This window comes from Hemiscyllium ocellatum, unplaced genomic scaffold (assembly GCF_020745735.1).
Source record: "Hemiscyllium ocellatum isolate sHemOce1 unplaced genomic scaffold, sHemOce1.pat.X.cur. scaffold_442_pat_ctg1, whole genome shotgun sequence".
NCBI classification, from domain to species: Eukaryota; Metazoa; Chordata; class Chondrichthyes; order Orectolobiformes; family Hemiscylliidae; genus Hemiscyllium; species Hemiscyllium ocellatum.
In genome coordinates, this window is record NW_026869059.1 from 7,586 (window position 1) to 79,674 (window position 72,089).

Sequence of the window (72,089 nt, forward strand, 5' to 3'; positions counted from 1 at the left end):
CTGCTGGTTGTGATTGGGGTGAAACATCACAGCAGGGACTGAGAGAGGAGATTCCTGCGGGACCGCCCAGTGACGCTGTGTTCATGGAATTCATCAGTAACAATGGGTCTTCCCTTTCCTCTGATTGTTCTACAGACCCCGAGAGCCCCGCCCTCCTGCACCTTGACCTTCTCAAAATGGCGGCCCTCAGGCCCGCGCTTCCTCTTCCCTCAAACAAATGGCGGCCGTGACCCTGGGCCGCTTCCCCGATCAGAGACCGCCACCTCCTTCCCCGGGCCTGGAGGGGCTTTTTCGGTTTTTTTTTACCTCTATCCGGGACTTGTGAATTCTCTCCGCTCCTTTCTCCCAGCGAGGCTCCCACACCCCGGCTCTGAGCGCCGCTCTCTGAAGCCGATCGCAGCCGCTGCCGGAGAAAGCAGCTCCATGTCTCTCTCCCTGTCCTGATCATGTGACACTGCGCATGCTCCACATAGGAACCAAACTGCGCGTGCGTCTGAGGTTTCCGGTGAGTTTATAGAGAATATTCATAACTGCCAAGAATCATGGGTGAAATATTTGTCATTAACAAAAGTTCTGTCGACTTATAGACATAGAGTTGTTTAGTATTTAATAGATTGTTTGGTCCAATTCAACCATACTGGCCAAGTATGTAAATTACCACTCGTTCTGAGTTTGAAAAGAAGTTTCTTACTCAATTTGTGCAAATCAATTGAAAATATGTACGTTATCAGATTTACATCACAACTATTTCTTAAAATCTCACATTGATTTATGACAGAGGTTTAGCACTCCACTATGTAGTGACAACGATCAATCCTGCAAAACAGTTTGCTTTCTGACCAATCCTGAAGCGTTCACTCCCGAGAATGCTTTGGCCCCGCTCCTCACTCACTCAGTTCCGCCCCTTCCTCCTATTTGCAAAGTTGATTCGGGCGTGACTCAGCAGCAGAAACATGAAGGGACAAGGGAAGTTAGAGTCGATGTCTTGTGATGCGGTGAAAATATCCCGAATCTTGGAGGCTGGGTTCAATTCACAGCGAGTGCAGGTGTGTCTAATAACAACTTTAAACAGGTTCATTCGGAAAAACAAGGGAAGTCAGGAACCTAGTGAAAACAATAGAAAATGCATACAATGTGGTGGGGTTCTCAATGCTCAGATGATTTTAGTCTTTACCAAGTATTTCAGGGCCCCAATGGGTCTCAGTACAGACTATTCCACTCCACCTAGTGCTCAGCCAGACACCACGATTGTGGGGCACATTGTGGTGCTGGGATACAGAGGTGCTTTCCCTCAGTTTTGGAGGTAAAAATAAGTGAGAAGAAGCAGGGTTTTGTATGGAGTTACCTGTTCCCCTCCTGTTGCAGCAACTTATTATTGCCCTGACTCGACCTCGTACATGTTTGGTAGAGATCAGTGACATTTCGTAAGCCAAGATACAAGATCTGTCACTCTGTTTAAGACAGCGGAAATTTCTTGTAGCACAATAGTCATAGAACAATACAACGCAGAACAGGCCCTTCAGTCCTTGATGTCACGCCGACCTGTGAACTGATTCTCAGCTCGTCCCCCTACACTATCCCAAAATCATCCATGTCCTTATCCAAGGATTGTTTAAATCTTCTTGATGTGGCTGAGTTGTCTACATTAGCAGGTAGTACTTTCCACAACCTTACCCCTCTCTGAGTAAAGAACCTGCCTCTGACATCTATCTTAAATCTATCACTCCTCATTTATAGTTATGCCCCCTCATGCATACTGACATCATCATCCTAGAAAAAGACTTCCACTGTCTACCCTAACTAAGCCTCTGATCATCTTGTATGTCTCTATCAAATACCCTCTTAGCCGCCTTCTTGCCAAGGAGAACAGGTTCAAGTCTCTCAGCCTTTCCTCATAAGACCTTCCCTCCAGACTAGGCAATATCCTGGTTAATCTCCTCTGCACCTTTTCCAATTCCTCCCGTCCTTCCCGAAATATGGGCACCAGAACTGCACACAATATTTCAAGTATGGCCGCACCAGCGTTTTGTATATTTGCAGCATGATATTGCGGCTCTGGAACTCAATTACACTATGAATGAAACCTAACACACCGTATGCCGCCTTAACAGTACTATCCACCTGGGTGGCAACTTTCAGGGATCTGTGTACATGGACTCCGACATCCCTCTGCACATCCACACTACCAAGAATCTTTCCATTGACCTAGTACTCTGCCTTCCTGTTATTCTTCTCAAAGTGCATCACCTCATATTTAGCTGCATTGAACTTCATTTGCCACCTCTCAGCCCAATTCTGCAGTTTATCCAAGTCCCCCTGCAATCTGTAACACACTTCCACACTGTCCACTACTCCACCGACTTTAGAGTCATCAGCAAATTTACTAATCCATCCACCTATGCCTGAGTCTAAGTTATTTCTAAAAATGACAAACAGCAGTGGTCCCAAAACAGATTTTTGTGGCACACCACTAGTAACTGGACTCCAGTTCAATATTTTCCATCAACCAACACTCGCTGCCTTCCTTTAGAAAGCCAGTGTCTAATCCAAACTGCGAAATCACCCTCATTTTCATGCCTCTGCATTTTCTCCAACAGCCTACTATGTGGAACCTTATCAAAGGCTTTACTGAAGTCCATGTATACCACGTCAACTGCCCTACCCTCATCTACATGCTTGGTCACCTTCTCAAAAAACTCAATGAGGTTTGCGAGACATGACCTGCCCTTAACGAAACCATGTTGATTATCTGAAATCAAATTGGTGTTTGCAAGATGATTATAAATCTTATCTCTTATAATCCTTTCCAAAACCTTTCTTACAACAGAAGTCAGGCTCACTGGTGTATAATTACCTGGGTCATCTCTACTGCCCTTCTTGAACAAAGGCACAACATTTGCAATCCTCCAGTCCTCTGGTACCAAACCTGTAGACAATGATGAAAAAATATGAAAGCCAAATGCTCTGCTATCTCCTCCCTAGCTTCCCAGAGAATCCTCGGATAAATCCCATCCAACCCAGGGGACTTGTCTAGTTTCACTCTTTCTAGAATTGATAACACCTGTTTCTAACTAATCGCGATCCTTTCTAGTGTAATATCTCATACCACACTCTTCTCCTCTACAATATTCTCCTTTCCCTGAGGGAAAACCGATGAGAAATGTTCATTAGCACCTCTCCGATCTCCACAGAGTACACACTCAACTTCCCATTCTGTCTTTGATTGGACCTATTCCTACCCTAATCATCATTTTATTCCTCACATACCTATAGAAAACTTAGGGTTCTCCGTTATTCTATTAGCTAAAGACTGCTCGTGTCCTCTCTTTGCTCTTCTTGACTCTCTCTTTAAATCCTTCCTATCTGATCTGTAACTCTCCATCTCCTCATCTGAACCATCTTGTCTCATCAACACATAAGCCTCCTTCTTCTTCTTAACAAGTGATGCAATTTCTGTAATAAACCACGGTTCCCTTACCTTATCACTTCCTTCCTGCCTGACAGGGACATACCTATCAAGGGCATGCAATATCTCTTCCTTAAAGCAGCTCCACATTTTCATTGTCTGCATCCCCTGCATTTTGCTACGCTATTCTATGCATCCTAATTTCTGCGTAATCGCATTATAATTGTCCTTGCCCCATTGATAACTCTTGCCCTGTGGCATGTACCTGTCCCTTTCCATTGCTAAACTAAACGTATCTGAATTATGGTCATTCTTTCTAAAGTGCTCACCTAAAACTAAATCAAACACCTGGTCTGGTTTATTACAAAGCACCAGATCCAATGTGGCCTCCCCTCTTGTTGGCCTTCGACATACTGTGTCAGGAAACCCTCCTGTATGTACAGGACAAAAATTGATCATCCAACGTACTAGAGTTATAGCATTCCCAGTCAATGTTGGGGAAGCTAAAGTCCCCCATAATGACCACCCTGGTACTTTTGCTCTTACTCAGAATAATTTTGCTAATCCTCTCTTCCACTTCCCTGGAATTCTGTGGAGGCCTATAAAAAGCTCCAAGCAATGTGACCTCTCCTCTCCTGTTCTAACCTCAGCCCACACTACCTCAGTCATAGAGTCCTCATCAAAAGTACTGTCAGCCACCGTTATAATATCATTGACTAACATGACTTGCATGGACCCATTGCAGTGCTTCAAACTCCATGAGGCAGCCATACTCTCTATGACAGACAGACTCAGTCTGGAACCTCCTCTGTCCTCGAGACCTTATACACTGCCTGCACTCCTCCATTTCCCTTTTGCATGTTCCCTTTCCAACCCTCCCCACCTGCATCACTCCACAATTGGAGCTGTCAAGAGCAGAAGTCTGTCAAATAGCCTCCCTAACCTTTTCTATCCTCCTTTAAGACTTTTTAAAAAATCATTCTCCGTCATCAATGTTTTGATCATCCATGAAGCACCTTAGGAGATTTGCCATTGTGAAAGATCCAATACGATGCAAGTAGTTGTTGTTATTGCCGTACATTAGGAGAAACAGGAATGATGCATTCAAAATTCTAACAAGAAAGTCACTGATAGGCGCAGTGTATAGGCCAGCAAATAAGGACATCACATTGGGATGGGCAATAAACAAAGAAATAACTAATGCCTGTAAAAATGGTATGGTTATTACCGTGGGTGATTTTAATCTACAAATAGATTGGTCAAACCAGCTCAGTCAGGGTAGCTTTGAGGAGTTCATTAAGTGTATCTTGATATTTTACTTGAACAGTATGAATGGATCTACAAGGGAGCAAGCTATCCAAGATCTGGCCCTGTACAATGAGACAGGAATAATTAGTGACCTCAGAATTAGGGATCCTCTCGGAAGAAGTGATCACTCTATGGTTGAATTTAATACATATGGAGAGTGTGAAGATAAAAACTAATACCTGGGTCCTGTGCTTGGACATGGGGAATTACAATAGAATGAGGGAGAACATGGATAGCATAGACTGGAAACAAAGATTGTATGGTGGGACAGTTGATGAGCAGTAGAAGATTTTCAAAGACAATTTACAACGTCCTCAGCAAAGATATATTCCAGTGAAAGGGAAGGACTGTAGGAAAAGGCGTTCTCTGCAATGAGTATCTAACGAAAGTGATCAAATTGAAAGGCATACAAAGTGGCCAAAACCAGCATGAAACTAGAACTGGGAAAACTTTATAAGTCAACATAAAGCCACAGAAGAGCTACAAAGAAATGTAAGATAGAACATGAGAAAAATAAACTAGCACATACTATAAGGACAGAGAGCAAAGGTTTATATAAACATACATAATGAGAAAAGAGTGGCTAAAGTAAACGTTGGTCCTTTTGAAAATGAGAAGGAGCATTTAGTTATGGGATGTCACAGTGGATGATACTAATATCTTGCCAGTAATTAACAAAGAGACAAAAGTAGGTGAGGATTTGGAAACTATCATTATTTCAGAACAGCTAGTTTTGGACTGTTGGAGGTAATTGAGCTAATAATAGAAAATTCTCCTGGCCCTGACAGGATATATTCCAGGATACTAAAAGACATGCCAGGAGAAATAGCAAATGCACTGACAGTAATTTTCCAAACTTCACTAGACTCTGTGTCAGTCCCAGCAGATTGGAAAGCAGCAAAAGTGACACCACTATTTCAGAAAGGAGGTGGACAAAAAATGGGGGATTATACCCCAGTTAGCTTTTTCTCTGTAGTGGGAAAGATGCTTGGGTCTATTATCAAGGAAGAAATAGCAGGGACCCGATAGAAATTGTCCCATTGGACAGACACAGGGTTCATGAAGTGCAGGTCACTCTTGACAAATCTTTTGGAATGCTATGAAAGCATTTCGAGCAAGGTGGACAACGGGAACCCAGTGTATATGGTGTACCTGGATTTCCAAAAGACCTTCAACAAGGTGTTGTGAAAGAGGCTGTTGCATAATATAAGGGTGCATGGCATTAGGGGTAGAGTATTAGCATGGATAGGAGATTAGTTGGTTGACCAACAGGAAGCAAAGTGTGGGGATAAATGCGTATTATTCTGGCTGGCAATCAGTGACTAGTGGTGTGCCTCTGGGATCAGTGTTGGGACTGCGATTATTTAGAATTGATACAGATGGTTTGGAGTTGGGGACCATATGCAGGGTGTCAAAGTTTGCATATGACACAGAGTTAAGGAGCAGGACAATGTGTGCGGACAGTGAAAGGTTAGTGAGAAGATTTGTAGCTCGGGTGCTCGTTGTTGTGGTTCTGTTCGCCGAACTGGAAATTTGTGTTGCAGACATTTTGTCCCCGTCTAGGTGACATCCTCAGTGCTTGGGAGCCTCCTGTGAAGCACTTCTGTGATCTTTCCTCTGGCATTTATAGTGGTTTGAATCTGCCGCTTCCGGTTGTCAGTTCCAGCTGTCCGTTGCAGTGGTTGGTATATTGGGTTCAAATTGATGTGCTTATTGACTGAATCTGTGGATGAGTGCCATGCCTCTAGGAATTCCTTGGCTGTTCTCTGTTTGGCTTGTCCTATAATAGTAGTATTGTCCCAGTCGAATACATGTTGCTTGTCATCTGCGTGTGTGGCTACTAAGCATAGCTGGTCGTGTCGTTTTGTGGGTAGTTGGTGTTCATGGATGTGGATCGTTAGCTGTCTTCCTGTTTGTCCTATGTAGTGTTTTGTGCAGTCCTTGCATGGAATTTTGTACACTACGTTGGTTTTGCTCATGTTGGGTATCGGGTCCTTCGTTCTGGTGAGTTGTTGTCTGAGAGTGGCTGTTGGGTTGTGTGCTGTTATGGGTCCCAGTGGTCACTATAGTCTGGCTGTCAGTTCAGAAATGTTCTTGATGTGTGATGCTGTGGCTAGTCCTTGGGGTGGTTGCTTTTGTAGTTCAGGACTTGGTCTGTGTAAGTGGCTTTCCTGTATACCTGAATTCATTACAAAGGTATACAGGAAAGCCACTCACACAGACCAAGTCCTGAACTACGAAAGCAACCACCCCAACGCACACAAAAGAAGTTGCATCAAGACACTGTTCAAAAGGGCCACAACACACTGCAGCACACCCGAACTGCAAAAAGAGGAAGAAGAACACCTCTACAACGTATTCGCCTAAAACGGATACCTGTGCAATTTCATCAACAGATGCCTAAGGGAAAGACAATGGAACGAGTCCGTGCCACAACCCAAAGGACTAGCCACACTATCATATGTCAAGAGCATTTCCAAACTGACAGCCAGACTACTGCGACCACGAGGACTCATAACAGCACACAAACCAACAGCCACTCTCAGACAACAACTCACCAGAACAAAGGACCAGATACCTAGCATGAGCAAAACCATTGTCGTGTACAAAACCCCATGCGAGGACTGCACAAAACACAACATAGGACAAACAGGAAGACAGCTGAAAATGTGTTGCTGGTCAAAGCACAGCAGGCCAGGCAGCATCTCAGGAATAGAGAATTCGACGTTTCGAGCATAAGTCCTTCATCAGGAATGAGAGAGAGTAGCCAAGCAGGCTAAGATAAAAGGTAGGGAGGAGGGACTTGGGGGAGGGGCGATGGAGGTGGGATAGGTGGAAGGAGGTCAAGGTGAGGGTGATAAGCCGGAGTGGGGTGGGGGCGGAGAGGTCAGGAAGAAGATTGCAGGTTAGGAGGGCGGTGCTGAGTTGAGGGAACCGACTGAGACAAGGTGGGGTGAGGGGAAATGAGGAAACTGGAGAAATCTGAATTCATATCTTGTGGTTGGAGGGTTCCCAGGCGGAAGATGAGGCGCTCCTCCTCCAGCCGTCGTGTTGTTATGTTCTGCCGGTGGAGGAGTCCAAGGACCTGCATGTCCTCGGTGGAGTGGGAGGGAGAGTTAAAGTGTTGAGCCACGGGGTGGTTGGGTTAGTTGGTCAGGGCGTCCCTGAGGTGTTCTCTGAAGCGTTCCGCAAGTAAGCGGCCTGTCTCACCAATATCGAGGGGGCCACATCGGGTGCAGCGGATGCAATAGATGATGTGTGTGGAGGTACAGGTGAACTTGTGGCGGATATGGACCCCGCTACATCGATGACTGTATCGGCGCTGCCTCGTGCTCCCACGAGGAGGTTGAACAATTCAACCTCGAAACGTCGAATTCTCTATTCCTGAGATGCTGCCTGGCCTGCTGTGCTTTGACCAGCAACACATTTTCAGCTGTGATCTCCAGCATCTGCAGACCTCATTTTTTACTCAAACAGGAAGACAGCTAACGATCCACATCCATGAACACCAACTAGCCACGAAACGACATGACCAGCTATGCTTAGTAGCCACACACGCAGATGACAAGCAACGTGAGTTCGACTGGGACAACACTACTATTATAGGACAAGCCAAACAGAGAACAGCCAGGGAATTCCTAGAGGCATGGCACTCAACCACCGATTCAATCAATAAGCACATCGACCCGGACCCAATATACCTACCACTGCAACAGACAGCTGGAACTGACAACCGGAAGTGGCAGATTCAAACCACTACAAATTCTGGAGGATAGATCACAGAAGCACTTCACAGGAGGCTCCCAAGCACTGAGGATGTCACCTAGACAGGGGACAAAATGTCTGCAACACAAATTCCCAGCTCAGCGAACAGAATCACAACAACGAGGACTGTGAAACTTTGCATAGGAACATAGATACATTGAATGAGCAATGGTCAGTCCTGTGGAATATAATGTTCATAAATGTAATGTCATACTGTTTGGTTGGAATAACATTTAAAAAGAGATAATTACTTCAATTTGAGAAAAGATGTACTGGCACTAGAGGGGGTGTAGAGGAGGTTAAAAGTTGATTCCAGAGTTGAGGGTTTTGGCTTAACAGAGACTGAGTAGATTGTGGTAATATTCATTGGAGTTCAGAAGAATGGAAACATAAAATAATGAATGAAATGGATAAAATAGAAGTAGAGAGGATGTTTCCACTGGCAGGTGAATCTAGGACAAGAGGGCATCAACTCAAGATTAGAGGCAGCAAATTTAGGACTGAATTGAGAAGGAACTTCTAAACCTAAATGGAATTCATTGCTCAGGGAAGTAATTGATGCTAGTTCAGTAAACGTTTTTAAAGCTAAGGTAGCTTTTTTTCAAAAAAGAAATAATTAATTAAGGAATACGGTGAGAACATGGGTAAATGGTTCTGCGTCCACGAAATGATCAGCCATGATCTTATTGAATGGCAGAGCAAGCTCAAAGGGCAGGATGGCCTTCTCCTGTTCCTAGTTCTTATGTTATACATTCCTCCCTCACTCGTGACTTGGAGGTGCTGGTGTTGGATTAGCATGGACAAAATTAAAATTCACAGAACACCAGGTTATAGTCCAACAGGTTTATTTGGAGCACTAGCGCTGCTGCTGCTTCATCAGGTGGTTGTGTGTTTTTAAGTTTGTCCCTCACTCTTGTTTATGAACAGCAACAAAAGCCACGAAGCAGTACGCATGCTCCAGCCAACAATGGTACCCGGATGATTGATGTCAGCGGCGGACCAATGGAAGGACAGGGGCGGAGCTGGAGGACCTGGCTGGGCAGTTGGCCATCCGACCAATCAGAGTGAATGAGAGGCGGGACTTGGCTATACCACGTGATCATCCTCACGGACAGCGCGGCTGTGCGGGCGGAGAGCTGTCGGTAAGGAAAGAAATAACCAGCCGGAAGCGGGAGGGAAATGGTGCTGGTCTGGGCTGAGAGGTTTTACAAACATTTGGTGCACATCGGAAAATACAAATTTGAAACTTAGTCTCGTTTTTTGCAGTAAATGGGAAAATGACTCATCATGTGATTGAATCGAGTAAGTGCCGCCATCTTTATTTGGGGCAACGATTCACTGGACACGTGCAGCCGCCATCTTTGTAGGGGGCAAAGTTCAGAGGGGAGTATGTGCAGCTGTCCCTGATAGAGAGTCATAGGGCAGGATTTACACAGAGCACATTCATACCCAGAGAAATGGATATTTTTTCTCTGGGTTTGTTTCGTCATTCATTTAAATGATTTGGATGTGAATAGAGGTGGTACAGTTAGTAAGTTTGCAGGTGACACCAAAATTGGAGGTATTGTGGTCAGTGATAAAGGTTGTCTCAGAATACAATGGAATATTGATCAGATGGACCAAGGGGCTGGGGAGTGGCAGATAGGGTTTAATTTAGATAAATGTGAGGTGCTGCATTTTAGAAAAGCAAATCAGAGCAAGACTCACACACTGAATTGTCAGGTCTTAGAGAGTCTTGTTGAACAAAGAGACTTTGGAATGCAGGTTCACAGTTCCTTGAAAGTAGAGTCAATAGTAGAAAGGATAGTAAAGAAGGCATTTGGTATGCTTCCCTTTACTGGTCAGAGTGTTGAGTAAAGGAGCTGGACAGGACATTGGTTAGGCCACATTTGGAATATTGTGTGCAATTCTGGTCTCCCTCTTATCAGAAGGAGGCACTAAAACTTGAAAAGTTTGAGAATAGATTTTCAAGGATGCTGCCAGGGTTGGAGGATTTGAGTTGCAGGGAGAGGCATAATAGGCTGGGGCCATTTTCCCCGGAGTGTCATAGGCTGAGTTGTGATGTTGAAGAGGTTCATATAATCGTGAGGGGCAAGGATAGCGTAAGTAGACAAGGTGTTTAACCTGGGGTGGTGGAGCCCAGAACTAGAGGATATAGGTTTAGGGTGTGAGGGGAAAATTCAACAGGATCCTAAAGGGCAACAAAAATTGTAACATTTCAAAGGCATTTGAATAGGAAGGGTTCAGAGGGATGCCGGCAAAGTGCTGGCAAATGGGAATAGGTTAGGTTAGAATATCTGGTTGGCATAGACGGGTTGGATTGAAGAGTCTGTTTCAGTGCTAGACATCTCTGACTGTGGGATTACAAAAGTGAACACTGCTCTAATTCATCTCTGGGCTCCTTGATGTCCACTTGTTCATTATCTAGCTTCCTTTGTCTCTGACTCTATTTTTGCTCTTTTTAGTATTTTATGATTACGTTTACAGACCTTCCTGTAAATGAATTGTCCACTGCTGCCTGGTTCCTGACCATATTACAGAGGAGGGAGTACTGGATGTCTTAAATCGTAGCAAGGTGGATAAATCCATGGGACCTGTTAAGGTGTATCCCAGACATTTGTGGAAAGCCAAGAAAAGGATGACAGTTCCCCTCCCTGAGATATTTATATTGTTATTGGTGACAGGTGAGGTGCTGGAAGACACGTGCTATTATTTAAAAACGTGGTAAGGAAAGGCCAGGGAACAAAAGAACAGTGTGCCTGAAATCAGTGGCAGGCAAGTTGTTGGAAGGGATTCTGAGGGACAGGATTTACATGTATTTGTGTGTGGGAAATTCTCTCTCTTTAACTTGATTGAGTTTTTTTTAAGGTAGACTGTGGACGTTGTCTATATGGACACTGAATGATGTTCCAAAAAGCAGACTCGTTAGCAAGGTTAGATAACATGAAATGTTGGGAGAACTTGCCTTTTGGATACAAAACTGGCTTGAAGGTAGGAGGCAGAGGGTGGTGATGGAGGGTTGCTTTGTGGTCTGGAGGGCTGTGAGCACCAGTGTGCTGCAGGAATGGATATTGGATCCTTAAATAAATGCCTCGGATGTGAATATATGAGATATGGTCAGTAGGTTTACAGAAGACACCAAAATTGGAGGTGTAGTGGACAATGAAGAAGGTTAGTTTAGAATGCAACAGGATCTTGACCAGATGGGCCATTGGGGCGAGGAATGGCAGACTGGGTTCAATTTAGACAAATGTAAGCTGTTGGATTTTGGAAAGGCAAGTCAGGGCAGGACTTATACACTTAATGGTAAAGTCCTTGGGAATGTTGCTGAACAGAGAGACCATGGAGAGCAGGTTCATTGTTCCTTGAAAGTCGAGTCGAAGGTAGACAGACTAATGAAGGTGATGTTTGTTATGCTTATATTGATTGGTCAATGCATTGTGTACAGAAGCTGGGACGTCAAATTGTGGCTGGACAGGACCTTGATTAAGCCATTTCAGGAATTATGTTTTAGGTTCGAAATTCCCTGTTCTGGGAAGGGTGTTGTGAATCTTGAAAGAGTTCAGACAAGATTTACTAAGACTTTGCTGGGGTTGGAGGATTTGGGCTACAGGGTGAGGCTGAATAGGCCAGGTTTAATTTCCCTGGAGAGTCAAAGACTGAGAGGTGACCCTCAAAGATCAGCAAGGCAGCCATTGTGTGGAGCTGCAGGCGATAGGCGAGATATGGAGACAAGTATTTTGCATCATGTTTACTATGAAGAAGTACATGGGAGATATAGAATGTGGGGAAATAAATGGTGACATCTTGAAAAATGTCCATATTACAGAGGAGGAGGTGGTGCTGGATGAGTGGCTAAGGAGCTGGTGCGGGGGAAAAGGATTCACATTTTTGGATCATTGTGATCTCCTCTGGAGTAGAGTTGACCTGCATAAGAATGATGGATTGTACCTGAATTGGAAGGTGTCTAATATCCAGGCACAGAGATTTGTTAGTGATACTCAGGAGGTATTAAACCTGTGAGGGAGTGGGTGTAAACCCAAGAAGATAGTGAGAAAAGAGGTATGTCTGAGGCTGGTACCGTTCAGAAGTTAAATAGTCAAGGCAGGCAAGGGTCAGTATTAATATGATGGGCTGAATGAAGTCGGACTGAGCAGTTGCACTGCATTTACTTCAATGCAAGAGGCCTGACAGGGAAGGCGGATGAGCTCAGGGTATGGTTTTGAACATGGCACTGGGATATTATCGCAATTACAGAGGCATCACTCAGAGATGGATAGGACTGGCAGCTTAATGTTCCAGGGTATAGATGCTATAGGAAGAATAGAAAGCGGGACAGGAGAGGAGGGGGAGGGGCATTTTTGATTTGAGATAGCTTATGTTTTTGCTTAGGGAGGATATTCCTGGGAGTACGCCCAGTGAAGTTATTTAGGTGAAACTGGGAAATAAGAAAGGGATGGTCACCTTATTGGGGTATTCTGCATGGATCTCGTCTGGGTCCTCTGGTTTCCTCCCACAGTCCAAAGATGTGCAGGGTAGGTTGGATTATCCAGGCTGAATTGCCCACAGTGTTGAGGGACGTGCAGGTTGGGTGGATTATCCAGGCTGAATTGCCCATAATGTTCAGGGATGTGTAGGTTGGGTTGCCCTGGGAAATGCAATGTTACAGGGGGAGGTTAGGAGGCTCTCAGGGTCAGTATTAATATGATGGGCTGAATGACCTGCTTCCACACTGTTTGGAATTCTCTGATATTTATACTAGTTTTAAAATAGTTACAGAACATAATAGACCAGATCTAAACGTTCAGGTTCTGAATTGGACAAAGTCCAATTTTGATGGCACAAGGCAAGAACTTTCAACTGGCCCCTCCAGCCTCCTCTACCATTCACTAAGATCTTTTCATGGCCTCAGCTCCAATTTCCCACTCTCTCACCATAACCCTTAATTCCTTTCCTGTTCACAAATCTACATTTTGCCTTAAAGGCATTCAAGTTGATAACGTCAAATGCTTTATTCGGCAGGGAATTCCACAGATTCACAACCCTTTAGCTGAAGAAGCTCCTCCTGAACTCAGTCCTAAATCTGCTCCCCCTTATTTTGAGGTTATGCTCTAGTTTGACCCGGCCCCAGTGGAAATAGCCTCCCTGCTTCTATCTTTCTTACCCCCTTCATAATTTTATTTGTTTCCTATCCAAATTCTTCTTAATTACAATGTCTATAGAACCAGTTTTCTCAATCTCTCCACATACACCAACCCTCTCAACTCCCAACTCAAACTAGTGACCCTCCTCTGCACCCCCTCCAGCGCCTTACATCCTGGATAATGTAAGTGGACCAATCCTGTCTACAGTACTCCAGGTGTGGCCTCCCCAGCGCCCGGTACACCTGCAGCATAACCATCCCTCTAGCAATGAAGGACAATATTCCCTTCACTGCCATAATTACCTGCTGTAACTGCAAACCAACTTCCTGTGATTCATGCACAAGGACACCCAGCTCCCTCTGCACAGCAGCATGCTGCATGTTTATCATTTCATCATCCAGTTTGCTGTTAGTCCGACCAAAATGGATGACCTCCATCTGCTAGATCCTTACGCACTCACGTAACCTGTCTGTATCCCTGTACAGACTTACAGTGGCCTCTGCAGACATTGCTTTACTCATCTTTGTATCAAATGTGAACTCTGACGCCAACACTAATCCAAACACCCATTTATCCACGTTTTTTTGTTGGTGAACAGATGCAGTATCAATGAGAAAACATTACCCATAATGCTGTGCATCTTTACCTTGTACAGCAGCCCTTTGTGTGGCAACATATCGAATACCTTCTGGAAATCGAGGTACACCACATCCACCGAGTCTGCCTTGTCCAAAGCGCTCGTCGTATCCTCAAATAATTCCAGTCAATCCATTAAAAGTGACCTGCCTTTCATGAATCCATGCTGTGTCTGCGAAATGAGACAATTTCTACCCAGATTTCTCACCACTACTTCCTTGAGAGATTCAAGCATTTTCTCCACTACAGAAGTTAAGTTAACAGGTCCTTTTTGAAAAATAGTGGTACCAATTTGCAGCTTCCAGTCTGTCAAAACCATTCCAGAATCAAACAAATTTTAGTGAATTATCACAAGTTTATTTGTTATTCCCCCCCCCATCTCCTTTCGTCCCTGGGATGCATTCCATCACGGCAAGGAGACCCATCTAACTTGAGGCTGTTATCTTTCCCAACATTGCCTCTTTACTGGGAATGATTGCTTCTCTGTCCTCATCTGCCATTGCCTCCATAGGCCTGTGACAATGGGAGTATATAGACAGTATGTTCCTGTTAAGGCCAAGGCTGGGAGGTGTAGGGAATGCTGCCTGACGAAAGAAATTGTGGGCCTGGTCAAGAAAATGAAGGAGGCATATGGGAGGTACAGACAGCTGCGTTTGTGAGAATCCCTAGAGGAGTAGAAGGGCAGTAGGAGTATACTCGAGGTAAACCAGGAGGGCAAAAAGGGGACATGAGATAGCTTTAGGAAATGGGTTTAAGGAGAATCCAAAGTGATTGTACAAATACACGAAGGACAAACGAGTAACCAGGCAGAGAATAGGTATTCACAAACATCAAGGCTGTCTGGAACCGCAGGAGGTGAGAGAGGTTCTGTATGAGCGGAGAGGTTTTACAAACAAAATGTGCACATCGGAAAACATACATTTTTGTAGCGTCCCAGTCTCATGTTTTCAGTAAACAGGGAATTGCCTCATGTGGCTGCAGGCATGAGTGCGCGCCACCATCTTTATTCGGGGCAAGAATTCACTGGACACGTGCGGCGCCGCCAGCTTTGTAGGGGGCAAGGTGCAGCCAGGCGCATGTGCAGCCTTTCTCTGGTACAGAGTCATTGGGTAGAATTTACACAGAGCACATTCAAACTCAGAGAAATGGATGTTTATTTCTGGATTTGTTTCATCATTCATTTAAATGATTTGATATCGTAAATGAGTTTGCAGGTCATACAAAATTGGAGGTATTGTGGATAATGAAGAAGGCTACCTCAGATTACAATGAGATTTTGATGAGATGGGGTATAATTTAGATAAATGTGAGGTGCTGCATTTTGGAAAAGCAAAACAAGGCAGGACTTATACACTGAATGGCAAGGCCCTGGAGATGTTTGTGGAACAACGAGAACTTGGACTGCAGATTCATAGTCCTTGCAAGTCAAGTTGCAGGTAGATAGGATGATGGAGAATGTGTTCAGTATATTTTCCTTTCTTTGTTCGAGCGTCGAGTATAGGATGTGGGAGGTCATGTTGCTGTACAGGGCATTCGTTAGACCACTTTTGGAATATTGTGTGCAGTTCTGGCCTGCCTCCTATTAGAAGGGTGCTGTGAAACTTGAAAGGTTTCAAAAAAGATGTTAGGGTTTGAGATTGAGCTGCAGGTTGAGGTATAAAAGGCTGGGGCTGTTTTCCCTGGAGTGCCATAAACTGTGCGGTGATGTTATGGGGGTTTATACAATCATGAGGGGCATGAATGGAGTAAATGAACCAGGTGTTTTCCCCGGAGTTGTGGTGTCCAGAAGTAGAGGGCATTGCTTTAGAGTGGATGGATAAAATTTCAACGGGGCCTAAAGGACAACTCTTTCATGCAGTGGGTGGAATGAGCTGCCAGAGGAAATGGTGGAAGCTAGTACAGTAAAAACTTGTTAAAGACATCTAAATAGACACATGATATGATTAGGAAGCGTTAACAAGGATATGGGCCAAGTGCTGGCAAATGGGAATAGATTAGGTTCCGATACCTGGTTGGCATGGATGAGTTAGACCGAAGGGTCTGTGTCGATGCTATACATCTCTATGACTGTGGGATCATAACAGCTTATACTGTTCTGCTTCATCTCTGGGCTCCCTCATGACCAATTTGTCAATATCTAGCTTCCTCCGTCTCGAACAATAGGTGTATTTTACTATTACAGACATTTTTGTAAGTTAATTTTTCACTGTCGCCCAGCCCCTGACCATGTGATGCTTATTAATTTTTTTTGGAAAATCTTTGCCAGTCAAGATTTCTTTTTTTCCAATGAGCAAGTGTATTTTCCTTCCATTTCTGACTATAAATTCTGCATCATTTTCGTTCCCTGTAATCTGTGTTGTACTCCCTGAAACATCAACTGTGTTCCTCCTTCCACAGATACCAGTGATTAATGCCAAAGCCCTGTTGCCTGGGGAGAGGGTGATGTTTGACTTTCTTGTACAGCTGCAGTTTGTGTGGTGAAGGGGCTCCCACAATGTGGTTGGGTAAGAGACATTACAGATTTCTCATTACAGCAACAGTGATGATTTGAAGATCATGTCCAAATCAAGAACAGTTTGTAGTTTTATTATCCTGCTTATAATTTCACAAAAATATTATTGGGAACTTTAGACATAAGGGCAGAGAAGGATGATATTAGGTCAGCTGACCAAAAGCATTGCCAAATAAGCAGGTTTTGAGGAATGTCTTAAAGGAGGAAAGCAGACCTGTGAGGTTTTGGCTGTGAATTTCAGACCTTGTTGCTTTGGTAACTGTAAAAGCAGCCACACAGGTGAGGTAATGAATTAACAGATCATTGGGAGTCTCGAACAGAATCGGTTGTCGAGGTCTCAAAGGGTGTGAGATACAGCGAGCTGGGGATGGTCACACCCAGGAATTACATCAAGGGTGAGAATTTTAAATTGAGGGATGTGGGCCGGATGCTGGCAGGTGAGACTAGATTGGGTTGGGATATCTGGTCGGCATGGACAGGTTGGATTGAAGGGTCTGTTTCCATGCTGTACATCTCTGTGGCTCTAGGTTGTTGATCATGAATAGGAGCTTTTTGATGGATCAGCAAGTTTTGGTACGAGGGAGTACTTGGGCAGCAGAGATTTAGATTTTCTTGAGATTACAGGGAGGTTGAATGTAGGAAGTTGGCCAGGAGTGTGTTTGGATAATGAAGTCTGGAAATAACTCAAGGTGGATGAGAGTATATGAGCAGAGACAAGGGTAGAATCAGCTAGAATTAGTGATCTTGTAGTGGGACTGGGCTGTCACTCTAACCTCACCTCTGGGATTCGGCTGGTTGTCAAGTTGTGAATCAGGGCAGTAACACAATCGGGAGCTGAGTGGCCCTGGTGGAGCCTAAAATGTGTGTCACTCAGCTGGCTGTTGCTGAGCAGCTGCTACTTGGTAGCCCTGTTAATGACATCTTCCATCACTTTCCTGCTGATCGAGTGTGGATTGATAGATGGAAATTGCCTGGGTTGGATTGCCCTGTGTTTTTGTGTTGAACATCCCTGAGCAATGTTCCACATTGTCGGTAGGTGCCAGTGCTGGAGCGGTACGTGGTTTGGTGGGTGGCAAGTTCTGGAGCACAAGCCATCAGTATTATTGCCAGAATATTGACAGTGCCGATAGCCTTTGCACTACTTAACCACTTCTTGGTGTTATTCAAACTAAATAGAACTGGCTTAAAACTCACATCTGTGATGTTAGAAACCACTGGAGAAGGCTGAGATGGATCATCCCACTTTGCACTTTTGGCTGCAGATTGCTGCAAATGCTGTTATCTTATCTGGTGCTTGTATATGTGAGGCTCCTCCATCAGTAAAGGTGGGGATATCTGTGATGCTTCCTGCAGTGAGTTGTTTCATTGTCCATCGCTGCTCACAACTGGGTGTGGCAGAACTGCAGAGCTCTGATCTGATCCATTGGTTGTGGGATCACTTAGCTCTGCTGCTTGCTGCTGATGCTGTTTGAAATGCAGATGGTCCTGTTTGGTAGCTTCACCAGGTTGGCACTTCATTTTTAGGTATGCCTGGTGCTGCTCATGGCATGCCCTCCTTTCCTGTCCATTGTGATGGGTGAGAGCGGGATTTACAAACCCATGAGATTACAGATTGTGCTGGAGTACAGTTCTGCTGCTGTTGATGTCCCACAGTGCCTCAGAGATATCCAGTTTGAGATTCTACACCTCTTCAAAGTCTGTCTCATTTAGAACGGTGATCGTGTCACTCAACACAATGGAGGTTTTTCTCAACTTTAAGCCAAAACTTGTGACTCCAAAAGGAATGTGTGATGGTCGCTCTTACCGATATTGTCATGGACAGATGTATCTGCCGCTGGTCAATTCATAACAATGAGATCAAGTATGTTTTACACTCTTGTTGGTTCCCTCACCACCCACTGCAGACTCAGTTGAGCAGCTATATCCTTTAGGACCTGACCAGCTCAGTCAGTAATTCTGTTGCAGAGCTCGTCTCGATTGTGGACATTGAAATCCTGTACCCAGAGTACGTTTAACACCATTTTACTTCCTCAGTACTTCCTTCAAATGTTGTTCAACATGAAGGAGAAGTGATTCATCAGCCAAGGGAGGACGGTACGTGGTAATCAGCAGGAGCCATGAGACTTCCTGGTATCCGGAGTCAATGCTGAGTACTCCGAGGGCAAATCCTCCCTGTCTGTGCCACCACCTCTGCCTGGTCTGTCCTGCTGGTGGGACAGGACATATCCAGAGATTTCAGGAGAAAGTGAAGACTGCAGATGCTGGAGATCAGAGTCGAGAGTGTGGTGCTGGAAAAGCACAGCAGGTCAGGCTGATGAAGGGCTTAGGCTCGAAACGTCGATTCTCCTTCTCCTCGGATGCTGCCTGACCTGTTGTGCTTTTCCATCATCACAATCTCAATATCTAGGGATGGTGATGGTGGTGTCTGGTCATTGTCTGTAAGAGGGCTCCTGAAGAAGGGCTCATGCCTAAAACGTTGATTTTCCTGCTCCTCGGATGCTGCCTGACCTGCTGCGCTTTTCCAGCAACACATTTTCAGCATTGTCTGTAAGGGTTGATTTCATGAGTATGAGTATGTCAGGCTGTTCCTTGATTGGTCTGTGGGACAGCTCTGCACATTTTGGCACCAAACTCCAGATGTTAGTCTGGAGGACATTGCACCATCGAGAGGGCTGATTCTGTGGTTGTATTTTCTGGTGCCCTGTTAGATACCGAGTGGACCATCCAGTTTCATTCCTTTCTTGAGACTTTGCAGTGATGAATACAGTGAGTAGCTGGCTGGGCCACTGTCGGGTTGGCAGGATTTTTTTTGCCATTGACAATGGTTTCATGGAGATCAGGAGATTCCTAATTCCAGTTATTTTTTCTTGAATTCAGATTCCACCATCTGCCAAGTTGGGATTCGAACCAGGACTTCAGTCATTTGTTTTAATATTTTGGATAAAAGTTAAATATATTAGGTTTGTTCACTCTCTTTAAATATCACTTACCCAGGTTTTGTTTCTTTGTGAAACACTGTCCATCCTCCTGTCTCCTCCATCCTTCCCTCCAACAAGAAGAGTTTGGAGCACATGGAGTTTCTCTGTCACTAAGACTGAGATAATCCAATCTGCTGCTTCCCTCCCTCTCACTAGCCCACAGAGTCAAACTGCCTCACATGGTGTTCCTGGTTTTTGTCCTAAACTTACATCTTCTTCCAGTCTCTTGTCAAGCCTTATCAGAACTCATCTTGACCCTTTACCCTAATTTCACTAAACTATAGACTTTCCAACTCTCTTTCCTCCTCCTTCTCATCAGTCCCCCTCACTGATTCACCAATATTGTTCCTTGTTCTGTCTTTTCTGGTTTTATCCTTCTCTCCCAAAATCCTGCTCCATCTCCACTCTCTCCCTTTCCTTTCTGAATTCCTTGCATTTGGTGTCCTTGGCCCCTCCTGTATCTCACGTACATACTGCCAGGAGGTGCCATTGTGCAAAAGCACCATGTTGGGTTTCACATGTACACTGACGATGCCCAGCTCTCTCTCCCTCCCCATCATCCCTCTCCATTACTCCACTGTTACTCAGTTATCAAACTGCTTACCACATTCCCACTACTCGATTAGGTGCAGTTTCCTCCAATGAAACATTGTAATGGTTAAACCCATTGTCTGACAAATTCCTTTCCCTTACTGCTGAGCCCCTCCCTCTCACTGGGAACGATGCAGCAGAACTACACTCTTCACAATATTACAGTTGTATCTGATGTGAAGCTGACCTTCTGATCAGACATCTACACAATCCCAAACACCAGGAATTCCAATCTCTTAAATGTTGCTTGTCTCCTCCTCACTCCAGATCCATTGCTACTGAAACCCCTTACCGTGTTCCCTTAAACTTGATGAATCCGAAACAGAACCCTTGATTCTGTGACTGACTCAGAATCTGGTTTCAAACTCCCCCCTCTGTATTTATCCTCAGACACATCAGTATTTCTTCTGTCAAACCCCTTAAGAATCTGGTGGTGCGGTCTGATTGTAGCTTGTGGAAACGGCAGAGGATGATGTGTTGTATCTGGGTGGAAGTTAAGGACTTGGCGGGGGAAGAGGGGTGGTCTATCCTTGTTGCAGTTGGAGATGTGGGTTTCAAAGGCAGAGGTGCAGGAAGTGGAGGAGATATAGTGGATGGTATTGGCCACATGGGAGGGGAAATTGCAGTCCTTGAAATACGGGCCATTTGGTATGTTCTGGCCTCACTGGAACACTGCAGTAAGCATGAGACAGAGACGTTGGCCAGGGAACAGGCTCGTGTGTTATACTGACAGGCAGCTGGAAGCTCGGGTCTGTTTTTGCAGCAAAACGTAGATCATCAGTCGCCATTTCCGCCACCTCCACTGAGATGCTGCCAGACACAGGTTCCTGTCCCCTCCATTAACAGCTATGCACCCTCCCAGCCAGTTCGTAATCCACTCCTTTGTCTTTCCAAATGTTCCTGTCTCTCTTTGGGTTCTGTCCCTGCCTATTATTTACTCTTTAACCCCTATCTCCTGCACTACAAAGATCTGCAGGTTAGTTGAATTGGCCAAGCTAAATTTCCCATAATGCTCAGGGATGTGTAGGTGAGGTGCATTAGTCAGGAGGAATATACAGTAATAGGGTAGGGGAATGGGTCTGGGTGGGATACCATTCGGAGGGACGCTGTGGACTTTTGGGCCGAATGGCCTGTTTCCACACTGTCAGGATTCTAATGTTCCCAGCTCCCATCGGTTCTGAGGAAGGGCCACTGGACAGATTTCTGTTCCCAGATGCTGCCAGACCTGCTGAGCTTTCCCAGCACCTCCTGCTTGTTGTTCCTGATTGACACCATCCATCCACCTTCCGGGTTTGATTCAGGCAGGGGGAGGATCCCACCACTGACCTCACAATGGGGTCCAGCTGATTGATGGCAGCTTCGGACCAATAGGAAAAGGGGGTGGGACTGGTGGACGAAGTGGAACCAGCTGGTCATCCAAACAATGGGAGTGAATGAGGGGCGTGGCCAGTGGGATGACACGTCACCAGTAACTCCGCCTGTGCAGTGTCACGTGACTCGGCCGTTGGTGAATGTGGGAGAGGCAAACAGGGAAGGGGAGAGTGGCCTCAGAGACAGAGGTAATGAGTCACTTCAGACTGGGAAGTTTTAATTACACTCTGTACGGGTCGTTAGTCTGAATTAGAAACTCTTAATCCCGCGTTTGCAGCAGATGGGAAAATGGCTGCGGCCCTCAGGCGGTGATAGGTCCTGGGATATGGCCGCCATCTTTATTGGGGCAAGATACAGTGAGGGGCATGGACATGTCCTCTTCCTAGGGGAGGGGGGGCATGTGATTTTAGGAGAGGCATTTACACATCAAGCACAAACCAAGAGAAAGGTATGTCTTTATATTCTGTTTTGTTTTGTCAATTTATTTCATAGGATATTAAATCAGAATAATTGAGGTTGGGATCTCAAAAGCAAGTTTTTACAGTCAATGGAGTCATCAGGATCTGAATATCATTGGCATTTAACTGTGGAAGGAGAAAGGTTTGTCAGTTCTGTTTGTGGGAAAATATCTCCAATATTTTTGTTAAGCAGAAAGATGTACAAATTCGTGGTTGGATCACCCTTTGGGTGTGTGCTCTGTTCTGGGCCCTGCAGCTGAGGAAGGAGATATTGCCCTGAGAGGGAGCACAGATTTATCCAAATTACACCTCGTCTCTTTGTAAGAACTCTCAGATTTAGACCCAATCACCCACTTCATGATGTTAACCTGTAAACTTGATATTTTCAATTACCTGCAAACTTCCCATTAAAACTCCTTTTAGACTCAAATTCCAGTACCTTTTCAGGTGGGATGTTCCAGCTTCTGACAACTGTCTGTTCATTCAGAAACTGCTGAGGTCCATGTTGACTCTGGGGTTACAAAGGGCTGAACTGAAAGATGAGATGCTGTCCCTGAGCTCCCATTGAGATAAACTGGAACAGTACAGGAGGCTGAGGGCAGTGTAGGTGTGAGCAGACAATGACAGGGCTGCACTGTGAGGGCTGCTTGGCTCAATGAGAGTGTTCTGGAGTTGGGTGTAAACAGAGTGAGGGGAGACGGGGAGAAGGTGAAGCTGAAACTCCGTTTTAGTTCAGGCCGTTCAGAAATTCACATGGTCCCATTGGGAACAGCCAGTTTTTAAGTGATACCTGCGGGGTATTTGTTAACAGTTTTTAATGTATTTTTCCTGAGGGCAGTTGAGAGTTAACCACATTGCTGTGGGTCTGGAGTCACATGTAGGCCAGACCAGGTGAGGATGACCGTTTCCTTCCCGACAGGACATGAGTGAACCAGTTGGGTTTTCTAACAATTGACAATAGTTTCATGGTCATCATTCGCCTTTTCATTCTCGATTGTATTGGATTCCGATGCTGCCATCAGCCATGTTGGGATTCTAACCCTAATCATCGGAACACTGTACATTTCAATCATCTGGCAGGAATACCATTAAGCCATTGCCTTCCTTTTTTAGCAATATTTAAAAGCAAGTTCCATCATTCTACGTGTACAATGTGAGATAAAATACTGCGGTGTCCATGTGTCGGCCTCTCCAAAAGGTCAATCAACAGAAATTTGTTTGGGGGTGAAATATTTCACTTTTTTTGTGGGGGTGGGCTTAGTAAACAAAAACGAATCCAAATAAAAATCTTATGCCACGGACATGTAATTTCTGAAGCCGGAGGGGGATTACAGAGACAGGGAGGGTGGTGAAGCCGGAGGGGGATTACAGAGACAGGGAGGGTGGTGAAGCCGGAGGGGGATTACAGAGACAGGGAGGGTTGTGGGGCCGGAGGGGGATTGTTGTCCAAACATCACTGTGGTGTACATGGACTGCAGCATTTCAGGGAGGCGGTTAACCACCACTTTCTCCAAGACAAGTAAAGGTGGCCAATAAATACTGGTCTGGGCAGCAAAGGCACCCTCCAGTGAATAAAACCAAGCAGTGACCTCTCTGAGCTGACTTGCTGTGAAGTTAAAAACCTCTCTGGAAATGGGGTGGGCAGAGAAGAGAAACAGTGACATTTCACAGCTGCCCTCAGAGAGACCTCACCCTTGGAAGTACTCAGAGCCGGGGATCAGCTCAGTGAGTTTCAGTCTCTTCAAACATCAATCTTAGTCAGTTTTATTTTATTAAATCTACAATCATGAGTCAGGTGAGGATTTCTTTTTAATGTCTTACGGTCTCTTGATTAAATGTTTAAGATATAAAACGTAAGCAATAAGTTATTCTCGGGCAGTATTTTTCGAGCAGTAAGACTGTGCCTTTGTCTTGGTCTGTAGGTTGTTAAGGCGGAGAGATGGCCTGTTGTAGAGTGGCCTACTGTTCCTGTCGGGTGCGGAAGATTAGGGAGAGTTTCAATGAACCTGATGATTTGTCTGCAAGAAGTGTGATTGCAAATCCTATTGGATCACATGGATTGGTGGAGGAGTGATTAAAGGCAGTGAGGAATTGACAGGAGCCGGGGAGTGTGATAGGCGGCAGTCTCAGGATACTGCAGATACAGTCAGGTAGGTGGGTTACCTCCAGAAAAGCTAGGAGGGGTAGGTAGGTACTGCAGGAGTCTCCTGTGGCTATCCCCATCTCAGACAAGTGTACTGTTTTGGAAAATGTAGGTGGTAATAGACTTTCAGGGGAAAGTAGCACTGACAGCCAAGTTACTGGTACTGAGACTGGCTTCTAACATAATGTGAGGTATATCCAGTTCCACACGATCGATGGTGATAGGGGACTCTCTCGTCAGGGGCACAGTCTGCCGTTTCTGCAGCTGACAGTGAGACATCAGAATGGGGTGGTGCTGCCCTGGTGCCAGTGTCAAGGATGTCTCTCAGAGGGAGCAGAACATTCTCAAAGGGGAAAATAACCAGTGGGAGGACATTGTACATTGGTACCAATGGCATAGGAAGGGGAAAGCATGGGGTCCTGAGGAGCAGGGAGATTTGCTAGTGCCACTCGGGAGGCATTAAACCAGTGAGGGAGTCGGGGTAATCCTAAAGAGATAGTGAGAAAAGAGGTGAGTCTGAGGCTGGTACTGTTCACCAGATCAGACTGTCAAGGCAGGCAAGAGCAAGCTACAGAATGAGGTGGGACGGACCAGTTGCACTGCATTTATTTCAGTGCAAGAGACCTGACAGGTCAGGCAGGTGGGCTCAGGGTATGGTTTTGAACATGGCACTGGGATATTACAGCAATTACAGAGGCAGCACTCAGGGATGGATAGGACTAGCAGCTTAATGTTCCAGGGTATAGATGCTATAGCAAGGGGACAACAGAGCAGGGGGAGAGGTGTTTTTGATTAGGGATAACATTATGGCTGGGCTTCGGGAGGATATTCCTGGGAGTACATCCAGGCAAGTTATTTGGGTGGTACTGAGAAATAAGAAAGGGATGACCATCTTACTGGGATTGTATTATAGACTCTCTCCCAATAGTCAGCGGGGAATTGAGACACAATTTTACCGGCAGACCTCAGTTATCTGTAAAAATATAGTTGCAATGATAAGGGGTTTTAACTTTACCAACATGGCCTCGGAGTGCTGTAGTGTTAAGGGCTTGGATGGAAATGTATTTGTTCAGTGTGTACGAGAACATTTCTGATTGAGTTTGTAGGATGTACCTACTAGAGAAGGAACAAAACCTGACCTGTTTCCTTTATTCATTCACAGGATGAGGCTGTCACTGGCTCGGCCAGCATTTATTGCTGCGTTTACCCAGAGGGCAGTTAAGAATCAACCACGTTGCTATAGGTCTGGAGTCCCATGCAGACCAGACCAGGTAAGGATGGCATTTTCCTTCCCTAAAGGTCATGAGTGAACCACATGGGTTTTTTCAACAATTGACAATGGATTCCTTGTCGTCACTAGATTATTTTTTCCAGATATTTATTGAATTCACTTTCCAAAATCTGCCGTGATGGGATTCAAACCCAGGTCCCCAGAACGTTATCTGGGTCTCTGGATTAACTGTCTAGTGATAATTTCACTCCATCATCACTGCCTCTTAGGAAATGAGGCAGGGTGAGTGACTGAGTTATCAGTGGGGCAGCACATCAGCACCAAAGATCCCACAGTATTGTGGCTCAGTGGTTAGCGCTGCTTCCTCAGCAACAGAGACCTGGGTTTGATACCAGCCTCAGGCAACTGTCTGTGTTGGAGTTGGCACATTCTCCCCAGTGTTTGTGAGGGTTTCCTTCGGATATTCAAATTTACTCCTACAGTCCAAAGATGTGTAGGTTAGTTGGATGAACCATGTTAAATTTCCCATAGTGTCCAGATGCAGTATATGAGGTTTTGGGATGTGCAGGCAAATCTCTGCCTGATGTGAAAAGATCGTTTTGAGGTCCTGGACAGAGCTCAGTGACGTGTGGCTGAACGTTTTACATTTCCCGTGGCGGTAAGGGAAGGTCAAAGGTGTGGAGCATGTGTTGGTGGGAGGGTGTGGACCTAACAAGGGAGGTGCAGAGGGAATGGTCTCTGTGGAACGCAGATAGCGGTGGGGAGGGAAATATGTCTATGGTGGGGTCTGACTTTAGGTAGCAGAAATAAGAGGTTCATGCGCTGTATCTGGAGATTAGTGGGGTGGAAGATGAAGACCCCAGGGCTGTATTCTTTATTGTGGCTGGAGGGGTGGGGTAAAGGTGGAGGTGCGGGAAGTGGAGGGTATGTGTTGGAGGGCATTGTTGATCAAGTCGGAGGAAAGTTACGGTCCTTGAAGTAGGCCTTTCTGGGATGTCCTGGAATAGAATCCAAAGAGATTAAACAAATATATCACAGACAAAAGATTAACTGGACCAGAGAATAGGACCGCTTAAAGGTCAACAAGGCTGTCTATGGAATCACAGAGGGTGTGAAATATATGCAAATATTTCACGTCATTTTTACTGGAGAAGTATATGGAAGCTCGAGAGTTTGGAGAAATAAACAGTGATAACTTGAAAAGTGTCCATGTTACAGAGGAGGTGGGACTGGATGTCTTAAATCACATCAAGGTGGATAAAGCCCTGGAACCTGATCAGGTGTATCCTGGAACTTTCTGGAAATCTAGGGAAGTGATTGTTGGGCCTCTCCTGTGATATTTGTATCGTTGATAGTGACAGGTGAGGTGCCATTATTTTAAAAAAGGTGGTAAGGAGGGGCCATGGAACAAGAGAACAGTGAGCCTGAAGTCAGGCAGGCAAGTTGTTCGAATGGACAGGATATCCATCTATTTGGAAAGGTAAGGAATGATCAGGGAGAGTCACTGTGGCTTTGTACATGCACAATTGTGTTTCACTAACTTGAGTGAGTGTTTTGAAGTGACAAAGAAAATTGATTAAGCCAGGCGGTGAATGTTGTTTATATGGACATTCAACAAGGTTCCACAAAGCAGACTGGGTAGCAGGGTTAGATCACATGGAATGCAGGGAGAGCAAGCCATTACAAAACTACCTTGAATGTAGGAGACAGAGGATGATGATTGAGGGTTGCTTTGCAGACTGGAGGCCTGTGAGCAGCAGTGTGCTGCAGGGATGGATATTGGGCCCTTAAATAAATGACTTGGATGTGAATATATGAGATATGGTCAGTAGGTTTACAGAAGACACCAAAATTGGAGGTGTAGTGGACAGTGAAGAAGGTTAGTTCAGAATACAACAGGATCTTGATCAGATGGGCCATTGGAGCAAGGAATTGCAGACTGAGTTCAAATTAGATAAATGTGAGCTGTTATATTTTGGAAAGGCAAATCAGGGCAGGACTTATGCACTTAATGGTAAAGTCCTGGGGTGCGTTGCTGAACAATGGGACCTTGGAGTGCAGGTTCATAGTTCCCTGAAAGTAGAGTCACAGGTAGGCAGGGGAGTGAATGCAGCATTTGGTACGCTCCCCTTTATTGGTCAATGCATTGAATGCAGCTGTTGTGATGTCATATTGTGGCTGGACAGGGCACTGATGAAGGCCCTTCTGGAATTCTGTTTTCAGTTCCAATCTCCCTGTTCTTGGAATAATATTTAGAAACTTGAAAGGGTTCAGAAAACATTTGCAAGGACTTTCCTGGGGTTGGACGATTTGAGCTATTGGGAAAGGCTGAATAGGCTGGGACTATTTTCCCTGGAGATTTGGAGGCTGAGAGGTGATCTTATAAAGTCATGAAGGGCATGGATAGGTGAGCAGTCAGGGACTTTTTCCCAAGTTCGGTGGCTCCAGAACGAGAGGGTACAGGCTTAAGGTGAGAGGGAAAAGATTTAAAGGGGATTTAAGGGGCATCGTGTTCATGTTGAGGGCATTGCAAGTATGGAATGAGCTGCCAGAGGAAGGGGTGGAGGCTAGTACAATTGCAGCATTTAAAAGGTGTCTGACTGGGTACTTGAAGAGGGAGGTTTTAGAGGGATAAGGGTGAACCGCTGGCAAATGGGACTCCATTAACGCTCTCCGTTAATGGTCAATGCATTGAATACAGAAGCTGGGACGTCATATTGTGGCTGGACAGGACGTTGATTAAGCCACTTCTGGAATTCTGTTTTCAGTTTGAATTTCCCTGTTCTGGGAAGGATGTTGTGAAATTTGAAAAGGTTTGGACAAGATTTACAAAAACGTTACCAGGATTGGAGGATTTGGGCTACAGGGAGGGGCTGAATAGGCTGGGGCTATTTTCTCTGGAGAGTCAAAGACTGAGAGGTGACTTCATTGAGATTTATAAAATCACAAGGGGCGTGGATAAGGTAAGCAGCTGGCATCCTTTTTCCTCAGGTTAGGTGGGTACAAAACTAGAGCACATGGGTTTAAGTTGAGAGGGCAAAGATTTAAAAGGGATCGAACTGGCAACATTTTCAAGCTGAGTGTGGTGTGTGTATGGGAGGGGCTACCAGATGAAGTAGTGGAGGCTGAAAAATCACAACATTTAAAAGGCTTCCAATTGGGTACATGAATAGGAAGGGGTTTGATGGATACAGGCCAATAGATGGTAAATGGGAATTCGTTAGTTTAGGATTCCTTGTTGGCACAGACGAATTGGACCGGAGGTCTGTTTCTTTGATCTTAATAAATTAAGATGCATTCCTCTCTTTTGTTTCGAGCTAGCTGAAGCACAGATAATTATCCTTGGAGCTGAGAAGGTGAAGCAGTGATTTTGACCTGGCGCAGATTTGGTTCCAAGGTCTTGAATTTGCAAAGAGAGAGAGGAATTGTTAACCCTGTCACAATTTTTAGTAACTACGTTCAAGTAATTGGCAAATAATACAAGGTGAAAATGTGAACACTATTTTACTCAGTAAGTTCTGAGCATCTGGAACAGTCTGAACGACACAGATTCAGCAGGTATTTTGAAACAGACTTGGAATTTTACTTTTTAAGGAAAGATTTGGGGGTAGTTGGGACAGATTTGCACCATCTACAGAGGGAGAGAGGACAGCTCCAATGGGCTGAATAGCCCCCAGCCCCAGTGCTCTGTGATACTGCCCCATTCACTGTGAATGATGAAGCTCATCCCAGGGCAGAGAGAGGGAGGAGCCAACCACTCACCTCTCAATCGGCGCCGGCTTGATTAACGGCAGCTCCAGACCAATGAGAGGAGAGTCTGTGTGGTCCTGCAGCCAATGGGAGTGAATGAGGGGTGTGGCCAGCAAGACGACACCTGTCCATGAGCTGTGCAGGTGCAGTGTCACTGGGTGGGGGTGGGAGAGACAGCAGGGACTGGGACAGAGGCTGCTGGACCTGAATTACAAACTCCCAGTAAATTAAAACCAAAAGAACTGCGGATGCTGTAAATCAGAAACAACAACCAGGAGGTTCTGGAGAAGCTCAGCAGGTCTGGCAGCATCTGTGACGAGAAATCAGAGTTAACGTTTCAGATCCGGTGTCCCTTCCACAGAACAGATGTTACTGAGGAAAAAAAAAGTCCGTTTATGTGCAGAAGATAGTGTGGGGGATGGGGGCAAGATAAAAGGAGTAAAGGTGGGGATAGAGTGAGAAGAGCGGTTGGATAAAGGAGTGGATAACGATCTGACTGGGGGAGGCTGATTAGCTGTTAATGGAGACTATTAGTGGCTAACCATAGGTAGTGTGTAATGACAGGCTGTGACATGAGGTGGCTACGACATGAGGTTGTTAACCTGTGGTTAGCCACTAACTGTCTCCATTGTAAGCTGTTGCCCACCTATATCACTGCACGATTGGAGCTGCTGAGGACACAAACCTTTGGAATATCCTCCCTCACCCCCTCTGTCCGCCTTAAAGATGTATCTAAAAATCGTTCTCTTTAATCAACGTTTCCATCATACGTGAAGCATTTTAGGAGATTTGTCAATGTGAAAGGCTCCATACAATGCAGGTAGTTGCTGTTATTGTCTGACATCAGGAGAAACAGGGATGAGCCCTCTCTCTCTCTCATACCTGATGAACAGCAGCAAAAGCAGGAAGCACTGAGCATGCTCCAGCCCACAATGGGCCTCGGATTATTGATGTCAGCGCAGGACCAATAAGAGTGGGGGGAACGAGGCTGGAGGACCAGGATGTGCCAGTTGGTCCTTCAACCAATCGGAGTGAATGAGGGGTGGGACAATACTCAACCACGTGATAAGCTTCACTGGCAGCACAGTGTTGTTGTGGCCAAGGCATTGGAAATGTGTGAAGGTGCAGGGCAGGGGAAAGGAAAGACATAGACCAGGAAGAGAAGGAAATTTTCATGGTATGGCATGAGAGGTTTTACAGAACTTAGTGCACATTGTGAATCACAAATTTGAAAATCCCAAATTCTGCCCCATTTTCCCTCCCTATAATGCATTTTGCACTCCCTGAAATAGCAACTGTGTTTCTCCCTCCACAGATCCCAGTGATCAATGCCAAAGCCCCATTGCCTGTGTAGAGGGTGATGTTTGATTTCCCTGTCCAGCTGCAGTTCATGTGGTGAAGGTGCTCCTACAATGTGGTGGGGTAAGTCCTGTTATAGATTATTCACTCAGCAATATTGAAGAGTTGACAATGTATGTGCAAATCAGCAACAGTTTGTTTTTTTTAATCATGTTTATAATTTCACAGAAATACTATTGAAAAATTCTGGCATAAGGCCACAGATTGAGATACTAGGTCAAGTGATCAAAAGCATTGCCAAATGAGCAGGTTTTCGAGAACACCTTAAAAGAGGAAAGCAGGTCTGAGAGGGTTCAGGTGGGAATTCCAGACAGTGTTGCCTTGGCAACAGTAGAAACAGCCAGACAGGTGAAGCAATGAATAAACACATCGTTGGGAGTCTGACAGAAAATGAGTTGTTGAGGTCTCACAGGTTGTGTGGTGCAGGGAGACAGGGATGTTCACAGCCAGGAATTACATCGAGTGAGAATTTTAAGTTGCTTGTAAACGGGAGCCTTTTGTTGGATCAACAACTTATAGAACAAGCGAGCACTTGGGCAATAGAGTTTTAGATATTCTTGATATTATATGTAATTTGAATGTGGGAGGCTGGCCAGGAGTGTGTTTGGATAATGGAGTCTGGAGATAACACAGGGATGGAGCAAGTATTTCAGTAAATGAGCCGAGACTAGGGTGGGGTTGGGTGATCTCACGAATGGAGAAATAGAATGGAGAGTCAGGAACCTCCTCATCATCATCATCATCATCACTCCCCCTCACCCATTCACAGATATTGTTCCTTGTTCTGTCTGTCTTTTCTGGTTATGTCCTGCTCACACATTCTGCTACCAACTAATATTTTACTTCAAGGTTGTTGGAAAATCCTTCTCCATCTCCACTCTCCCTTTCCTTTCTGAAGTCCTTGAATTCGGTGTCCCTCAAGGATCTATCCTTGGTCCCTCCAGTTTCTCACTTACATACTGCCAGGAAGTGACATCGTCCAAAAGCAATGTTAGGTTTCACATGTACACTGGCAATGTCCAGCTCTACTTCCACGTCATCCCTCTCCATTACTCCACTGTTATTCTGTTATCAAACTGCTAACCATGCTCCCACTATTCGATTAGCTGCAATTTCCTCCAATGAAACATTGCAATGGTTAAACCCATTGCCTTCAGTTGATGTTACAAATTCCTTTCCCTCACTGCTGAGCCCCTCTCTCTCACTGGGAACTGAGGCAGAGCTACACTCTTCACAATATTGCTCTCCTATTCTGACGCCAAGGTGCCCTTCTGATCAGACATCTACACAATCACAAGCACCAGGAATTCCAATCTGTAAAATGTTGCTTGTTTCCCCCTCGCCCCAGCTCCATTGCTACTGAAACCCCTTACCCGTGTTGGTGTTGCATTGTCAAGGTCTTGCAGGGTGTGTGGTGTGTGGTGCAGGGAGACAGGGATGTTCACAGGGTGAGAATTTTAAATTGTTGCCTGTAAATAGGAGCCTTTCGATGGATCAACTAGTTTTGGTACAAGTGAGCACTTGGGCAGGAGGCTTTAAGATACTCTTGAGATTACATGTAAGTTGAATGTGGGAGGCTGGCCAAGAGTGTTTGGATAATTAAGTCTGGAGATAAATACTCGTCCATCCCTGCATTCAGTAAATGAGCTGAGACTAGGGTGGAGTTGGGTGATGTCACCAATGAAGAAAGTGTGTTTTTGGAGTTGGGCTCTTCCTCCACATCACCCCCACCTCCCTCCCCTCACCAAATCACAGGTATTGTTCCTTGTTCTGTCTGTCTCTGTCTTTTCTGGTTATGTCCTTCTCTCCCATTCTGCTACGAAGTAATATTTTGACCTCACCGTTGTTGGAAAAACCTACTCCATCCCCACTCTCCCATTCCTTTCTAAATTCCTTGTATGTGGTGTCCCTCAAGGATCGATTCTTGGTCCCTCCTGTTTCTCACCCACATACTGTCAGGAGGTGACATCGTCCAAAAGCACCGTCTGAGGGTTCACATGTACACTGACAATGCCTAGCTCTCCCTCCCCATCATCCCTCTCCATTACTCAGTTATCAAACTGCTCATCACACTCCCACTACGCGATTGGCTGCAATTTCCTGCAACGGAACATTGAAATGGTTAAACCCATTGCCTTCAGTTGCTATTACAAATTCCTTTCCCTTACTGCTGAGCCCCTCCCTCTCCCTGGGAACTGTCTGAGGCAGAACTACACTCTTCACAATATTGCTCTCATATCTGTAATACCAAGGTGACCTTCTGATCAGGTATCTACACAATCACAAACACCAGGAATTCCAATCTCTAAAACGTTGCTTCCCCCCCCCCCTCACCCCATTGCTACTGAAACCCCTGACCCGTGTTGATGTTGCCTTAAACTTGACGAATCTAAAACAGAACCCTTGATTCCGTGACTATCCGAGTATCTGATTCCAGATCCCTCATGATGGGAAACATCCTCTCAGTATTTACCCTGTCAAACTCCTTAAGAATCCTGCATGTTACAATGAGATCACCTCTCATTCTTCCCAAATCCAGTGAGTAGAGTCCCAACATTTTCAGCCTTTTCTTAAAAGATAATCCCTTCAAGCCAGGGATCATCCCAGTTAATCTTTTCTGAAATGCCTCAGATGAAATTATGTATTCCCTTAAATAAAGGGACCAAAACTTCTGTCATTACTCCAGATGTGGTCTCACTCGCACTTTGTAAAGTTACTCTCAGGTATATACTACAAACACTTACACTGAAAACTCCTTGTAATAAGAAACAACGTTCCATTCCCCATCCAGATTCCCTGTTGTAACTGTGTTTCCTACGCAATTACTCCTGGTCCCTTTGTGGTGCAGCTTTCGACAGTTTCCACCATTTACATAGCACTCTGTTCTTTTATTATCTCCTCCAAAATGAGCAACTTCACAATTTCCCAAATTATGCTCCATTTGCTAACTTGTTGCCCACTTCTCCAATGAATCCCTCTCTGTAAACTGTTTATAATCCTTTTGGAACTTTACCGTTCTGCCTTTTCTCAGAGATTTCCCCGCTCATTCTTCTAAACATTTCCTGGGAGCACTGGGCAGTGGGAAGCAGTTGTTACCTTTTCAGAGAGACTCTTTGGAATGACTGGGAGGAGCTTGCTGCTCATGGGTCAGAATGGAGACAACTTGCCCATCGAGCTGCATGAGCCTTTCACCCCCCCCCCCCCCCCCCGTCTAATTGATGAGGCACAGCGGTAGCACGGAAGGAACGAAAAGGAAGCACACATCCTGCTCTCCACATCGCACTGACTCTTGAAACATTGTGTCCCATGTGTCAAAGATCTGCCCTGTTCAGTCACATGAAGACCCAGTGTGGAAACTCACAGAAACCCATACAGATTTCCCCCTGAACTAACTGCTGACCCCCACAAGGGGTAATGTGTCCAGTCATCCTGGGCCAGGAGGAGGGGGTGGTGAGAGTTTCTTAAATGAACTGACAGTGACAGTTTTATAAACGTGTATTACAGGTGGACATTCAGATGGTAATCTCAGTAATTGTAACGTCAAACTGTGACAAAATTACTCAATTCATCAGGAGCTGGATATTCACATTGTATGTGAGTATTGTATTCCAGCTCATTCCCATTTGCTGCATAAATGTCCTCTTTTGAATCACCCCACACTCTCAGTAGATCTCCCCCAAGTCTTCAATATGTGTCCTGTAATCCTTTTCTGATGAACTCATGAGTGTAAGGTGGATTATTCTAAATCTGTAAACCCCTCTGTCACAGGGCACCCTCAATTTCCTCTGCTACAAGGAGAACAATCTGTTTCCCCAAACCCCTGATTCCCCAATGTCTGTTTGCTCCCTATAAGGCACACATCAGGATTGTGTTGGAACATTCTCCACTTGCCTGCATCAGTGCAGCCCCCAACAATGTTAAAGAAAGTGAACATCCTCCAGGACAAAGCACTGTGCCTGAGTGGTGTCCCATCCACCACCTTCAGCATTCCCTCTCCCCATCCCCAGGGTACAGTGGCATCACTGTGTAAAAGGGAAAGGCAGCATTGTCTGACCAGACCATAGGGCTGCTGTCTCATTAGGGAGAAATGTCTGGTGGTGGGTTTAACCTGAAGGTTACCACAGCCCAGGCAAGGGGAGAGGTTGAGAACAAGAGTCCATCTATTGTAGATGGATATTCTTGATATTTATTAACAGCACCCATGTCTCTGCAACTAAAATCCCCCATTCCTTGAACCATCCTGGTAAATCTCCTGTGCCCCCCCCCCCTCAGGGACCCTGCCATCCTTCCCAATGTGTGGGTGATCTCTGGTTTGCACAGACCCAGCTGCTCTGTGTTCCTGGGGGTGATGTCATCATCGAGCAACAGTTGCATTGAACCTCACTGTCTGTAAGGGTGGGAGACACAGAAATCCCGGTAGCATTTGAGATGTATTTAGTGTGCACTTGCAATGCCATGATAGATGAGACTTTTCCACAATTATCGGAAAATAGATGAGGACAGTTAGGTGGTAGTTTTCTTTGTCACAGACCCGATGTACTACCAGAGCCTTTTTCTGTTCTGTAGACCGCTAAGATGTTTATTATAGGAATATGACAGGCTCCATTGGACATCAGGTCAGAAAAGGTGACACTAGAGTAGATGACATATTATTGGCCGATGTTTTGGGAGGAAAAGGAGATTGAGAGGTTTAAGGAAGAATTCAGAAGCTCAGCACAGAATCGGAAAGGGCCGTCATCAAGTGAGAAATAAACATTGGGAATCCTGAAGGCTGGAAATAAAAAAGGCACATATAGCAGAGCTTTGAGAGATTGGAGGAGATTAGAGATAGGGAGAGTAATGAAGCTGGAGGAGATGAAAGTTGGAGAGGATTCTGAGGATTGAGGATGTTACAGAGATAGAGATATTTCTGATAGACTTTTTTTGAGTTTTGAGGCTGGAGAGGAATTATCGAGATAAGGAAGAGTTGTAAGACTGGATGAGGTGGCATTGACGGAGAGTTCCGAGCATAGAGGAATTTACAGAGATAACGAGCGATAGAGTCAGAACGTTATACAGCCCTGTGTTCCAACCAGTCCGTGTCAACCATAAATTCGAACTGAACTAATCGCATCTACCTCCACTTAGTCCAAATCCATCCAAGCATTCCCTATCGATATACAGGTCCAAATGCTTTTTCCTCTTAGAATCCCATTCCCCTACCGTTTTACTCTACATTTACCCCTTACTAATTCACTAAACCCAATCATCCCTGAACACTATGGGCAATTGAGGACTGCCAGTTCACCTACCCTGTACATCTGTGGTTTGTGGGAAGAAACGGGAGCACCTGGAGGAACTCACGCTGACACGGGGAAGCATATCCAAACTCCACATGGACAGCCACCCAATGCAGGAATTGAACCTGTGTCCCTGGCAGCAGTGCTAACCATTGAGCCACTGTGCCACCCTTAAATTGTAATTGTATTCACAGCTACCACGTCCTCTGCTAGTTTATTCCACATGTGAATCACTCTCTGTACAAAAACAAAAAGTAAAATCCGGAACGTCTTTTTAGGGTCTTCCTTTTCTCACCCACTCTTGAATCGCGCCCCCTCCTGGAAAGGGCACCTGCTGTTCACATTACCTATACTCTTCAGGATTTTATAAACCTCCAATAAGGTCACCCCTCAGCCTCCTACACCCCAGTGAAAGAGGTCCCAGCCTACCTAGCCTCTCCTTATAACCGAAAGCATCCGTTCCCATCAACATCCTGGTAAATCTCTTCTGACCCCGCTCCGACTTAATAACATCTGTCCTATAACAGCACAACCTGAACTGAGCACAGTATTCCAGAAGAGGCCTCACCAACATCCTGTACAACCTCAATGTAATGTCCCAACTCCTATACTCAAAGGTGTGAGCAATGAAGGCAAGTGTGCTATACATCTTCTGAACAACCCTGTCCACATGTGACATAAACTGCAAAGATCTGAACCCCGAGGTCTCTTTGTTCTATATCACCATGCAAGGCCCGACTTTTAATCAGTGTAAGTCCTGCCCTTTTATCAAGATGAAATATTTGGCATTTATTCCAATCCAGAACATCCTTCTAGTATAAAGGCAATAGAAGTATACTTAAGAGGAAAATCAGTAAGGCGAAAAGGGGACAGGACACAGTTTTGGCGAATAGGGTAAGGACAATCCAAAGGGTTTTTATAAATACATTAAGAGCAAATGGGTTACTAGAGACAGAATAGGGCTCCTCAAGGATCAGCAAGGCAGCCTGTGTGTGGATCTGCAGGCGATGGGGTGGGGAGGGGATACTAAACAAGTATTTTGCATCAGCATTTACTGTGGAGAAGGATATGGAAGATATAGAATGTTGGAAATCGATGGTGACACCTTGAAAAATGTCCATATTACAGCGAAGGTGGTACTGGATGTCTTGGAACGCAGAAAGGTGGATAAATGCCCAGGATTTCATCAGGTGTGTCCTAAAATTCTGTAGGAAGCTAGGGAAGTGATTGCTGGGCCCCTTGCTGAGATTTTTGTATCAGCGATAGTCACAGCTGAGGTGCCAGAAGACTGGGGGTTGGTTAATATGATGATACTGTTTAATGAAGGCGGTTTGGACAAGCCCGGGAACTACAGACCTGTGAGCCTGATGTTGGTGCCAGACAAGTTGGAGGGAACCCTGAGGGACTGGATTTGCATGTATTTGGAAAAGCAAGGACTGATTAGGGATAGTCAGCATGGCTTTGTGTGCGGGAAATCATGTCACTTACTTGACTGAGCTGTTTTATGAAGAAGTAAGAAAGTGGATTTTTGAGGGCAGAGCGGTAGATGGGATCTATATGGACTTCAGTAAGGCGTTCGACAAGGTTCGCCATGGAAGACTAGTTAGCAAGATGAGATCTCACCATACCAGGAGAACTAGCCATTTGGAATATAGAACTGCCTCAAAGGTAGAAGACAGAGGGTGGTGGTAGAAGGTTGTTTTTCGGACTGGAGGACTGTGACCACTGGAGTGCCACAAGGGTCGGTGCTGGGTCCACTACTTCTCATCATTTACATAAATGATTTGGATGTGAACATAGGAGGGATTGTTAGTAAGTTTCCAGGTGACACCAAAATTGGAGGTGTCGTGGGCAGTGAAGAAGGGTACCTCAGGATTCAATGGGATCTTGATCAGATGGGGAAATGGGCTGAGGAGTGGCAGATGGAGTTTAATTTAGATAAATGTGAGGTGCTGCTTTTTGGAAAAGCAAAGCCTAGCAGGACTGATAGACTTAATGGTCAGGTCCGAGGGAGTGTTACTGAGCAAAGTTTCCTTACAGTGCAGGTTCATAATTCCTTGAAAGTAGAGTCGCAGGTGGATAGGATAGTGAAGGTGATTGGTATGATTTACATTATTGGTCAGAGCAGTGAGTACAGGAGTTGGGCAGTCATGTTGTGGCTGTACAGGACATTGGTTTGGCCACTCTTACAATATTGAGTGCAATTCTGTTCTCCACCTATCAGAAGGATGTTGTGGAACTTGAAAGGTTCAGAAAAGATTGGTGGCAGAATATTCTTTAAAGGGTAGAATAACCAGTGGGAGGTCATTGGACATTGGTACCAATGACACAGGAAGAGAAAAAGATAGGTCCTGATGAGAGAATATAGCAAATTAGCCTGGAATATAAAAAAGTAGATACTCGGTCGTAATATCTGAATTACTCCCAATGCTACATGCTAGTGAGAGTAGGAATAGCAGGATGGAGGAGATGAATGATTGGCTAAAGATCTGGTGTAGGGCAGAAGGATTCACATCTTTTGGTCATTGAATTCTCCTCTGGAGTAGAAGTGACTTGAATAAGAAGGATGGATTGTCCCTGAATTGGAAGGTGACTAATATCCAGGCAGGGAGATTTGCTAGTACTACTCGGGAGGCATTAAACCAGTGAGGGAGTGGGGGTAAACCTAAAGAGATGGTGAGAAAGGAGGTAAGTCTGAGGCTGGTACAGTTCAGAAATCAAACAGTCAAGGCAGAACGCGGTAGAACCGAGCAGTTACACTGCATTTACTTCAATGCAAGAGGCCTGACAGGGAAGGCAGATGCGATCAGGTTATGGTTTGAACATGGGACTGGGATATCATCGGTATTATAGAAATATGACTCAGGGATGGATGTGACTGGCAGCTGTATGCTCCAGGGTATAGATGCTATAGGAAGGATAGAAAGGGGGACAAGAGAGGAGGACGAGTGGTGTTTTTGGTTAGGGATAGCATTAGAGTTGTGCTTGGGGACGATATTCATGGGAGTAAGTTCAGTGAAATTATTTGGATGGAACTGGGAAATAAGAAAGGATTGATCAGCTTATTGTTAATATCTGCGTGTGTTTCATCTGATTGCTCTGGTTTCCTCCCACTATGTAAAGATGTGCAGGTTAGGTGGATTATCCAGGCTGAATTACCCACAGTGTTCAGGGATGTGCAGGTTGGGTGGATTATCCAGGCTGAATTACCCACAGTGTTCAGGGATGTGCAGGTTGGGTGGATTATCCAGGCTGAATTACCCACAGTGTTCAGGGATGTGCAGGTTAGGTGGATTATCCAGGCTGAATTACCCACAGTGTTCAGGGATGTGCAGGTTGGGTGGATTATCCAGGCTGAATTACCCACAGTGTTCAGGGATGTGCAGGTTAGGTGGATTATCCAGGCTGAATTACCCACAGTGTTCAGGGATGTGCAGGTTGGGTGGATTATCCATGGGAAAGGCAACATTACATGGGTAGGGTGGGAGTCTCTGAGGGTCAGTGCGGATGTGATGGGCTGAATGACCTGCTTCCCCACTGTCTGGATTCTCTGATAATTATAATAGTTTTAAAATAGTTCCAAAAAAGAATAGACCAGATCTAAAAGTTGCTGTTCTAAATTGGATAAAGGTGCATTGTGATTGAACAAGATAAAATCTTTCAATACTTCTTTGCTATTCCCAGGTAAAGGGACGGCTGAAAAGTGGGAACGTAACATAAGGAATATGAGCAGGAGGAGGCCATCTGGCCCCTCCAGCCTGCTCTGCCATTCAATAAGATCAGGGCTGATCTCAGCTCCACTTTACTGCTCTCTCCCATAACCTTTAATTCCTTTCCTGTTCGTAAATCTACATTTTGACCTAAAGACATTCAAGATGAAAGTCTCAACTGTTTCAATCAGCTGGGAATTCCACAGATTCACAACCCTTTAGCTGAAGAAGTTTCTCCTGAACTCAGTCCTAAATCTGATACCTCCTTATTTTGTCGCTATGCACCATAGTTTGTCCAGTCCACAGTGGAAATGACCTCCCTGCTTCTATCTTATCTACTCCCTTCATAATTTTATATTTTTCCTATACAATCTCCCATTATTCTAAATTCCAATGAGGATCATGCCAGTTTTGTCAACCTCTGCTCAGAAGGCAACCCTTTCAACTCCAGACTCAAACTAGTGACCCTGCTCTGCACCCCCCCAGCGCCATTACATCCTTCCTGAAGTAGGGGACGAAAACCTGTACACAGTACTCCAGGTGTGGCCTCACTAGCCCCCTGTATAGCTGCAGCATAACCATCCCTCTAGCAATGAAGGACAATATTCCCTTCACTGCCTTAATTACCTGCTGTACCTGCAAACCAACTTCCTGTGATTCATACACAAGGACACCCAGCTCCCTCTGCACAGCAGCCTGCTGCATGTTTTCACCATTTCATCATCCAGTTTGTTGTTAGTCCGACCAAAATGGATGACCTCACATATCCCAACATTGTCCTCCATCTGCCAGACCCTTAACCACTCAATTAACCTCTCTGTATCCCTGTGCAGACTGACAGTGGCCTCTGTACACATTGCTCTACCACTCATCTTAGTATCGTCCACTTTTCATGAATCCATGCTGTGTCTGCTCGATGAGACAATTTCTATCCACATAGCTCACTATTTCTTTCGTGAGAGATCAGAAATTTCCCCCACTACAGAAGTTATGCTAATACGTCCATTTTAAAATATTGGCATCACATTTGCAGCTTTCCAATCTGTTAGAACCGTCCCAGAGTCAGCAAATTTTAGTGAATTATCACGAGTGTATTTGCTATTTACCCACTGCCATTCCTTACAGTCCCCGGGGATGCATTCCATCACGGCCAGGAGACCCATCTACCTTTCGGCTGGTATCTTTCCCAGCACTGCCTCTTTACCGAGAATGATTGATTGTTTCTCTGTCTTCATCTGCTGTTGCCCCCATAGGCCTGAGACAATGAGTATATAGACTGTATGTTCCTGTTAAGGCCAAGACTGGGAGGTGTAAGGAATGCAGCCTGTCAAGAGGAATTGTGGCTCTGGTCAAGAAAATGAAGGAGGATTATGGCAGGTACAGACAGCTGGGTTTGGGTGAATACCTGGAGGAGTATAGGGGCGGTAGGCGTATACTCGAGGGAAACTAAGAGGGCAAAAAAGGGAACGAGAACTTTGTGAAATGAGTTTGGGGAAAATCCAAAGAGATTCTAGAAATACACTAAGGACAAAAGAGTAACCAGGCAGAGAATAGGGACCCTGAAAGATCAACAAGGTGGTCTATGGATCTGCAGGAGGCAGGAGAGATACTATCTGCGTATTTCATGTCCGCTTTTATTGAAGGAGGATATGGAAGTGAGAGAGCTTGGAGAAATAAATAGGGATAACTTGACAAGTGTCCATATTCGTTCAGAGTCTCTGGAACTTGTATAATGCATCAAGATTGATAAATCCCTGATACATGATCAGGTGAATCCCCGAACTTTGTGGGAAGCTAGGGAAGTGATAGTTGGGTCCCTCGCTGAGATATTTGTATCACCGAGGTGCTGGAAGACAGGTGCCATTATTTGAGAAAGGTGATGAGGAAAGGCCAGGGAACAATACACTGGTGAGCCTGGAGTCAGGCAAGTTGTTGGAAGGGCTTCTCAGGGATAGGATTTAGATGTAATTGGAAAGGTAAGAAATGATTAGGGACAGTCAGCATGGCTTTGTGCATGGAAATCACTAACTTGGACTTCAGAAAGACATTCAAGGTGGAAGGACTAGCTATTTGGATATAAAATTGGCTGTAAGGTTGGAGACAGAGGATAGTGGTGAAGGGTTGCCTTCGGACTGGAGGCCTGTGATGAGCAATATGGTGTAAGGATCGGTGCAGGGTTCACTGCTTTTCATCATTTATATCAATGATGACTATGTGAAAATAGGAGCTATGGTCAGTGACTTTACACAGGCACCAAATTGGATCGGGAAGAAGGTTACCTCAGAGTAAAATGGGACTTCAATCAAATGGGCTGGGGAGTGGCAGATGGAGTGAATTCAGATAAATGTGAGGTGCTGCATTTTGGAAAAACAAATCAGGGCAGGACTTATACATTTAATGGGAAGGTCCTGGGGAGTGTTGTTGAACAAAGAGACTTGAGGTACAGGTTCATAGTTCTTTGAAAGTGGAATCTTGGATAGGCAGGATAGTGAAGGAGGCGTTTGGTGTACTTGGTCAGTGCATTGAGTATTGGAGTTGGGACATTGTTTTGCAGCTCTACAGGACATTGATTCAGCCCCATTCACTGTGAGTGATGAAGCTCATCCCAGGGCAGAGCCACAGACATACACAGCACGGAAACAGACCCTTCAGTCAAACTCCTCTGTGCCGACCAGATATCCTATCCTCATCTATCTATTTATCCCATCAATGCCTCCCATGATTTTATAAACCTCTGAGGTTACCCCTCAGCCTCCCACACTCCTGGGAGGGTCCCACCACTCATGTCACAATGGGGCCTGGCTGATTGACGGCAGCTTCAGACCATTAGGAGACTAGGTGTAATCCTCCAGCCAATGGGAGTGAATGAGGGGTGTCGCCAACAGGCCAGCATGTGACCATGAGCTGTGCAGGTGCAGTGTCACTGGGCAGGGGTTGGGAAGAGACCCAGTGAGTGTGAAGGGAGTGGGAGAGAAATGGAGTTAGTGTGGACTGGGAGGGTTTATAAACTCATGATGTAGGCTGCTAGACCTGAATTAGAAACTCCCAGTAAATGAAAACCAAAAGAACTGTGGATGCTTAAATCAGAAACAACAGCTAGAAGATACTGGAATAGCTCAGCAGGTCTGGCAGCATCTGTGAAGAGAAATCAGAGTTAATATTTTGGATCCGCTGACCCTTCCTCAGAACTGATGTGACTGAGAAAAAATGTCAGTTTATATGCAGAAGGTAGGGGTTAAGGAGTAAATGTGATAGGTGGTGATATAGTCCAAAATGAGATACAGGAGCAATTGCTGCAAATGTGTTGCTGGTCAAAGCACAGCAGTTAGGCAGCATCTCAGGAATAGAGAATTCGACGTTTCGAGCATAAGCCCTTCATCAGGAAGGGCTTATGCTCGAAACGTGAATTCTCTATTCCTGAGAACCTGCTGTGCTTTGACCAGCAACACATTGGCAGCTGTGATCTCCAGCATCTGCAGACCTCATTTTTTACAGGAGCAATTGGACAAAGGAATGAATAATGATCTGGCTGGGGGAGGGTGAATAGATGTTAATGGAGATTGTTAGTGACTAACCATAGGTAATGTGTAATGGCAGGCGATGTAATAACAAGGCCTGGTGTGTGGGGTGGGGGACTATGGTGCGAGGACATGGGAGACTTAGGACCTAAAATTAATGAGTTCCATTTTAAGGTCAGAGGCCTGAAGGGTCCCCAAGTACAAAATGAGGTGTTGTTCTTCCAGCTTATGTTAAAGTTTGGCGCAGGAGAAGCACAGCAGGTCAGACAGTATCCAAGGAGCAGGAGAATTGACATATTGGGCCTAAGCCCTTCAGCAGGGATGTGAGGGTGGGGAAGAGGGCTGACAGATAATAGGATGGTTGTGTGGGGCTGGCGGGAAGGTAGCTGGGAAGGCGATAGGAAGATGCTGGTGGAGGGTAATGTTGAGAGGGTGGAGTGGGTAATTGCGAAAGAAGATGGACAGGTGGGACTGTTCAAGAGGGTGGTGCTGAGTTGGAGGGCTGGATCTGGGATAAGGTGGGGGAGAGGAAATGACGAAACATTGATTCAGTGGTTAAAGGGTCCCAAGATAGAAGATGAGGTTTTCTTCCTCCAGGAGTCATGTAGCTAGGATTTTGTGGTGGAGGTGGCCCAGGACATGCATGTTCTTGGCAGAGTGGGAGGGGGAGTTGAAATGGTTAGCCACAGGACAGTGGGGTTGGTTGGTGTATGTCTCCCAGAAAAGTTCCCTGAAACATTCTGCAAGTTAGCGTCCTGTCTCCCCATTGTAGAAAGCAATGAAAACAATAGATGAGGTTATTCAATGTACAGGACAATCTCTGCTGGATGTGGAAGGGACCTCTGGTGTCTTGGATGGAGGTGAGGGGAAGGTGTGGGCACAGGTTTTACACCTCTTGCAATGGCAGGCAAAGGTGTTGGAAGTGGAGGGTGGGTTGGTGGGGAGCATGGATCTAATGTGGAAGTCACGGGAATGGTCTCGAGGAATGCTGAAAGGGGTGTGGAGGGAAAGATATCTGTTGGTGGGATTTGATTGTCGGTGGTGGAAATGGCAGAGGATGATGTGTTGTATCTGATTGAAAATTGAGGACTTGGGGGTTCTATCCTTGCTGCGGTTGGAGAGGTGGGGTTCAAGGGCAGAGGTGCAGGAAGTGGTGGAGATACACTGAAGGGTATTGTTGACCACATGGGAGGGGAAATTGCCGTCCTTGAAATACAGGGCCATTTGGTGTGTTCTGGAGTGTTCGGCATCAAGCTTCCCTGGAACACTGCATTAAGAATGAGACAGATGTTGGCCAGGGAACAGGCTCGTGTGTTAAAGTGGCAGGCAACTGGAAGCTCAGGGTCTGCTTTGGTCTGAGAGGGAGCACAGATTTGTCCAGATTGCACTTTGTCTCTTTGTAGGGACTGTCAGATTTAGTCCCAATCACCCACTTCATGATGCTCACCTGTAAACTCCTTATTTTCAATTCCCTGCAACTCTTTATGAAGTCAAATTCCAGTACCTTTTTAGGTGGAATGTTCCAGATTCAAACTGTCTGTTCACCCAGAAACTGCTGAGGTCCATGTTGACTCTGGGGTTACAAAGGATTGAATTGAAAGATGAGGTGCTGTCCCTGAGCTCCCATTGAGATGTATTGGAACAGTACAGGAGGCTGAGGGCAGTGTAGGGGTGAGCAGACAATGACAATGACAGGGCTGCACTGTGAGGGCTGCTTGGCTCAATGAGAGTGTTTTGGAGTTGGGTGTAAACAGAGCGAGGTGGGACAGGGAGAAGGTGAAGCTGAAACTCCGTTTTGTTTCAGCCCATTCAGAAATTCACATGGTCCCAAAGGGAACAGCCAGTTTGTAAGCGATACCTGTGGAGATTTTGTAACCATTTTTAAGGTATAACATATCAGCTTAAGTAAAGAATACAGGATTTTTATTACAATGTTTGAAGGGGAGGAAGATTGCTTGGTCATATAAATTCTCTAAATGGGAGTAACTAGCTGAATCTAGAGAGCCTGTGTGACAGGAGACCTCAGACCCATGGTGTGCTCCTCTTGTACAATGTGGGAAAATTAGGGATGTTTCCAGTGTCCCTGACGGCTGTGTGTGCAGGAAATGTGCCCATCAGCAGCTACTGGGAAACTGCTTTTCAGACCTGGAGCTGTGCGTGGACTCGCTGTGGAGCATCTGCAATACTGAGAATGTTATGGACAGCATGTTCAGTGAGTTAGTCACACTGCAGGTGAGGGTTACACAGGCAGAAAGGGAATGGGGGACCATCAGATCAAGTAAAAGGCTCAGGAAGGAAGTGCAGGAGTTCCCAGTGGTTATTCCCTTCCCAAACAGATAATGTATACTGCTTGGGATTCGTGTGTGTGTGTGTGTCGGTCTCAGGGGAAATCAGCAACAACCAGGTTCATGACACTGTCGATAGCTCTGCTGCCCAGAACGGGAAGAAAGAGAGTGACAGGGGATTCAACAGTCAGGGTTACAGACAGGCACTTCTATGGCCACAGCCATGAATCCAGGATGGTATGTTATCTCCCTGGTGATAGGATCCGCGATATCATGGTGCAGCTACAGGATATTCTGGAGCTGGAGGGTAAACAGCCTGTGGTTGTACAACACCCTGATACCAATGACATAATGAAATAAAGGGATGAGTGCTTGAAAGCTGGATATTGGGAGAGCAGGGACACATTATAATGCAGCTCCTGAAATGTAATGATGTCAGACTTGCTCCCAGTGCCATATGCTAGTGAGAGCAGGAATAAGAGGGTAGATCAGCTGGATGTGTGGCTGGAGAAATGGTGTACCATGGAAGGGCTTAGATTCTTAAGGAATTGGGACCTGTACCAGCCTGACTGGTTACCCCTGTGCAGAGCTGGGTCAAATCTCCTGGAGGGTGGGGATGGGGGGAGCGCTATTGCCAGTTCCATTGGTGAGGTATTAACTAGTCTGGCAGGGGGATGGGATCTGAAGTGTCGGGTTAGATGGGTCAGATTCAGGTCAGGGAGTGGGACGTAGAATATTAGTGATGTAGTCAGCGACTCCGAAAACCAAAGGAAAGGAGGATTAAACGAGGATTGAGTCCCTCGTCATCCATCAGTCCTGCAGAGTCAACAAAATCTGGAGCTGTACAGCTCTCTGTCTCCATGTGCTTCAGCAAAATACTGGAAATCTGCAACAAAACCAAGAAGTGCTGGAGATCCCCAGCAGGACGGGCAGCATCTGAAATGGTGACACCTGCAGGAAACATTGCAGCCTTGGTCATCTTTTTCACTGTCCACTAAACCTCCAGTTTTGGCGTCATCTGCAGAATTACTAATACCTCCTATGTTTACATCCAAATCATTGATATAAATGATGAAAAATAGTGGATACAGAACCAATCCTTGAGACACTCCACAGGCCTCCAGTCGGAAAAGCATCCCTCCGCCACCACTCTCTATCTTCTACTTTTGAGCCTGGTCTGTACTCAAATAGCTGGTTTCCGCTTTATTCCATGAGATCTAACCTTGCTAACCAGTCTCCCATGAGAAAGCTTGCTGAACGCCTTACTAAAGTCCACGTTGATCATGTCGACCAGGCTGCTCTCATCAATCATTTTTGTTACTTCTTCAAAAACCATTCTATCCCCTGGAAAACATAACAGTTACAGCACCAGAGTAATCAGCCCACCGTGTCTGCGTAGATCATGATGCCATTCCAAACTAATTCCATCTGCCTGTAACATGATCCATATCCCTGACAACCTATGCCTGCTTATGTGTCTGTCCAAATGCCTCTTAAACTGTGATTGTTTCTGCTTTTCCCATCTCCCAGGAGAATACATTATAGTCATTTATCGACATCTGCACAAGACACTTGTCAGACACAATTCCCTTTAAACTTGCTCAGATGTTGTTGGAAACGCTTAGCAGGTCATACAGCATCTGTGAAGAAAAATCAGTTAAAGTTTCCGGTCTGGGCACCCTTCCTCAGAAATGTTAACTCTAATTTCTTTTCACAGATGCTGCTAGACCTGCTGAGCTTTTCTAGAAACTTCTGATTCTCTTCCTGGTTTACAGCATCTGCAGTTGTTTTGGTTTTCATATCCTTTATACTTTGCCCCTCTCCTCTAGAATTTGTCATTTCCACCTTGGGGAAAAAAACTTCACATTATTCGTTTGGACTCCCCTGCCCTGGGAAAAAATAAACCATGACTATTCACCCGATCACTGCTCCTCATAATTTTATAAAGTTCGATAAAGCCACCTAAAGTGTCCAGTGATTCAGGGAAATAGCCTCAGCCTATTCAGCCTCTCCCTATGGTTCAAATGTTCCAATACTGGCAACACCCTGGTAAAACCTTACTGAACTCTTGCCAATTTCCCAACATCTTTCCTATAGCAGGGAGACTGGAATTCAAAGCAGTGGACATTCCAAAAGTGGCCGAGCCAATAAACTGTGCAACCGAAACATAATCTCCCAACTCCTATACTCAATGCACTGCCCAATAACAGCTAGCATACCGCACACCACCTTCACCGACCTGTCTACCTTCAACCACACCTTTCAAGAAACTATCAACCTACACTGCACGGTCTGTTTGTTTGTTAACACTTCCCAAGAACTTGCCATTAAGAGGTTGAGTCCTATTCTGGTAACATCTTTCTGAAATCAGGGAGACTGCAATTGAATGCAGTATTCTAACAGTGGCCTGACCAGTGCCCTACTCAGCCACAACGTGACCTCCTAACCCCTATACTCAGTGACAGAATCCCTACAGTGTGGTAGCAGGCCTTTCGGCCCATACCAACCATCGGAACAGCATTCCACCCTAACTCTGTAACCTACCATTACCCAAAGCTAATCCAGCTAACCTGCACGTCTTTGGATTTGTGGGAGGAAATTAAGAGCACCCAGAGGAAGCCCACGCAGACACACAGGGAGAATGTGCAAACACCACACAGACAGTGGAGTCGAACCAGAGTCCATTTATTGATCAGCATGTTACAAATGCCATGTTCAGCACCTGATCTCCCTGAAACTCTACAGAAACTATGCAGTTGTTCTGTGACCTTCAGATGGAATTAAGCTGAGGAGGAGAAAACAGGAAAAGGGTTGAGTTGTAGATCTAAAAAATAACTCTCCATCTTCCCCCTCTGTGTTCCTCCGTCTCCTCCCACTCTGTCTGTTCCCCCCTCACTATTGGTCAGCCCTTTCTTGGTCACCGCCATCCCTGTCGCCCTTCTCTCCCCACCCCCGATCATTCTGTCCCCCTATCTGTCAGTCTGTCGCGCCCTTAGTCTTTCCCCCTCTCTGTCAGTCGCTCCCCCGTCGGTTGCACACCCATCTTTTCCCTCCCCTCCCTCCGTCGGTTGCACCCCGCTTGGTCTGTTCCCCCTCTCTGTTGGTCGCCCCCCCCAACCGTCAGTCACCCCCTCTGTTCCCCCCATCTGTTCCCCTCCCCTCTCAGCCCACTTTCTGTCCTCACCCATTTCTGTCCCACCACTCTCGATCCACCCACCCTCTCTGTACCTCCGCCCACCCCCTCCCAGTCCCCTAGTTTCGTACTCCCCCACTGCAGGGAAAATATCTTCTCTATTTATCCTATCCATGCCCGGCCTGATTTTAAAAATCTCTTTCAGGTCACCGTTCAGCCTCTGATGCTCCAAGGAAAGCAGCCTATCCAAACCTGGCAACATCCTATAATTATTTTCTGACCCCTTTCAAGTTTGAGAACATCCATCTGATCGGAAGGAGACCAGAATTGCATGGAATATTACAAAAGTTGCCGAATCAATGTCCTGTACAGCCTCAGTATGACCTCTCAATGCTGTGACCAATAAAGGCAAGCAGACAAACTGCCGCCCTTCACTATTCTATCTACTTGCTACTCTACTTTCAAGGAACTATGAACCTGCACTCCAAGGACTCTTTGTTTAGCAGCACTCCCTAGGAACTTACTATTAACTGTATAAGTCCTGCTAAAGTATGTTTCGTGATGTTTAACTTCTCAAATTGGACTGGAGTTTAATATTCTGGAGAAATGTCAAATAAATCGCATTTATCCCATTCTGCAGAACTTAGTCCATCGCCCTGCACGTTCCAACATTTCAGTTCCATCCACGTACTTTTATTCAAATGTAATGCTGGTAACTGCCTCTGTCACCCCATCAGTGAGATCCTGCTCTCCACCATTTCTGTGGGAAATACATTCTCCTTTCCCCTTTTTTTCTGAGAATTATCTTCAATCTAAAACTTCTAGTTCCTGATGGCTCTGTTAATGAATAGCTGCTTCCTATCCATTCTACCTGGATTCCTCAGCATTTTATCACATCAATTTAATCTCAGTTCATCTTCCTTGGAAACCCCCCACCCCCCAACCTATCCAATCTTTCCTCAGAGCAGAAATTCTCCAATCAGAGAAACATTCTGATCAATCTTCTCTGTCCCCTCTCTGGTGTGATCACATCAATCCTGGAATGTGGGGACAATGAGTGAGTGCAGTACTTTCGCCTTGGTCAAACTAGTGTTCCAGTGTCACTTCTGTGTTCTTGTGGTTGTTGCTGATACAAGAAGTGTCCTGGTTTTCCCACATGGAACTGGATGTGCACTCCATGGGACTGGGATTCCCTACCGTGTGTGTATTTGTTAACTAATCCTAAATTAACTTCACATTAAAACAGAATTATCAGATACCCACCAATAAATTTCTTCCATTATACTCAAATCACCTTACTTTTAATATCTCTTTAAAATTATTACTAACACAACAGGCTTTAATTTGCTGAATAAGTATTCAGGTATCTTCACTGTTACAATCACTTGAAGATTATCTTTACCTTCAGCTACACGTGGTGAATTGAACACTGATTGTAAACATATTAATATCAAATGGACTTCAGTTTTATGATGATTAATCCAGTCTGACATTCTTGTTGATTAATATCTTGGAGAGAACTGTCTTCAGGACTCCAGCTGTCCTTTGTCTTCAATCACAACTGGTTGTGGCTGGACTACAGATCTTAGATCTGTTCCGTTGTTTACTGGATTGCTTCGCTCTGTCTATCACTTGCTGATTATGCTGTTTGGTAACTTCATCAGGTGAACACCCCATTTTTAGGTATTCATGCTGCTGTTACTGACATGCCCTCCTGAATTCTCTCAGTTGAATGAGGGCTGATCCTCTGGTTTGATGGAAGGAGGGAAGTTGGGGAATATGCAGGACCGTGATTCTGTAAGCTTTGTTGGAGTACGACTCTACTGTTGTTGGAAGGCAAGAGCTAAACTCTTGCACTGTAAACCCGATGTACAAGAAGCTACATGCAGTATCATGAACACTGACAGTCCAAGACATGAAATACGAGCAACACTGTACAATGATGCAGGATCACAACTGCAGCAAGGGGAGTTTAAGATCCAACTTGACATAGGAGTAGGGAAAGAAGCAGCTGATCAGATTGTCTCATTCATAGTCACAAAGAAACTCTGTGAGATTATTGTACTGTTGGGTGTGAGGATGGAGGAGGTTGGGGAGATGAGGAGCTCTTCAAAAGAAACTAATCTGCCTGAGAGTTAGGGATCGACTTTATTGCTAGGTATTTAACAGAAAGCTAATTGAAACTGTTTTTATCCCCAAAAGATAACAAGACCGATGCTGTTTCCAATCATGATCAGAAACAAACCTCAGAATACACATGGTTCATAGATGGATGTCAATAGCCCATCAACATCCAACTCCTGCAATTATTCAGCAAATGTATGTGTGATTAACCAGTCCTGATGTCAGTCCTGATGTACCAGAAAATCGCTGTTTACTCTGTGCAGATGGGCAGTGATGTGGGGAAGTATTGGCCGAGTGATATTGTCGCTGGACAGTTAGTCCAAAGCCCCAGATAAACTTCTGGAGACCTGAGTTCAAAGCCTACTGCTGCAGATGGGTGAATTTGAATTAAATTTTTAAAAACTCGGGAATTTAAGAGTCTCATGATGACCATTAATCGATTTTCCGAAAAACCCATCTGGATCACTAATGCCCTTTCAGGAAGGAAGCTGCCATCCTTACCTGGTCTGGCCTACATTGTGACTTCAGACCCACAACAATGTGGTCGACTCTTACCTGCCCCCTGGGCAATTAGGGATGGGCAGGAAATGCTGCCGGGCCAGCGACACCCTCATCTTGTGAATGAATAAAGGAAAATAAAAGTCTCTACCCAGTGTGAATCTGCATGTTCAATGATGTTGTGAACATTTCCAAAGCTAAGTTCTCGATATGCAAAACTTTATGAACTGCCAAAACCGTTGTTCATTACTTGGTGTGAAAAAGAGAAAAAAAATCAACCAATATATTTAGCTTGTTTACTTCAAAGAAAATAGCAATTTCTTCAAATCAATTCAGTGACTGCATTTTCTTCATCAGTGAACCATTCCAGTAAGTCTGTACTCCACACTCTGAAGATCACTCATATCCTTCATTGTTGATGCCTATTTTGTTCCACAAATCCTAAAGACACAAGTAGCTTTATTATTGGGCAGCAGGCGAGAGTTTCAAAGCGTTTCTAAGGTGCCCCAGTGTCGACTTTAGATTAGATTACTTACAGTGTGGAAACAGGCCCTCCGGCCCAACACGTCCACACCGACCCGCCAAAGTGCAACCCACCCATACCCATACATTTACCCCTTACCTAGCACTACGGGCAATTTAGCACAGCCAATTCACCTGACCCGCACATCTTTGGACTGTGGGAGGAGACCGGAGCAAACCCACACAGACCCGGGAGAACATGCAAACTCCACGCAGTCAGTCGCCTGATTCGGGATTGAACCTGGGTCTCAGGCGCTGTGAGGCAGCAGTGCTAACCACTGTGCCACCGTGCCGCCCACAAGGGGAGAGCGCGAACGCAGACCCCCACTACCACAAATTTTGCTGTTGAGTATCCCGCATTTGGTGACATCGCAGGCGTCAGCACACCCGAAGTGCAATGGGATAGCCTCGTCCTGGGAGCGCCACCGCAATGATCATGGTATCTCCCCTGCCAGGTTAGTATAGAGACTTGTAGAGACTCTTCTTCATGAATCTCTGCCTTACCCACAGAGACAGTATATTTAATAGGAATTAGACAAAGACATATCAGTCACATGGGCGATTGTCATTACATAGTTTAAAGCTGGTAATTATGACCTTACAAAGCTTGATGAATGGCGATGTCCTGCGTTAACGTATGAATGGATTACAGAAACTGATTATCGTATTGTTCATGATTATGTGTTGATGGGAAGAGATTAAGGCTGGAGGGTTCTTCCTTCAGTAAATGGGGGATTCACTTACCTATGCTAATATGGAGGGGAGGTAAGACAATGGGAGCGGGAGGCAGTTTAACAGGGTTGTGCCCAGGGCTCTCAGTCTTGTCTGGAAAGGGCAAATTCCTCTGTCTGGGGTTACGGGGGAATCCACATGTGTGGCTGCAAGAGGTTCTATTTTGAGATATTGTCAGCCTCCCCCCTTCTGAGGTGTTCTGTCTGTATTGAAAGAGTACAGGCCTTCAGTTAATGAAATATGGCCTTTGGCAAGGGAATGTTTAACCCTTGAGACCCCACAGTGTCCTGAAAGAGAAACAAAAGGTATGGAACAGGCCCCTCTATGGTATTTTAACTTCCTCGTTCTGACCAGGAATCTGTTGACCAGAATTGGATGCAATGATTGACTGTGACCTAACTAGAGCTTTGTCAATGGTCAGCATCTTTTCCATGAGTTTGTTATCATTCCCCCATTAATGAAGCCCAGCATCCCATTTGTTTTACTCAAAACACTTTATGTTTTCTCTCCTTTAATAAGTGGTACACATTGTCCCCCATTCCTGCTGTCCTGCACGTTGTGTCTGTGCCATTCAAATATATATTGACTTTCTACATTGCTTCTCTCAAAATGAATGAACTTATTGTGTGTTCTCATGAAGAGACATATTCCACTCAAATTATTAACTCTCCTCCACACATTCTACCGCCTGGAAAACAGAAGAGTGTAGCACCGGAATAATCGGCCCACCATGTCTGTGTGGATCATGAAGCTATTCCAAACTAATTCCATCTGCCTGTACATGATCCATATCTCTGCCAACCCATGTCTGCTTATGTGTCTGCCCAAATGCCTCTTAAACGTTGTGATTGTTTCTGCTTTTCCCAACTCTCAGGCAAGTACATTCTAGTCACTGTCCACCTTCTGCACAAGAAAATTGCCAACACAACTGCCTTTAAACTTGCACATGTTATTGGAAATGCTCAGCAGATCATGCAGCATCTGTGAAGAAAAATCAGTTAATGTTTCGGGTCTGGTCACCCTTCCTCAGAAACGTTAACTTTAATTTATCTTCATAGAAGCTGCTCGACCTGCTGAACATTTCCCGAAAATGTTTTGTTTCTGGTTTACAGCATCTGCAGTTGTTTCAGTTTTCATTTCCTTTAAACTTGCCCCTACTCCCCTTAAATCTATGGCCTCTAGAATTTGCCATTTTCACCGTGGAAAAGGATTCAGATTATTCACTCTGAGCCTTTCAGATCACCCGCAGCCACTACCTTCACAAGACAAAAATCCAAGTCTTTCCAACCTCTCCCAATCCAGGCAACATCCTTGTAAACCTTTTCTCTCACTGCACTAAGCCTCCACATCCTCCTTTTTATATGGTGATCAAAACAGCACACAATACCCCAAAGGTGGCCTAATGATAGTTTTATATTCACTCCCCTGACAGAAGAAGGCAAGCCTGCCATCCACCTCCTTCACCACTTTCAGGGAGCTGTGAACTTGCCCCTGAAGATCCCTCTGTATATCAATGCTGCTGAGAGGCCTTCGGTTTAGTGAATACATTCCTCTTGCAATGAGCCTCCCAAAATACATCACCTCACACTTGTCTGGATTAAAATCTATCTCCGTATGGGTTTACCAACGGATCTCTTTCTTGCTGTATCCATTGACACCATTTTTCACGATTCACAACTTCATCAATTTGTACCATCTAGAAACTTGCTAATTAAATCATTTACATTTCCATGCTAATCATTGGTATATGTTACAGACAATAGATTATCCAATTCTGATCCTTGTGTAATAACACTGACCACAGAACTCCAGCCAGCAACATGCTGTGGAAGGAACATATTTCATTTAGTCAGTCAGTTAGAAAGCATTCCAGGCATTGGTGTGGCATTAGATGTTCCAAGATATTCACAGTCCTGGTTAAAACACCCTAGAGCAGATTTTCAGTTCTGTGTACACTACCTAGGGACTCCTCCAGAACCCAGTATAAAACAGTAAACATTATCTCCTGCTGTGGAAGGACAACCTGTGTTGGTCTGAGCATGAACACAGAGTAGATTTACCTTGATGATAATCTAACCCCTGAAGACAAACAACCGGAACAAGTTAACCAAGTACAAAAAAAAACATGTTATGGCACAGAAAGGGGCCCATCAAATCCAAGCTGGCTCTCTGTAGCAGAATCCATTATTCTCATTCTCCAGCTGTTCCCAAAACCCTGAAAGTTTATTTCTCTCATATCTGATATAATTGTATTCATTAATCATGGATCACCTCTACTTGCACCACCATAATAGGCAGCATGTTCTGCATATTTCCAGCCAGTGGAACACTTGCTCATCTCCCACTTTCTCAAAACGTTATACCTAATCTTAAATTTTGAGCCATCACCTATCAAGTGCAATTTATTTTATTGTCTGCTCTATCTAGATGTGTTATAATCATATCCATTTTATTCTATCATGATTTTTTTCAACTTGATTTCTTCAAAGAAAATAGCATTTTTTCCAAATCAATCCAGTGACTGCATTTTCTTCATCAGTGCACCACACCAATATGTCTGTACTCCACACCCTGAAGATCAGGAATCTGTTGACCTGAATTGGACACAATGATTGACTGTGACCTAACTAGTCAATGAAATTGTTTAATGAAACCCAGGATCCCATATGTTTTGATCAAAACACTTTGATTATGTCCTCTCTCCTTTAAAGAATTGTACACCTTGCCCCCCTTCCCTCAGTCTCTACTCTTTGTGTCTGTGCCATGCAAATATATATTTCTTTTCTACATTGCTTCTCTCAAAATGTATCAACTCACTGTATGTTCTAAAAAAAACATTAACTCTCGCTCCACACATTGTGCCCCTTGGAAAACAGAACATTACAGCACCGGAATAATTGGCCCATCATGTCTGTGCAGACCATGATGCCGTTCCAAACTAATTCCACCTGCCTGCACATGATCCATATCCCTGCCTACCCCTTGCCTGCTTATGTGCCTGCCCAAATGCCTCTTAAGCATTGTGATTGTTTCTGCTTTTATCACCTCCCAGGAGAGTACATTCTACTCAACTATCACCTTTTGTATTAAAACTTGCCTGACATAACTCTCTTGAAACTTTCACATGCTGTTGGAAATGCTCAGCAGGTCTTGCAGCATCTGAGAAAATAAAAATCCATTAATGTTTCGGGTCCTTCATCAGAAACGTGAACTCTGATTTCTCTTCACAGGTGCTTCCAGACTTGTCGAACATTTCCAGAAACTTTTGTTTTTGTTTCTGATCAACCGCATCTTCCGTTCTTTCGGTTTTTATTTTCTTTAAATTTCCCCATCCCCTGAAATCTATGTCCTCTAGAATTTGTCATTTCTACCGTGGAAAAAGATTCAGATTATAGAACATAGAACAATAAAGCGCAGAACAGGCCCTTCAGCCCTCAAAGTTGCATCGACCTGTGGAATTTTCTCAACTCGTCCCCCTACACTATCCCAAAATCATCTGTGAGCTTATCTAAGGACTAATTAAAACTCCCTAATGGAGCTGAGTTGACCACCTGAGCTGGTAGGGCATTCCACACACTTACCACTCTCTCTGTAAAGAATTTGCCTCTGACATCTGTCTTAAATCTATCACCCCTCAATTTATAGTTGTTCTCTCTCGTACAAGCTGTCGTCCTCATCCTAGGAAAAAGGCTTTCCCTGTCTACCCTATCTAATCCTCTGACTATCTTGTATGTCTCTATTAAATCCTCCCTTAGCCGCCTTCTTTCCAATGAGAAAAGACCCAGGTTTCTCAGCTTTTCTCATAAGACCTTCCCTCCAGACCAGGCACCATCCTGATAAATCTCCTCTGCACCTTTTCCAATGCTTCCACATCGTATTTGTAACGGGGCGACCACAGCTGTAAACAATACTTCAACTGTGGCTGCACCATCATTTTGTAGCGTTGCAGTATGATATTGTGGTTCCAGAACTCAATCCCTCTCCCAATGAAACCTAACACACCGTATGCCCCCTTAACAGCACTATCCACCTGGGTGGCAACTTTCAAGGATCTATGGACACGGACTCCAAGATCCCTCTGCACATCCACACTACCAAAATCTTTCCATTGACCCAGTATTCTGCCTTCCTGTTATTCTTCCCAAAGTGCATCACCTCACATTTAGGTGCATTGAACTCCACTTGCACCTCTCGCCAGAAGTGAGAGAAATCAGACATGATATAAAGATCCAACAGAGTCACTAAATACATTTGGCCATAAAGGGAACATGATTATCTTGTATGTCAGTGAGCAAAGGTTTCAAACAACATTGTGTGTGGTCAAGCACCAACACAGACACATACACACACACACACACACACACACATACACACACACACACATACACACACACACACATACACACACACACACACATACACACACACACATACACACACACACACACATACACACACACACATACACACACACAAACATACACACACACATACACACACACACACACATACACACACACACAGACACACACACACAGACACACACACACACATACACACACACATACACACACACACACATACACACACACAGACACATACACACACACACACACATATACACACACACACATAAGTGTATGAGTGTTCCAGTGAACTGACTGCAGAAATTATTTAACATTATCCAGTTCACAATCTAAAAACACTCACAGACAGAGAAGCCATAAATATGTTGTGTTTATGGGAAAGGATTCACCAGATCATCCAACTTGGAGATATGCGACGAGATCAGCACCATGGAAATATCTGGATTGTCAGAAGGATTGAAAATTCACAGACCTACTGGAGACTCATTGACACAGACATTCTGTGCGAAGAGATTTATTTTGTCATCCAGCTTCATGTCACACCAGTGGCTTTACACTGACAAGAGAGCTTTCCCCTGACTGTGGGGGAAAAAAACTTTAAGATCTGTAAATGTCTTAAATTCAATGGTCTTTATTTAACATCACCCTATTCACATGGGGGAGAAGTCGTTCAGCTGTTCCATGTGTGGGAAGGTATTCACTTGGGGATCCAGCAGTGCCTTGCTCTTTCTTCCTTGATAAGAGACTCAAGCATTTTCCCCACGGCAGATGTTGCACTAACTGATCTATACTACCCCATCTTTTGTCTACCTTCCTTTTTAAACAGCGGCGCCAATGTTTTCCAATCTGCTGGAACTGCCCCAGAGTCCAGCAAATTGGGAAAATTACTGACGGTGCAACTGTTCTATCCCCCGCTGTCTCTTTTAGCACGCTGGGATGCATTCCACCAGGACAGAAGACTTGTCTATCATTAGCTCCATGGGCTTGCCCAACACTAGCTTTCCGTAATAATATTTGTTTCCAGGTCCTCACCAACTCCATCTCTTTGTCAATCTCTGGCATGTTATTAGCGCCCTCCACTGTGAAGACCGATACAAAATACCTGTTCAGTGCCTCCGCCATTTCATCACACCCCATAACTAAATGTCCCTCCTCATCCCCTGAAGGACCAACATTTACCTTAGCCACTCTTTTTCATTTAAAGTTTTCATAGAAACTTCTGCTATCTGTCTTTAAATTATGTGGTACATCTTTTCTCTCCTGTTCTTTCCTACGGTTCTTTCTCACTCTTTTTGTGACTTTCTTCTGATCTTTAACGCTTTCCCAATCTTCCAGTTTCATGCTGTTTTTGACCACTTTGTGTGCCTCATCTTTCAATGTGAGAGATGGGAAGGGAGAGTGGGGAGGGGACGGGAGGGAGAGGTGAGGAGGGAGGGGGAGAAGAGAGGGTGGAGGAAGGGGAGGTGCGGGGATAATTGGATTGGGGAAAGAGGCATGGCAGAGGAAAGAAGGGGTGGAGAGAGGGCTGTAGGAGAGAGGGGGTAGGAGAGAGCTGGGAACGGTGGGCGAGAGTAGGAGGAGAGATGGGAGGAGAGGGAACAGGAGGACAGGGGGTGAGGAGCAAGGAGTGGATGGCGTAAGGGGGAGTAGAGTGGTGGAGGGTGTATGGGAAGGGGGTTGTAGGAGAGAAGGAGAGGAATGAAGGAGAGGAGTAGAGGTGGGGAGAACGTGGAAGGTGGAGGACGGGAGGAGACAGCGAATGAAGTGGGGGGACGAGTGATGGGGAAGAAGGGAAGGAGAGGGGTTAGGAGAGAGGAGGAAGTGAGGACGTAGGGGGCGTTTGGGGTGTGAGGCGAGGGGGAGTTTGGGGTGGAGTAGGAGATAGGTGGTGGGAGGTAGACGAGAGAGGGACATGAGGATTGGGGAGGAAAGAGGTGAAGATGAGGAGGAGGGGAGGACAGTGGGAGGTGAAGGGGAGGAGAGGCGGAAGTGGGGGAAGGAGGGGGAAGGTGAACAGGGAAATGGAGCAGAGACAGGGAGGAGAGCCAGGGAGGAGGGGGCAGGAGAGATGGGAGAGTAGAAGGGAGGACAGGTGGGAGGAGAGGATACAAGGGGGTAGGGAAGGAGTTCAGGAGAAGGGGTGAAGAAGAGAGGGATGGGAGAGGGGAAGAAGTGAGTGTGGAGAAGAGGGGAACGAGAGGGCAGGGAAGCGGGAGAGGAGGGGAGGTGAAGAAAGGAGAGGTGGAAGAAGAGAAGGGGTGAGGAGAGGGAATGAGGAGAGAGGGGAGAGTGGAGAGGTGAGGGGGAGAGGGGAGAAAGAGGAGAAGGGGAGGTGAAGGGAAGGAGAGAGAAGAGAGGGGGAAAGGAGAGAGGAGAGACGGGAGGGGGAGATGAGACAGCGGTGAGGAGAGAGGGGAAAGGGGAAGAAGAAAGGGGAGAGGCGACAGTGATGAGGAGTGAGAGGAGAGAGTAGTGAGGAATGAGAGGAGAGGGGAGAGGAGAGAGGGAAGAGGAGAAAGAAGAGAAGGAGGAGGAGGAGAGTGGGATAAGAGAGGGGAGTGGGAGAGGGGAGATGGGAGAGGGAGAGCATGGGGAGGAGAGGGGGGATGAGGAAGATGGGGAGGAGAGAGAGGAGAGAGGGAGAGGAGAGAGAGGGAGAGGAGAGAGAATGGGAGGAGAGGTGGATGGAGCGGGGAAGGAGAGAGGGAGGAGGTTACGGGGTGTACGAAGAGGGGGAGGAGAGAGAGATGTAGGAGAGTGAGGGGCGAGGAGAGAGGGGAATGAGAGGGGGAAGAGAGGGGGGAGAGAGTGGGAGGAGAGAGGGGAAGGACAGAGAGTGGGAGGAGAGAGAGGGGAGGAGAGAGGGCGCAGAAAAGAGGGGTGAAAGAGAGAGAGGGAGAGGAGAGAGAGGTGGAGGAAAGAGGGGCAGGGAGAATGAGGCAGACAGCAGCAGGGGCAAAGGAGGGTTTCAGAGGGGGGAGGAGGAGAGTGGGTGAGGTGTGGGGGCGAGGAGGAGGAGAGCGGGGGGATGTTAGCGGGGAGAGAAGAAGTGAGGGGGAGTAGGTGGTGGCATGGAAAGAGGGAATAGACAGCAGGAGGCGTGGGAACAGAAGGAGGTGGCGAGAAGAATTCGGGAGGACAGAGTGGTTGAAGGTGGGGAGGAGGAGATTGGGTGAAAGACAGAAGTGCAGATGGGTAGGACAGTGAAAGTGGGGGCGGAAAACGAGGAGGGAATCGTGAAGACAGGTGAGGGAAGGGTGGCAGAGGAGAAGGGAGTAGGATACTGGGGGAAAGAGAGGGGTGGAAAGATGGTTAGGAGAGTAACCCACATAGACCTTGCTCTGTCTGAACAGTTCACCTTACCCTTTGGGCAACTCCACTATGGCCAGTCCACCCAGACCTGCACACCATTGGACCGAGTGAGGAAACCCATGCAGACACTGGGGAGAATGTACACACTCTACACAGACGGTTGCCTTGGGCAGGATTTGAACTGGGTCCCTGGCAGTGTGAGGCAGCAGTGGTAACCACTGAGCCACCGTGCGACCGTAATGAGAGAGAGAGAGAGAGATGAAGTGAGAGTGGGGGAAGAGAGAGTTGAGAGGGGGAGAGAAGAGTGAGCCAAGAGAGAGGGGAGAGCGAAAAGAGATGGGAGAGAGAAGAGAGAGTGGAGGAGAGAGAGGGAGAAGAGGGTAGGAGGAGAAGAGGGGTGAAGAAGAGGTGGAGAAGAGAGCAGAAGAATGAGAGTGTGAAAAAGAAAACGAGAGAGGAGAGAGAAGCGAAAGAGAGAGCGACAGTGAGAGAGATAGAAAAGGCAAAAAGGGAACAAGTGACCCCCAGCCCACACTCTGTCACACTCAGACAGAGCTGAAAATGTGTTGCTGGAATATCGCAGCAGGTCAGGCAACATCCAAGGAACAGTAGATTCGACATTTCAGGCATAAGGCCCTTCTTCAGGAATGAGGAAAGTGTGTCCAGCAGGCTAAGATAAAAGGTAGGGAGGAAGGACTTGGAGAAGGGGCGTTGTAGATGCGCTAGGTAGAAGGAGGTCAAGGTGAGTGTGATGGGCCGGAGTGGGGTGGGGGTGGAGAGGTCAGGAAGAAGATTACAGGTTAGGAAGGCAGTGCTGAGTTCGAGGTCGGTTCCGTCGACAGGTGCTGAGGAAGGAGATGTGGCTGTGGTAGCAAGTCTGTTTGAGAATGTGGCTGAAGAGCTTCTGTGCAGAGGAGATGACCTGGGGTGTGCAGTGAGCGAGGGAGGGACTCCCTCTGCAATCTTCTTCGTGACCTCTCTGCCCTCACCCCACTCTGGCCTATTACCCTCACCTTGACCTCCTTCCATCTATCGCACCACCAATGCCCCTCCCACAAGTTCCTCCTCCCTACCTTTTATCATAGCCTGCTGGACACACTTTCCTCATTCCTGAAGAAGGGCTTTATGCCTGAAATGTCGAATCTCCTGTTTCTTGGATGCTGCCTGACCTGCTGCGCTTTTCCAACAACACATTTTCAGCTCTGATCTCCAGCATCTGCAGTCCTCACTTTCTCCTCACAGACAGACAGAGACAGTAACAGGTCAATACTCCCCCTGTCAGCCCGCATGGCTTGAGGATAATGGCTGACTGAGCAATGTTCAAATGCTCCCAGAATCTATTACCCAAGCCCCATCTACTCCCCAACCTAGTTCATCCTGTCAGCTCCCAACTACCTCCAACTGGAACACACCTCCCCCAGGTATGGGATACACCAACAATCATCTAAGACTTTGGTACAGATCGTCAGGGAGGATATGATGGAGAAATTGTATGCAGTGATTGGTAATGACTGAGGATGCAACACTCAAACATCAATTATTTCCAGTTTGTGATGAATCGATTGATCAAGTCAGATCTAGAGTCAATGTTTCTTTGGCGTTTCCTGTCTATGAATCTTCTTCAAATATTCAAAGAAGTTTAATAAAGGCAGTGTCTGTCCAGGTGAGAAATCAGAGAGACAAATAATTCCCTTTGTTTGATACTTTTGTGTATATATCCTTCCTTGAAATCCTTGGAGAAAGAAGCTTCAAAGATCCATCACTATTAGGGCAGAGAGAAAAGAATAATCAAAATAAAGTAAGAAATTGTCTCTAAACATGAACATTATTTCTCTCTCCCAAAAGGTGCCAGTCCTATTGGGTTCCTCCTGCACCCTCTCGATAATTTCAGAAACTCGCATTATCCCTCCTCCAGGTCGAGGGTGATCAGTATATTCACAACAGAGATCATCATACATTGTGAAGGATGGGAGGGTCCAGAGAGGGGATAGACTCATTCATTTACCAGTAAGATTAAGGAGTGATTTAGGATGCAATGGAGCAACTGGAGTTGAAGCGAGATGCAATAGAGCTTATTGGCTTATAATTGGTATAGATAAGGAAGATGAAAACAAGATGTTCACATTAGCTGGGGGAAATGGACGAAGAAATACAAAAATTAAGATTGTGGATAGATTGACAGGGAGGATTTGATGAAGTCGCTATATGGAAGAGATTCAATGTCCACTGTATCTTAATGGATCTCATTTGGACTGAACAGCCTGAAGTTCTGTATTTAATTTTCAGATTCTGTCAAGCCATGTGCTTGAATTATCCCAGTACCAGAGTCATAGTGATGTAGCTCAGGCAGTCATTTTGAACGATCTGGGTATCTTCTAATTCCCAGTTCCTTTCCCTCTGGGTGTTTGCAGACCCCTCAAGCTCTCTGACACTTTTGGTAATGAAAGCAGGAAAATTGGTGACAGACTCTGAAAACAGTGAGAGCTCCAGTTGTTCCACCGCCCTTCAGATCCCCGCTAACCTTCCTGCTTTAGGGAAATCGGCACGCCTGGTTGGTGACAGGCTGTATGACTCCAATGGTCAGCAGTGGGCTGAAAGATAAAGGTTGGTAGTTTGACACCATCCAGGTATGGAGCTTTGGTTGTTCCAGATCAGACTATGGGAATACAACCCTAGCTCCATTTAAACCGGAAAATCCATGGCAAGGTTGAATTGCAGCCCAAACCATTGATGATTCTGTGTTCCCTGGCTCCACATGGAGTAAGATAGGGACAAACACTGCTCTCTCCAGACCCCTGCTGTCAACAGACAGTGGCCACTGCAGCTCCCTGCACAGCCCTGGGACACAGCTTACAGAAACTCCCCCATCCCCACTCCCACCTCATGAATGGCGCTTCCCGTGTGAAAATCTTTACATTTAATACGGGAACGGTTGCAATCCAACCCCTGTCCCCATGATGAGAAGCTGCAGGATTTTGTGATGAGAACAGTGTTATGAAGTTGAAGACGTGCCCTCCACCTTCAAATGAGAGTGAATGCTGTTCGGAACTGAGCGCTGACAAATACCTGTGATGACCAGCTCGCAGTCTCAGCCTGTACTTAAAAATTGGAAAGATGTAACGGTTGGCTGTGGAACAAGTCAGTTTTGTTTGGTAATTAAGAAACAATTCCAATTTTACCAATCAATTTAAATTATGCCTCAGAATACTAAAATCCAATCGCTCTTGAATTTAGTGTTTAGAAACACTGCAGAACCGGGTGCTTCCACGATGTTACTCCCACTGACCATTCCCCATGAAACATGCCCAGGTTCTCAGTTGAGGATTTTTGCTGGGAACCTTTGCCCCTTGGCTTTGAACCAGGCCGCCTGCCCAAGGAAAGCAAATGTGGTACTGTTTTTAGTGGAAGGATCAGAGTCCAGGAACTCCACTGTGACACAGAATGGCCATCAGTGCTGTACACATCTGTGCATATTCAAAACCAGTTTGGCGAACACTGTGAAAATGTTTCACACAGAAATGAAATGGGATTGTATTCCGTTTCATCACTCGAGCATGTATGAGCGAGCAAATTCAAAGCCAGGTTTGCTGACGTGAACAGCAAGTTACAAATCTCTGCTCATGTCAGTCTGAAAGGCTGCCATCGGGAATAAGGCTATTCTTGCCCGATTTTGAAGCGGGGAGTTTTCGTGTATGAGGTGACTCTAACAGCCACTACATTACAGGCAACATCCCCGCGAGCAGCTGGTGTTCAGAGTCGGCCAGCACTAAAATTTACAGCGGCTCAACGCTTCATCTTTCTGTTTCCAGGAGCTGGTTATTCTCCAGCGTAATTGGCATCATTTAAAAAATAAGAAAATCACGTGAAATTGCTCACAAAATATAAACAAAGATGGTGTCAGGGATGCACAGTTTGGAATGTCGGGCGAGCCTGAACATACTGGGACGTCTTACCCTTCATCGTCAGGCATGACCTTAAGGAAGGTTTGTCAACAGAAAAATTTGAGTTATTGATCTCTGCAATATGGGGCGAGTTAAAAACTGGAGAGCATAGGTTTAAGGTGAGACGGGTAAAATATAAAACGGAATGAGGCACCTATCCCACAGAGAAGGTTGTGCGTGTATGGAATCAGCGACCAGAGGAAGTGGAGGAGGCTCGTACACTCAGAAGATTTCAAAGGCAACCGGCTGAGCTTCTGGATAGGAAAGGTTTAGTGGGATAGGGGCCAGATGCTGGGAAATGGGAGTTTGTTTAACATACATTTTAAGAGACATTGAAGCATGAATGCTGTTCTGGGGACAGTGCGAGGGCAATCAGCCATAAACATCTCCCAGATCCTTCAGAGCAATTCCAAACTGCACTCCCAAAATGTATTGGAAACTTGGTGCACCGCCACCTCCCGAAAAGCTCCGAAATGAGGGAAAAGAAAGAACTGAACATGAACGGACAATGAAAAGTTAAGAGATTCCCAAACACAGTCTCGTTTAGATTAATTTGCCCATCCGATCAACAATGCGGCAGTGCCTGCTTCTTCCATCTCCAGGGCAGAAGGGAAGGAAATAAAAGAAATTTAAGACCATATGACATCACAATGTAGTGGAATTATTTTCCCATTCGCCAGAACACCAAATAATGAGAAGTAAAGTCACTGCAGGATTTTGTTTCACAACAGCGATGCAATACCAATCTCCGTTCTGTTTCAGTGAAAACAGTGAATAACACAACTTGGCCGGAACATGATGCAGCAGTAGAACCGCTTGAGAACGGGGACATTTCATGTGGGACGCAAACGTGATCATAACAGCATAAACACTGACAGGATAGAGAGTGTGCACTCTCCCAAATCAGAGGTACATTTCCAAAAGCAAAACCACATGGTTGTGTTGGAATTTAAACACAGCAGCATTTAACAGGTTGCAGTAAAACAAACAGCACACCCACAAAGGGCAGCGGTTGGATCTGAACTCGAGCCACCTGAGAGTTTGTAGTGAGAAAGCAGTTCCTTCGGTCACTTGGCCACGAAACCAGCCACAGCTGCAGTGTATTGTCTTACACCTTCCATGGTGCTCCTGTGAAACATTAGAAGCAAAGTCACAGGGAAACAGTTCTGGGATCCCTCTCCTGCTGGCACAGCTGCAGGGATATGACCAACTACAATATCAATCTCGCAACAAACATTCAATCCAGCCAAAAATCATTTGATAGCTGGAATCAAGCTTCTGAGATTTGCTAAAGCCACAAATGTAATGTCTGTATGAGAGACTGTATATTCGGATATGATTGGGCAAAGTAACCATGAGCTGCATGATATTGCTGGTATTTGGATTGTTGCTTTGGTAAATGATTTCGTCCTCTGCTCGAAACAGGACAACTTTCAGTTTTTGAGGATCTTAACAGAAGTCAAAAGGTGATTGCCCCACCCCACCCCAGAAGATGTCAAAGAGGTGCTAACTGCCCTTGAGTGCTCTTTGTTCTCGATGTGAAGAGCACTCTGCCAGAGTCACCTTCATGTCTCTGGTTGCTGAGTGAAACACAAAGAAGGAGCCCCTCAATCCAGACAAAAATCAATGGTAAGCTGAGTCTACCTACTCAGACTCTTTTCAGCTACAAATGTTTCTGTGAGTGCGTGAGAGTATATGTTCGGTTACGATTTGGTCAAATCACCATGAGCTGCTTGACATTACTTCAATTTCGATTCTTGCTTTGCTCAATGATTGCTCGAAACAGGACAACTTTCACGTTTACATGGAACATGAAACACACCGGACAACAGGGAAAATGCACAAAGCTGAGCAGGCCGTGTTCCACATTATACCGTGCAGCATAGTTTCAGTCACTGTGTCTGTTTTGCAGCATAAGGGTCCCAAAGAATGTTCTCCACCCTAAAAGCGGAGGTAGCATTACAATCCGAGAACGACAGATCACATTGTGAGGATGCTCTGACCTCGGGGCCAGTTCGAGATGCCACTTTCCTTGCCTTTTACCTTAACCGTGCAATTGGCTGCAAGGATGTTCACACCTGGACATGAGCCACATCGATACCGACTGAGTTGGAAACCTGTGTGGGAATCGACGAGAAGCGACTCAATAAATCTTGCTAAATTCCATGGTGCTTATTAGAAATGCAGTTTCTGTTCACCTCAATTTAAAAGGCAGTTTCTGAACATAGTAACTGAAGTCAAAAGGTAATTATGTCACCCCACCCCCACTCCGGGAGTGGTGCTAACTGCCCTTGAGTGCTTTTTGTTCTCGATGTGAAGAGCTCTCACGCCTGAGTCACCTTCACGCCTCTTGTTGCTGAGTGACTCAAAAGAAGGAGTTTCACCAGAGCTGCAATTGCCTCACTTTCCCACTCGCTCTCCCCGTTTACAGTTTCCTGCTCGTCAGTGATTTAATGAAAACCAAAAGGATGCGATGTCATTCTGCAGCCTCTCTGTCAATTCCTCCGTTTCAGTTCCAACATGGCTTAGATCTCGGAGCGCACCTTAATACTAGCGGTGCTATGAAAGCACAGGTCCAAGAGGTTCCTCGGAGAGTATAATTTCTTTCATTGCTGTTGCTGATTGAATGAGTCGCTAACGTGCGAACTGATCCAAACCATGATTCAGCACCTCTGCTGCCAATTCTCGCACGTCGAATAGCGACAGACAGCTTCCAATGAGGCCTTGCAGAGACGACTTTGAGGTACATTTGACAGACAGACTAGTTCAGGAATCCGTGGTGCACTGTGACACCAGCGCATCAGCTTCTTCCCTGTCTTTGAACAGGTCCGCCTGCGCAAGGAATGCAAATGGGGGACTGTTTTTCGTGGAAGGGATCAGAACGCGGTAACTACACTCTCAAACAGAATGGCATATGATCAGAACCGGATTGGAGAAAACCTTTACAATGCTTTGCACACTAATTAAATTGGAATTGTATTACATTTCACAAAGAGAGCAGATTTGTTCGAGCAATTTCGAAGGCAGGTTTGCAGATCGGAAAGCAAGCAAGAAAGCTCCCTTCTTGTCCGTGTAAAAGAGTGCAGTTGAAGAACAACGCAGCTTCCGCCCTGTTTCGAAGTGGGGACTTTTCGTGTGTGAGGCGAACGTGATGGCCACTACACTACAGAAACAAGCCTCAGTCGGGCGCGCTGCGACTCTGTGGCATCCTGCACTGAAAGTTGAAGACATTCTACGTTTCACCTTTCTTTCTCCAATAGCTCGTTGTTATCCAGGGTAATTGACATCTTGAAAAAGTTTTTAAAAATTGACGTGAAATTGGTGACAAAATATAGACAAGGATATCGTCAATGTTTGGACTGTAGGGTGAGGTGGAATAGGCTGGGACAACTTTCCCAGCAGCGTCACGGCTGCGACATGATTTTATGGAAGGGTTGTAAACTGAGTATTTACGTGTTTTACCCAAGCTAGGGTGCGGTGGAAACTCGAGAGCATAGGTTTAAGGTGAGTGGTCTGAAATTGACAAAGGACACCGAGGCACATTTCCCACACACAAGGTTATGCATGTGTGGAATGAGCTACCAGAGGAAGTGGACGAGGCGAATGCACTCAGAAAATTGGAGAAATTCAATAACATATGACATCGAAATTCATTGGAACGATTATCCCGTTCGCCAGAAAGCCAAATAACTGCAGGACTTTGTTTCACAACAGCGCATGAAATAACAGTCTCCATTCGGTTCCAGTAAAATCTCAACTTTCCTGGAACGTAAGGCAACAGTCGCGCTGTTTGAGATTTCTGCAGGGGAGGCGAACACCATCATGGCAGCAGAGACACTTTGCAATATTCGGCACGTTCCCACACCACAGTTAATTCCCCTGGAAGCTTACCAATTTTATTTTCGTTTTGAACATCAATGCGGCAGGAATCAAAGCAACATTTTAACAATGCTGCGGAGGTGGAGTTGATCAGCAGAAATGAGCACAACTCTGGTCCATGCAATAATCTACATTTTAAAAAATTGAATGATGAAAGATAGAGGGCTGAAGTAGAAATCTTTGCGCATCAAACTACTTCACCGCTCAATGAATTTACCACTGATTCCTCTCCAAGTCATGCTGGTATGTGCCTTGGAGGGTAATTCGCAAATGGTGAAGTTTCAGTGCATCTTCAACCTTGTCCGAATAGTCGGTACAGTTTTTGAGCTTTGAAGGTTGTGTCAACAAAGCCTGGATGACTTATTCCAGTGAATCTTCTATGTGGTGCATTCTGCTGCAATTGTGCCTTAGCAGTTAAGGGTATTAATATTGAGGTGTTCAACAATATACAGTTAAGTGACTGCATTGTCGTGGAGGGTACCCAGTTCCTTCAGTGGCATTGAAGCTGCACGCACCCAGGAAAAGGAGAGAGTTTTGTTAAACATCTAATTTATGCGTTGCGGACGATGTAGGCTTCACGGAGACGAGAGTTGAGTTAATAATCAAACGAAGTCGACCGACCGACATGTTTATGCCGTCAACTTCTTTATATGGGCAGTCAGGTTCCAATTCTCCTAAATACTAGCTTCCAGAACGATTACATGGAGGAATTCAGTTACATTGAAGCCATTGAATAACAATCATTTGTAGAGTTATAGAACATAGAACATAGAAAAATACAGCGCAGTACAGGCCCTTCGGCCTTCGATGTGGCGCCGACCGAAGCCTACCTAACCTACACTAGCCCAATAATCTCCATATGCTTATACAATGCCCGCTTAAATGACCATAAAGAGGGAGAGTCCACCACTGCTACTGGCAGGGCATTCCATGAACTCACAACCCGCTGAATAAAGAATCTACCCCTAACATCTGTCCTATACCTACCTCCCCTTAATTTAAAGCTGTGTCCCCTAGTAACAGCTGACTCCATTAGCGGAAAAAGGTTCTCACTGTCTACCCTATCTAAACCCCTAAACATCTTGTACACCTCTATCAAATCTCCCCTAAACCTTCTTTTCTCCAAACAGAACAGCCCCAAGTGCCTCAGCCTTTCCTCATATGATCTTCCTACCATGCCAGGCAAAATCCTGGTAAACCTCCTCTGCACTCGTTTCAATGCCTCCACATCCTTCCGATAGTATGGCGACCAAAACTGCACACAGTACTCCAGATGAGGCCGCACCAGAGTCTTATACAACTGCAACATGACCTCAGGACTCCGGAACTCAATTCCTCTACCAATAAAGACCAGTACACCAAATGCCTTCTTCACAGCACTATTTACCTGGGTGGCAACTTTCAGAGATCTGTGTACATGGACACCAAGATCCCTCTGCTCATCCACACTACCATGTAGCCTACCATTAGCCCAGTAATCCATTTTGTTGTTACTCCTACCAAAGTGAATGACTTCACACTTAGCTACATTGAACTCCATTTGCCACCTTTCTGCCCAGCTCTGCAACTTATCTATATCCCGCTGTAACCTGCCACATCCTTGTTCGCTGTCCACAACTGCACCGACTTTCGTGTCATCCGCAAACTTGCTCACCCAGCCTTCAAGCCCCTCCTCTAGCTCATTTATTAAAATGACAAACAGCAATGGTCCCAAAACAGATCCCTGTGGTACACCGCTAGTAACTGCACTCCAAGATGAACCTATACCATCAACTACTACCCTCTGTCTCCTTCCAGCCAACTAATTCCTAATCCAAACCTCTAATGCACCCTCAATGCCATACCTCCGTAGTTTTTGCATTAGCCTGCCATGCAACCTTATCGAACGCCTTGCTAAAATCCATATACACCACATCTATTGCTTTACCCTCGTCCACCTCCTTGGTCACCTTCTCAAAGAACTCAATAAGGTTTGTGAGGCACGACCTACCCTTTACTGAACCATGCTGACTATCCTTGATCTCATTATTCCTATCCAGATGTTCATAAATCCTATCCCTTACATTTCTCTCTAAGACTTTGCCCACAACAGACGTGAGACTCACTGGCCTATGGTTACTAGGGTTATCCCTACTCCCCTTCTTGAACAAGGAGACCACATTCGCTATCGTCCAGTCTTCTGGCACTATTCCCGTAGACAACGACGACATAAAAATCAAGGCCAATGGTTCCGCTATCTCCTCCCTAGCTTCCCAGAGGATCCTAGGATAAATGCCATCAGGCCCAGGGGACTTATCTATTTTCACCCTTTCCAGTATTCCCCAGACCTCTTCCCTACATACCTCAAGGTCATCCATTCTAATCACTTGTGACTCAATATTCACATCAGCAACAGTGTCCTGTTCCTGAGTGAATACTGACGAAAAGTGTTGATTTAGTGTCTCTCCAATTTCCTCCGCCTCCACGCACAACTTCTCACTACTATCCTTGACTGGACCGATACCTACCCTAGTCATCCTTTTATTCCTGACATACCTATAGAAAGCCTTGGGTTTTCCCTAATCCTACCAACTAAGGACTTTTCATGTCCCCTTCTCGCTGCTCTTAGCTCTCTCTTTAGATCCTTCCTGGCTACCTTATAACTCTCAATCGCCCCAACTGAACCTTCACGCCTCATCTTTACGTAGGCCGCCCTCTTCCCTTTCACAAGGGATTCCAATTCCTTATTAAACCACGGCTCCCTCACAAGACACTTTACTCCCTGCCTGACTGGTACATACTTATCAAGGACACCCATTAGCTGTTCCTTGAACAATCTCCACATGTCATTTGTGTTCTCCCCTTGAAGCCTATTATACCAATCGACGCATCCTAAGTCATGCCTTGCAGCATCATAATTTCCCTGCCCCCAGCTATAACTCTTGCCCTGCAGTGCACTTATCCCTCTCCATCACTAGAGTAAAAGTCACTGAGTTATGGTCACTGTCCCCGAAGTGCTCACCTACCTCCAAGTCTAACATCTGGCCTGGTTCATTACCTGGAACCAAATCCAGTATTGCCTCACCTCTTGTTGGCCTGTCTACACATTGTGTCAGGAAACCCTGCTGCACACATTGGACAAGCACCGACCCATCTAACGAACTCGAGCTATAGCTTTCCCAGTCGATATCTGGGAAGTTAAAGTCCCCCATAACAACCACCCTACTACTTTCACTCTTCTCCTGAAACATCCTCGCAATACTTTCTCCTACTTCTCTCGGACTATTAGGAGGCCTTTAGAAAACTCCTAACAGGGTGACTTCACCTTTCCTATTTCTAAACTCAGCCCAAACTACCTCAGATGGCAAGTCTTCATCCATCGTCCTTTCCACCGCTGTAATACTATCCTTGACAAGCAATGCCACACCTGCCCCTCTTTTGACCCCATCTCTGGCCCTAGTAAAACATTTAAACCCTGGAACTTGCAACAGCCATTCCTGTCCCTGTTCTCCCCACGTCTCTGTAATGGCCACAACATCGAAGTCCCAGGTACCAACCCACGCTGCAAGTTGACTTACCTTATTTCTTATGCTTCTGGCATTGAAGTATACACACTTCAAGCCACTTGACTGTTTATTGGCACCCTCCTTCGTGATCGATGCCATGTTCCTACACTCAAGGTCCTGTACCCTAAAGCTACAGTCCAGATTCCCAAGCCCCTGCAGAGTTAGTTTAAACCTTCCCAAAGAGCACTAGCAAACCTCCCCCCAAGGATACTGGTGTCCCTCAGGTTCAGGTGTAGACCATCCTGTTTATAGAGGTTCCACCTTCACCAGAAAGAACCCCAGTTGTCCAGAAACGGGAATCCCTCCCTCCGGCACCATCCCTGTAGCCACGCATTTAACTGTTCTCTCTCCCTATTCCTCGACTGTCTATCACGTGGCAGTTATTTTCGCTGTATTTGGTCCTTCTGTGGGTCAATCCGCTTCTAATCGCTTTCTGATTTCAAGTTCCAATTCCCATCTGCGCCTAAAATTTCAACGCGTTTCCCGGCCGAAATTTCTCAACCTGTCTTAATAATATGTAAGGACGCTGTAAGAGACAGCACAGACTTACTAACATGTTGCTAACTCTGTATACAGTAGAACTTTGTGGAAT

General features: G+C 45.5%; 1 long non-coding RNA gene and 1 other non-coding gene across 2 annotated transcripts; one reads left to right on the plus strand and one right to left on the minus strand.

Moving 5' to 3' along the window:
- The first annotated feature begins 9,577 nt into the window (after positions 1-9,577).
- Positions 9,578-30,704, plus strand: LOC132813704 (uncharacterized). Its single transcript, XR_009644138.1, has 3 exons — positions 9,578-9,621; positions 25,475-25,583; positions 30,609-30,704. It is a non-coding gene; the product is annotated as an uncharacterized LOC132813704 (long non-coding RNA).
- A 21,316-nt stretch (positions 30,705-52,020) lies between these two features.
- Positions 52,021-52,184, minus strand: LOC132813706 (U1 spliceosomal RNA). The gene has a single exon (XR_009644140.1). It is a non-coding gene; the product is annotated as a U1 spliceosomal RNA (small nuclear RNA).
- Between the last annotated feature and the right edge of the window lie 19,905 nt (positions 52,185-72,089).